Source organism: Paramormyrops kingsleyae, chromosome 22, assembly GCF_048594095.1.
Source record: "Paramormyrops kingsleyae isolate MSU_618 chromosome 22, PKINGS_0.4, whole genome shotgun sequence".
Taxonomy (NCBI): Eukaryota; Metazoa; Chordata; class Actinopteri; order Osteoglossiformes; family Mormyridae; genus Paramormyrops; species Paramormyrops kingsleyae.
The window spans coordinates 2,411,765-2,483,853 of record NC_132818.1 but is presented as its reverse complement, the minus strand read 5'-3'; the positions used below and the strand labels follow the sequence as shown (position 1 = coordinate 2,483,853).

The 72,089-nt window shown below is 45.7% G+C and overlaps 1 protein-coding gene and 2 long non-coding RNA genes across 3 annotated transcripts; 1 reads left to right on the top strand and 2 right to left on the bottom strand.

Moving 5' to 3' along the window:
- Window positions 1–17,662: 17,662 nt before the first annotated feature.
- Window positions 17,663–26,712, top strand: LOC111854073 (fascin-like). Its single transcript, XM_023831667.2, has 5 exons — window positions 17,663–18,626; window positions 22,501–22,657; window positions 23,488–23,609; window positions 23,813–23,980; window positions 24,384–26,712. Exons 1-5 carry the CDS (start codon window positions 17,804–17,806, stop codon window positions 24,587–24,589), a joined length of 1,476 nt encoding a protein of 491 aa, XP_023687435.1. The 5' UTR covers window positions 17,663–17,803; the 3' UTR covers window positions 24,590–26,712.
- A 6,724-nt stretch (window positions 26,713–33,436) lies between these two features.
- On the bottom strand, window positions 33,437–41,072 carry LOC111854097 (uncharacterized). The gene is made up of 3 exons (XR_002840606.2): window positions 40,706–41,072; window positions 37,699–38,019; window positions 33,437–33,540 (listed from the first exon to the last, which is right to left on the bottom strand). It is a non-coding gene; the product is annotated as an uncharacterized lncRNA (long non-coding RNA).
- Window positions 41,073–46,878: 5,806 nt separating this feature from the next.
- LOC140581671 (uncharacterized) lies at window positions 46,879–48,638 on the bottom strand. Its single transcript, XR_011984807.1, has 2 exons — window positions 48,049–48,638; window positions 46,879–47,767 (listed from the first exon to the last, which is right to left on the bottom strand). It is a non-coding gene; the product is annotated as an uncharacterized lncRNA (long non-coding RNA).
- Window positions 48,639–72,089: the final 23,451 nt, after the last annotated feature.

Below are 72,089 nucleotides of genomic sequence, written 5' to 3'. Positions count from 1 at the left end.
CCAGCATTCAAATGGTGAGTGGGTGGGGTGGGGGGGCTCATTGGGGGCTAAGTTGGGGGAGAAGCGGTTGCAGGCCTTTCTAAAGCTGTTTAAAACAGCATGTTGTGTATTATGGGCCGTATGCATGCTGGGAATTCTTGCTTATTCAGCCTAAATACTAACAATATAGAACAAAAATCCTTCATTCAAGACCTTGCAGCACAAACACATTAGCTAGTATGTTTTACACAGCATGCTTATAATACTGAGCCGCTGTTTAGGGCTCTTTTATGTGGCACCCTTAGTGGGTTCAGTACGTGTTAAAACCTGAGTAATCAGAGGTTAATATCAAGACACTGCAGCAACAAGATGCAGGTTCAGGCGAGCAAGTGTCTGGATATCTTTGCTCATGGAAATCAACAGCAGCAATGATGAGAAGCTCTCAGCTTCATGTGTGTTTTTAGCAAGTCGACTTTGCATAAATATAAAGGAAGGGGGCTTGTTTACATGGCAGAGTAACATCCGCAGAACGGTCCCGTGTTTCTGTGTCCAGGAGGGCAGCGGGTGGGCAGGTCCGGAGCCTCTCCTCACTCTGTTTTTCTTTCTTTCTTTCTGTTTTTTTTTTTGTTTCAGAGGCCTCGCCCTCCAGGAGATGTAACACCATAAAAGGAAATCTTTAAACGTGTCACATGGTGCTGCTGTTGATGCAGGGCCCAATCACGTGGGACTTTTTCACGGAAACCAGACTGAAACTAGCGGCTGAATGAATGGGGTTGCTCTGGGCTGGGGCGGACTGGCGAGCACGGGCCAGTTTTCACTTCTGCGTTGCACGAGGAACTTGAAATCTCCACGTTTCCCCTCCAGGTCTGACTTAGGCAAGCTTCTCTGTGGCTTAAAGAGACGGCTGTAATTTCGGACATGTGCAGGAAGAACACGGATAATTACTGGTGTGTCACTTACAGGGTGTGTGTATTTCATCACTGGCATGTTCCTGATGCGGAAGGTGCGGCCCATTCTGCAGGGCCAGACAGCCTTGTTCACAGTAGGGCTGATGCCGGAATGCATGTATATCAGAGGACAGTGCAGCTAGCAATTGTGGAAGTGAAAAAGGACTAAAGAGAAAGAAAAACAGGATAGTAAATGTCAGTGGGGCCCCCGTCTTTGTAGTAGGAAAGGCCCCCACCCCCCTGGGCCTTGCCAGCCCTCCCCCCCCACATTCTCTTTCCAATACAAGCAGCCCCTCTCCCAGATTCCGACATTTTTCCCCCTAACACCCTCACAGCCCCCCAGCGATAAGCTCAAATGCCCCCCCCCCCCACTCAGACAATTCGTCGTTTGCTGCTGGAACGGCAAACAGCCATCAGAACAATGTCTCTGGGCGGAGTCTGCCTTCCCCTGCCTCTCACTGAAGCTCCTTATAAGGGAAGAACCAGCAGGTAGCGACAGCCAGACTTAGTCACGGCTGCGCGTGGCCCATGTGCAGCACAGGCTCCCCCGGCTTCCTGCCGATCTAGGGGTACCTCTCTCTTGCATGCCCCCCGCTTACCCCCCCAGTCCTGGGGCTTTTAACCTCTTAGGCACCATCCCCCACTCTCCTGTTGCCGGGAGACGAGGCTCGCTACACACCAGGAAATGCCAGTGACAGCACTGCAGTTCGGGCCTCCGCCATTGCTGAAGGGGCCCGACCCGGCAGCCCCTCCAGGCCCCAGTGTCCCCCAGTGTGTGTTGGACACGGCCCCCGCTGTCTCCGCTGGCCGCGGTCAGCTTGCGATGGCTGGGGGCAGAATACCAGCCTCTACATGCTCTCGCTTCTCAAGAATGGCCAGTATTTTTACCGGGGAGCCCATTGTGTGTTTACATCAACACCATTACCACTGTCATCATCTGGCACAGAGTTGCCACCCAAAGAGGATTTATTCAGGTTTAAAACCCGACTGCAGGGCCATGAACACACACGTGAGAAAGGAAGGATTGCAAAGGCTGGACATGATCGTGCATTAATCATGGGTTACTAATGATCAGGGTCTCACAAATGCTGTGCTGTGGCATGTTTTAGTGAAACTTCCTCTCTGAGTCCATATTGTTTTCCTGTGAAATACTGCTGTCGCTTTAAGACAGCCACGCCCCTCCATACTTCCTCTTCCCTTCTACCTGTCAAAAAGGCTATTTATGGGAAAGACAATAAAGTCCATTCTGCATGTGCATAATGATGCCTCTTGCACGAAACATGCAAATCAAATTATCCACGGTGTTTCTGCATGCTTTTCTAACCGGCTTAGTAACGTCACATGGCACTCCGGTGCCTCCAAAACGGCAGCGCTGTGGAATGAGTGTGCGTGTGTCAGCCTGCATGCTTCTCCAGCTTCCGTGACATCAAGCATCAAACTGTGCAGTGTCTGCAATATGAAGACTGTGCGGATACACTTGGACAATCAGAGGGCAGGGGAAATTATGCACCGCTCCTTTAAGAAGCATGCAGAGAATTTCAGACAAACCCTCTGTCTCTCTCTCTCTCTCTCTCGCTTTCTCTCTCTCTCTCACTTGCTCGTTCCCACCCTGAATGTGGGCCGTGACCATGCAGTTCTCATTTGAAAAACATGCCCCATTTTCCCCTTGCTTCGAGCTTCAGGGAAATCAGAACGGGGCTGGATGCTGCGCTGAAAGCCTGACTGCCTCGCATGTGTAACTCAGACCATGAGGACATACACATTCCCTGGAAGAGAGAGAGCTGCAGCGGTCCCCTCCCACCCCCACCCCCCCCACACACACACACAAACACGCAGACACACAGACACACAAACACGCAGACACACACACGCACACAGACACACCCTTTCTTATTTCCAGAATCTTTACTGCTTCTGGGTGCTTTCCGGAGGGGAGCAAAGTCCAGTCACTTAGTGTTCTGCTCCCTCCTAAATCTTCCCCTCGCCCCCGCAGCTCCTGCATTGCTCCCCTCGCCCCCGCAGCTCCTGCATTGCTCCCCTCGCCCCCGCAGCTCCTGCATTGCTCCCCTCGCCCCCGCAGCCCCTGCATTGCTCCTGCTCTTTCACTGCTCCTGGCTGACTTTTGACTCTTCAAGGTCAGCCAGAGGACTTCGAGGAAGACCAACTTCGATGTGGCGGGAGCTCTACAGATCTGAGCCCCTCGGTCCTGCCCGGTCGTCCTACCGGCGGCTGGGGGAGGACACACCGACGGTGCGCCGTCAGATTAGGGGAGGGTTGTTTGGGTCAGGCGGCAGAAGCGTCCCGCCAGGGAGATCGCATTTCACAGATCAGTGCCGTGTCCGGTGTACGACATAATATTGGCACCCAGCTTCGGGGCGTCAGCGCTGCAGAAATTCACCCCCATGTCTAACAGTCACATACAGAATGATACAGGTGTAGCTAAGGCCTCCCACACCTTCAGGTGCGCGTTTTTCCGGCGACGGCTGTCTGTCACACCGTAGGCCGCAATTCCCTGGCAGCAGGGAGAGAGGCGGCGTCTACAGAAGCCTACAGGTCTGTGACAGTCATGGCCTTAAAAGGCAATACGGCACCACTGCAGCCCAGTGAGATCTGAGGGGCGGTGCAGCGGAGACCGGGGGCCAGGTGACACGGGAGCGGCCACAGGAAGGGGGGCCGGGGATTGCTGAGGGCCCCCTCCCCCTGCTCAGTGGTCTGTGTTAGCCGCAGGTGAGCCACGCTCTCGCCATGCCTAAATAAGGTAAGTCTCAGGTGCAGCTCACACGCCTGCAGTCCCAGGAAGGCTTCCCCAGGTCGGCCCCCACTCCCAGCTGCCAATAAGGGAGGCAGGAACACGGCAGCTACAGCTTGGGACCTGTGGTGGGGGGGGAGGTTCTTCAAATTTATTGGGCTTAATTAGTGACTTGGAAAAAGAACACAACTGAAGGTGGGGGGAGGGGGGTAGTTACATGGAAATGGTGGGAGGTGTGTCTGGAATGTGTTTGGATCATTTTCATGCTGCATGGGGGGGGTTGGGGATTTCCAGGTATAAACAAGATCGTTACCTTTTGAGACCGTACCATACAGCATAACATTTCGTGGCATTTTTTTCTATTTAAGGCGTTACCATGCAGATGCAGATATTCTATTAGACTGCGGTGGAAGGGTGCTGTTTTCAAGCCCTGCACTTAAGCACACCTTAAACCAATGATCCTCAAACCAGGCTTCAGGGACACCCAGATAAAAATGTGTACCGTCTGGTAGGGAGCTGGGAGGGAGCAAAAACGTGGGCCGGGCCGTCTGGGGTCCCCGAGGACCGAGCTGGGACACACTGAGAGTCACTCAGACTCTGCTGAGACCTTCCTGTCCAGGAGGACGGCAGGCAGCTGTCTTCTGTTGCCCCCCCCCCCCCTTGCAGGTCCCCAAGGCCCCCAATTCCTGACCAGGCCTCCCAACAATCCCAGAAGACATTGGCTAAGCAGTCTGAATAACAGCCTGATTTACTACAATAACCAATTACACTAAATGCCCCCCCCCCAGGACTCCAGGAGAAGGTCTTACCTGGATGGCTTTACCAAGGTTATTTTAGGCATTTTTTAAGGCAGTGAAAAATGACCAATTCTGCATCAGGACGGTCAACCCTGGGGAGTTCCCTCCTGGTACGGGGGTGCTTAGGGTTCAGCAGCAAGGGCCGGTTGGCTGGGGGGAGGCGCTGGGCTTAGCTGACAGCAGGCTCGGGGGGCCATGTCCTCGGGGAAGAAGGAGAGGTAGGTCGCCACCTGGGCCAGATGTTAATGAAAACTATTCCCTGACAGCAGATGGGGTCTGTCCCAAGACATCAGCGTCAAGGACTCAAGAGCAGAGCACCATTGTCTCTGGGCTGATCGAATATCACTTAGTCATTCCTTTCATTTGGTGCTTCTTCCATGAAACTTCAAGCTCCGGAGATGCGGAGTTTCACTGACGGCATTTCCATTCGGGATGTTCCTGGGTGCTGCACAGCCGGACATGGCCCCGAGGAGGTTCACAGCAGCCCCTCTGAAACACAGACACAAAGAGAGAGTGAGAAAGAGAGCGAGACAGAGAGAGACAGACAGAGAGACTGAGAGAGAGAAAGACAAAGAGTGAGACAGAGAGACCAAGAGAGAGACAAAGAGAGAGAAAGACAGAGAATGAGACAGGGAGAGAGAGAGTGACACAAAGAGACATAGAGAGAGAGTCAAAGAGAGAGACAGAGAGTGAGACAGAGGGAGAGAGTGAGACAGATAGTGAGACAGAGAGAGACAGACAGAGAGAGTGACAGAGAGAAAGACAGAGAGAGACCAAGAGACAGAGAGAGAGATTTTCTGTCACAGGGAGTGCCATCGAACATCTGTCTGTGGCTCCGTTAGGCTTTGACGCCTCTGAGTCGTGTCACCAGACCTTAAAGGGGGGTGGGGTGTGGGTGGTGAAAAAGGCTGGGGGGGAATTGTTGGATGAATGTGTGCCATTAGCATCTGAAATGGCTTATTGACCAGAGCACATGTGTAGCTGGGGGCAGTGGGGATGGGGGGGGGGGGGGATACTGGCTAGGCAGCCTAGTGATCAGATGATCTACGAGGGGGGGTGCTGGAGGAGGGACACTTGGCCTGGGGCACAGAGTCAAGCATGACTGTGTATCACTGCACCCCCAGCACAGAGCCGACGGGGCTCTGTACGAAACATAGGGGGCCAGATATGCCTGCTCTCATCACCACGGCCCCGTGCAGATCCCGGAGCCGGAATGCCACAATGAGGAGCTGGAAAGAGAGGGAGGAGCCCGGCACAGGAGCGGGGATATGCTGCAATGCCCCGTCCAGCAGCCAGAAAGCTGCACGAATCGGCCTGTTCCTCAGAGCTCACACGTGTGGGCGAGGCGTGTGCGGTACAGGCCGGTAAAAAAATGCGGACTCAGCATCTGGCACGGATTCGGCGGTCACGTGACACGCAAGCCTCCCTTAAGCTGTGCCGTTAGAGCAGCATTTGTAGCTCCCTTCATTTATGCCTGTGTTCCTCATCACAGTGCCTGCTATTGCTGGTCAGGACCCAGAACAATCAGACAAAGCTGGCAATAAAAAGCATCCTTCTTTTGTTACGTACTATGCCTCAGCCTTCCATTTCGGTTTGCCCCCAGGATGCTTTTTTCATTACAAAAGCACATGAAGAGGGAGGAGATAATGGATGTCAGACACCATAGAACAGTTTTACCTTTCTGCCACCAGGTGGTGATATGGAGCTCTCTAAGAGCTCTTGCAGAGAAAAATGTCTCCGGTAGGAGACGGTGTGAAGGACCAGACAACCTTTGTCACACTGGCAATTCAGGCCCAAGGACCTTGTTTTGTTATACATGTAAAATATTTGAGCATGTTTCATCAGACTCATCAGTAATGTGTAAAACGGATAGACTACAGGTATGTTTGAGCAGAACATACAGGGTTAGTTACTAACCAGCAGTTTAATATTCTCCCACTTAGCAGCGATTGCTTTGACCCTGGATAAACCTGGCAGGGGCTCCACACACCCATTGTGGAGGCTACCCCGCACCGCACGCCATAGTGTTACTGCAGAACCTGTCGGCTCATTCAGTCTGGGATCATTTTGTATGGCAAGTTGCCAAGCATCACTCAGGCCTAACAGCTGCTGCATCACACAAAAAAAACACACAAGAGGTTCAGCAGAAATCCAAGTTCACTAGAAAACCATTTAAGCCATGCTGGTCTGTGGGTTGTATTTTGTGCTACACCTCTGTTTATTATGGTCACATTACCAGTCCCAGGACAGAACAGACCCTCCCCTCCTACCTGTCAAAGAGACTCAGGGGAGTCCCGCAGAATGTACCACTCTCTATTTCCATGGCTTAAATATCCTACAATGCTAAATGGAGGCTGGTACCTGTACTGTTAATGAGGATACTGTTCTCCAGACTACTGTGTGCACACTCCAGAGGCTGATTCTAAGCTAGTCTTGGTCATTAATATTGAAAAACAATGCTGGGATATGGCTCCAAACAAAGATAGGCAGGGCACATTCTGGTCAGATCCATGTTTAGTTTCACAAAGTTTATCAGAATACCAAAATGTCCCTTTGTCAATCTTCCAGCATTCCTTGGTGATGTATTACACTTCTCTCACGAAAAGAGATGAGGATTACAGGGGGTTGCAGTGGGAGAAATGCAAGAAGGGAGGAGTGGACGGACATTGTTATGGAGGCAGGGAGAGGTAGGTGTGGTTACGGAGGCAGGTAGAGGTAAATTTGGTTACGGAGGCAGGGAGAGGTAGGTGTGGTTACGGAGGCAGAGAGAGGTAGGTGTGGTTAGGGAGGCAGGGAGAGGTAGGTGTGGTTACGGAGGCAGGTAGAGGAAGATTTGGTTACAGAGGCAGGGAGAGGTAGGTGTGGTTAGGGAGGCAGGGAGAGGTAGGTGTGGTTACGGAGGCAGGGAGAGGTAGGTGTGGTTACGGAGGCAGGGAGAGGTAGGTGTGGTTAGGGAGGCAGGGAGAGGTAGGTGTGGTTACGGAGGCAGGGAGAGGTAGGTGTGGTTAGGGAGGCAGGGAGAGGTAGGTGTGGTTACGGAGGCAGGTAGAGGAAGATTTGGTTACAGAGGCAGGGAGAGGTAGGTGTGGTTAGGGAGGCAGGGAGAGGTAGGTGTAGTTACGGAGGCAGGGAGAGGTAGATGTGGTTACGGAGGCAGGGAGAGGTAGGTGTGGTTACGGAGGCAGGGAGAGGTAGGTTCTGACACGTAACTTCTGCTTTCAGTGAGGAAGTCAGGCAAAGTTTGCAAAAATGTTTGGCCAGCAGGAAATACCAAAAATCTACTGATCATCAATATCATGCCTCATAAATCTGGTTTTATGGTTTGTTTAATGTGAACTTTATAATGCCACAAAAGACCCTGTAAGTGTGTGAGCTTTTACCAGGGTGGGAATGAATAGTGTTGCCGTACATTACAGATGCGAGATAAAAAATGACAAGAGTCAAGCGACTGGCTTTTGAAATCTATCGATAACTTTACAGGTGAAGTAAACATGCTGATCTTCTGGAAGAGATTTTGTCTGAAACACAAAGAAAGGGTTAATACTGTGGCCTGCAAGCTACGTTTCTCTGCCAGAAACTCAAAGTCTGAATGGACTGTTCCAAAGAAACTGTTCTGTTTTCTGCTATATTAGCCATAAGGCCAATGATTCCATGTAGTTACATTTTTCAAATATCCTTGACGTTTCTTTGACTTGTCCAAAAACACAGCAGTCAGAATGATGAGGAATCCTTAGATAACTGTTTCCAACTGCTTAGATACAAGACAAACAAAAACACTGTATTAAACATAGCTCAGCTGACCAGGACGAAGCTGTCCGTCTCTCAAGGCTATAAGGCAAACAAATGGAGAATGACTGAACACACATTTCGTTTGTGCAGCTTTTTTTCTCTTGGATTTTTCTGTCTTAATCTGGTTTCCTCCTGCTACTCTGGTATCTTCCATAGTCCAAAGACATGCAGTTAATTCCAAAATTCCCAGAGTGCCCATTTATGCATGTGTGTATATGCCCTATGATAGACTGGCATCCCGTCCAGGGTGTCCCCCAGCCCTGTGCTGGACTGGTTTCCTGTCCAGGGTGTCCCCCAGCCCTGTGCTGGACTGGTTTCCTGTCCAGAATGTCCCCCAGCCCTGTGCTGGACTGGTTTCCTGTCCAGGGTGTCCCCCAGCCCTTAGCTGGACTGGTTTCCTGTCCTGGGTGTCCCCCAGCCCTGTGCTGGACTGGATTTCTGTCCAGGGTGTCCCCCAGCCCTGTGATGGACTGGTTTCCTGTCCTGGATGTCCCCCAGCCCTGTGCTGGACTGGTTTTCTGTCCAGGGTGTCCCCCAGCCCTGTGCTGGACTGGTTTCCTGTCCAGGGTGTCCCCCAGCACTGTTATGGACTGGTTTCCCATCTGGGGAGTCCCACAGCCCTGTGATAGACTGACTCCAGGCCCATTGTAGCCCTGATCAGGATGAGTAATTGGAAGATGAATGGATATATGGATAGATGGATGGATGGAAGATGAATGGATGGATAAATGGATGGATGAATAGAACTAACCCTACCACCCCTTGATTTTAAAGCAGGGCTAACCGCTGACATCAAGCATAACTGTGATTTTAACTGTGAACATGGACTGCAGAATGCATCTAACCAAGGGAGTCCGCAGAGGCCGGCGTAAAGTCATTTTCACTCATCTGTTTCATTTGAAAAACTCAGATATAACTTTTTGCTTTAAAAAATAACTTTAATTGTTAATAAAAGCCTGAATTATATCCATGTTTATCAGTTATTGTAGGTTATTATTTGTAGGTCATTTCCTCAAGATTTCTCATCGTTAAATTCTTAATGATGCTCCCAAAGTTACCCCAGGCATGGGCTCAGGTGCCCCCCCCCCCCTCCCTTCACGGTCCCTGGTTGTGAAGAAAATGAAAATACAGGAAAACAGATAAAGGAGAGAGCACTTTTAATCACCCTGCTCTCTTATTTAATTTTACTGTAATTTACTTTTTCACTGAATGGTATAATAGAGAAAAGTGATGCAAGCAAACTGACGACATCCTGAACCTTTTGATTAAAATAAAAAAAGAGCGATGCGGCTGTTATTTGAGCCAAATGGTCAGCTGAATGTTTTGGGATGGCCAGTAAGAGACAGAGAGAAAATATAATTACTCAGATTGCCTCCTTTGTAATTAAGCTCATTGTGTCTCCTGGCGCAGTCCTAATTATCATCCTCAAAGGGGGATTTCCCTTAGACTAATGTCATTTGGGAGATCAAGCACCCTAATCTCATTGGCTGCGGAAAGGGGGGTGTGTCCCCCAGACCTCAAAGAGGGTGGAGTGGGGTGGACAAGGAGGTGTCCTTGAAAAGAGACAAAGAGCCCCCCCCCATGTGGCTACACACTTCAGAAACCGTGACGGTAACCCCTCCCAGCTCGGCCTGCTCGCCCCCACAGCAGAACCCGCCATAAAACCACCCCCCATCCTTGAGGACGGCCCAGGTTCACCACTTCAGACAAATCCCACGCAAACGCTCTCCCCCGGGGGGGTGGGAAGGAAAAGCCCCACCCCTTGCCCAGCCCCCGCCTCCCAGCCCAAATCCAGCTGCACGGAGGTGACACCGTGACACCCCCCCACCGTCCACGCCTGAGGAGCAGGCTGAGCATGAGCATGTGCAGGAAACCTCAGGCCTGTACCTGCAGCCCTCGGGGCCCCATCTTTAATGACACACTTCCCTAATTAGCCATTTAACCTTCTAGGAGAGCAGGCGTCGTTACCTATGGGTGATGGCAGATGGCTCGGGGGGGGGGGGGGGGCTCCACAGCCAGAAATAACACAGGCAAAGGGGTGGGGGTGTGCAGGGGGGCTCCCCTGTTAATTACCTTCGGCTCAGCCATCACGAGGTACGCAGGCTGCCTCTGAGGATTAATGGCCCAGTCTGGACACTTGTAACATCAGGATGTCAGCCATATTCTTTCATGCCTCCTTCTGACCTCCCTTGCTTAGGTTCAGCTCACACACCACCAGACATTTTATACCTTTTATACCTTTATTAAAGTGTTTTGAGTTGGACTTCCAAGCTACCTAAGATCACTCCGCTGCTGTTCCTGTAGCTCCTATAGGCATCTTCATCGACTCAACCTCAGAGCCCGTTCGACTTCAAACACTCCGCTGTGATCCATCTGCAGCATCTTATCAAGCGGTGTGAAACTGATAAGAGGTGAGACATACCAAACAGCTGCTGGCCAGACTAAGATAACTGATCCAGATCTCCAGGAAGTGACCAGAATCCTCCTCCCAGACCCAAACTGATTTACCCAACAGGAAAGGAATGCGAGGGAAAGGTAAAAACCCATCCACTGATCTCTTTCTGGGAAACTTAACGCGGCAATAGAGTTTTCCGGAAAGCTATCCTAAAGGAACACGCAGTTGTACAGAAAGTTCATGCGTGCGTACAGTGTTGAAAACGGAAGCCGATGTACAGTATCTGCGTTAATGAGTCAAAGACGCCAGTCGATGGGGGAAAAAGCATAAAGCAGTAAGACAAAGCCTGCGATCCTCATTTAGGCCATGAAGACAAAGAGGCTCCGCGGGGCCCTCAGAGAGCGCGTCCTGCCATCGCCTGATACATTCACCCGGGGCCCGGCTTTGGCTGGAAGCCAACTCGCTGTGGCGTGGAATTATTCTAACTGAAATGCCAGCGCTTCTCAGCGGAGCGCAGCCTGATTGTCCGAACACGTTATTCTGCTTGGCTCACCTCTGTCGCTCACGCCAGCACTATGTGCGGAAGGAAACTGCCAGTCCAGGGAGAAAACGGATACAGCTGTCAGACACGGAGCTTGGAGGGATAAAGGAAATATTTGTATTATTATTTAATGTGAATAAATCAGTTAAAAAATGAAGCGTAAGGCCCCCTGTTAACATGGCTGTTCACTGGTAAAGCCACACAGGGCTTCCCCAACCCCCCAGCCCTCTGACTCTTGTCGTCTCTCATCGTCACCGATGTTTTCTCACAAGCTCATCCTGCCCCTCAGTGTCTGCACCCATCCTCAGTTTATTTTTAATGTTTAAAAAGCAACCGGGACCAACAACAGAGATCACTAACAGGGGATCGCCAACAGCAACCGGGACAGACCTGCGGGGGGGCTGCCTGCCGCGTCCTGCCGCATTAAACCGGACGCCGCTCTCCCACCTGGTCCCATCCTGGACGGATCCTGTTTTTGGCTCCGGCGTCTGCTAGTCTTGGCCAGGAAGGAAGGGCCGCTTTCCTGTCAGGATGATGGTTGTTGGGAGGGGTGAGGTGGCAGCTGTCCCGCGCAGCAAAACAGACCCATAAACTTTGACCCCGTCTGGCAGAGAGAGCCCATATCTGTGGCTTGGGGGATCCCCTGTGATTTCACCAGGACTATTGCTGAGCGAGGCTCTGGAACAGGCGGCGCGCCTGTACCTTCAGTGATCCATATACATAATTTCCTCCCCACTATCTTTGTCAGAAAATGAAACATTCCCCCTCACAGTGGCTGTGGGCTGAAGCAGTAAAGAAAGCAGAATGCAAGAAAGAAACTCAGGGGTCAGATCCTGCCTAAGTTCACAAAGGATTCTGCTCTCCTGAAAAACCACAGCCCCCTGACTCTGACGTGCTTCATTTGGCACAGAGAGCAGTCATTAGCGACAGCCGGAGGGGATCAGGAAGTCACCTGCTCCTCAGGACATCAGTCTGATGCTCATTTAAACACACTGACTGATTTTTCTTTGGGCTGCCTCTATATAGCTAGAAAGAACTATTGAAGTTAGATCAAGTGTGGATTATACCAGCAGATCCATAAAACATGATACAGTGTCATATACCCCTAAAAGCCTCCTTCACACCTAGTTCCACTGTGTTCACTGTGACCTCACTCACAGGAAGATCTATAGTGCAGCACTGGAAGGTCACTGAGGTGCCTCACAGTACGGACACGGCGAGCTGTCGCCTCTGGGCCCAGGAAGGCTTCCCGGGCTCTTTGTAATTGGAGTTGCAAAGCAGCTATTTTTAAAACTGGACTTCAAAAGACTGGCGAGATTGTAAAATCTTAGGACACAGAGAAGAGCTGGGTTTGAGATTTCTAGCAGGAAATTCATTCACAAAGGGGGGAAAAAATCTGTAAAAATTGGCACAATTTTTGTGATTTGGGTGCGAGAACCGAGGTGTGACCCTCAAGGATGCTGGAGGGTTGCTCCTCAGCATCTGACATGGCTGCTCTGTGGGGGGGGGGGGGGGGTCATCTGCTGTAAATAATCACTGAAAGGGGTGTTGGGTGTGTATGGGGGGCTGCACCTGAACATATGATCTAAGACAGACTTTATAAATACCTGTAAACCAGCAAGAGTGACTGAAAGTGTTTGTTCTGTTATCCAAGTGACACAGTAACACCCCCCCCCCCCCCCCCCCCACCATCTGGCATCGTAACTCGCATTACTATAATACTGTATTGACACTGCTATGCTAATTACACATGACCTGAACATACCACTCAGTATACAGATGACTGTCATGTTAATTTCCTGTGTTGCAGCCAGAGAGCAACATTAGGTGATATAAATGTGTTTATACTGCAGTAGAAGGTCCACTGTTCCCTTGATTAACAGAAGTTTGGTATCTAAACACCTAGACCTGAATAATTGGCACCTAAAGTTTTCATTTCTAAATGCCTCTTTCAGTCTCCCAAATATTTTGGTGTGAAATTTTGGTACGTTTATGTTTAACCTGCAATGCAGACTCAGCCAGTCCTGGGGGCCTCGTTTAAGGGCCCGACGGTGACCTTTGCCTACTCATCACCCCACCAAAACAATGGACAGTGACTGGTTAATACTGCCTGTCAGCCACACCCAGAAAGGTGTCTGTAGAGGGTATGATTATCCTTTAATTACTATTTGTATAATATTTTTGATAATGCGTTCATATATAGAGTCTCAGCATTATGAATCACATTAAGCAAATGGATCGATTCATTGGCTGCCTGTTTGCATCAGGGATTCAAAATGGCCACCTGCAAGGCACAGTATGAGTACCACCGAGCCCCCCAGCGGGGAGTAATATGGGACATCTGACCTTGAGCGGGAACACAGGAAACCAAATCTGGGGGTGGGTCGCTTTTGAGTCTTTCACTGCATTCCTGGGCCCAGTTATTAAGCAAATGTGTCATAGTTTAAATCTCAACAGATCCAGAGTGCAGGTCTGAGCTGACGTAATGGGAAATGGCAGAGTCGAGCTGGGCAATATCCCATCGATACTGTATGCCGCATGTGCAATAGTCACCCAGGCTTCAGATGATGGACGAAACATTTGGCCAGATGCCAGCATTTTCAGTATTATACTGTTAAGCAGAGTAGTACATATTAATGAAATGCGTTTTGTGACACCCAAAAGTCTGTATAAACCTGACGTATCTTTACTTTAGTGGGGCACACCACATAATACTGTTTTGGTATACTATAGTTTGGTATAGTTTGGTATACTTCAGTGCGATTTGCATTGAAGTGGGGTGAATAAAGGAAGAGCTCAGCAGCCATCTTTTAAAAGAGAAGATCTTGTGGAAAAACAAGATAAAGAGGTCAGTGGTGGTAGTTTTTCATTTTAAAGTCTGATATGTTTATTAAACACAGGACATGCGAAATTTTTACTGATTACTAACTTTTGGGCATCATAAAATGCCTCATTAATATTTTAGGCGCACTGCTAACCTGCGTAACAAATTGTGGTTGTAAATAAACGTCCGTATAGTACTGGAAAGCTGCCGTCATCTGCAGTCCTGGTGATTATTGCGCATGCAGGGCATAATATCGATGTGATACCGCACTGCACTACGGCAGGTCCTTCAGGTGCCGAACACACACACACACACACACACACACCAGGCTCACGTGCATTGAATACTAGCAGGACTACTGAAGAAACGTGAGCAGGATCAGGAATGCCCTCTAGGACCACTAATAGGGATAGGCTTCCTATCTCATCGATCACCGAGACACGGTCCAGTAAAAACCGGTTTGTGAGCGTAGGATGCCGAGGTCCATGTGCCACGCATCAAGAGTGAGCCCCTCGCCACAAGTCAAGTGGGTGGGGCCTTGGCATCTAGCTCTGCCTCTCAGACATACTTAGCTCTGTCCCTCAGCCCCAGCCAAATTCAATGGTTTGTGGGGAGGCTGGAACAATCGTCGCCACCCCGTTGTGGTGCGACGTCATTACTGGCAGCGCAAGACATCCCCCCTCAGCTTGGAAAGATGCCAGGAATTTCCACGCTGCCCAGTTAATCCGAGGGCAATGGGGAAGGAAGTAGAAACTATGGGAGAATTTGCTGATTGATATCGACAAATGCTTGCCTGTCCCCACTGACATGTGGGGGTGTTGGATTTGGGTGAGGGGCTAGTGGGAATGCCCCCCGGATCAGCAGCACAGCTGCGGGCATTGATGTGACCTGACACCCGTATATAAGGAGCAGCCAGAGCATCGGCCCCCCGAGACGGACAGAGCTTACTGGGGAACCCCAGCTGGATGTGGACAGCTGCACTGCAAAGCCACAGAGCACTGCAAAGCCACAGGGCACTGCACAGCAGACAGGCGTCAGGCGGATCCCTGGGAAAGGCCTGATAGTTCCACCTTCAAACAAGAACACTAATCAGGAATCAGTGATATTACTGTAGCAGCTAAGCAGTAACTCGACGCCGATCATTTCAAACATTTCTTAGAGCAGTTCCCCAAATAATTACAGCTATCTCAAACAAGTCATGCCTGGGAGTGATTTAGGACGCGAGATTAAAATGTAAATATACAACATATGAACATATAGTCCTCCTGCCACTCCTATTTCATCAACATTCTCACACTGCTGCAGCAGACCATGACTTTTTTTATCAGGAGGCTGATTGGAGCACAGTTACCATGGCAACTACAACAGCTCACAGACAAAGATGAGCCCCAGTGTGAATCTCACTCTCGACAAATATAGAGGCTGTGAGTATGCTGTCATCCCTGCACTTTCTCTCTAAATCTATCTATCTATCTATCTATCTATCTATCTATCTATCTATCTATCTATCTATCTATCTATCTATCTATCTATCTATCTATCTATCCATGTACAGCTTTAACACAAATTATGAAAACAAAACATTCTGCCACAGTCTTCTTTTATGGCTCCTTATCTCTCGTTCCGCTATTGGCATCTCCTCATCTTAAGCAAACAGTGGCCCTGCTAGCGGCCTCCGCTAATGATGGAGGGGGGAGATGGCTGTGGTATGCGAGCCCCTGCTCCCCTGCAAACAAACGGACGTCTTTCATCATGGACAAAGGAGCTGACCGGCTGGAATGGGAGATAGCACCCATGCAGAAAGGGTGAAGGGGCAAGATGGGGAGGTGGGAGAGCATGTGAGAAACTATTGGGGTCTGCACTCTTTCACACACACACACACACACACACACACACACACACACACACAGCTCCACTCAGCCCCTCCCCCACCAACATAGCTCCTATAGGATTCTTTTCGCTGACGGTGCTAAAGAATTAAGCCAAGCAGGTTTTGACGCCAGCGCAGAGACAGCGCCGAACCTTGAACGATGCAACCCGAAAACTCCCAGCCCACTCGAGTGCGGCTCCAGAGCTGGAATCCACAGAGGAAGTTCAGCGAACTCTTCAGAAATGCGAAATATGTCACGCAGCTGTCTGCTGTTGGCCTCTCAGCTCCATATCTGCCAGGGGGTCCAGGCAGAGGTGTAGAGATGTATCGCAGTATGAGCAGTACAGATAATGCATTGGCGAAATAGCTTGGAGCACAGCAAGAGGCAGGACATAGCGGAAGGGAAGTCAGGTCGGGAGAGAGAGACTGGGGACCACACAGAAACAGCCCCCAGTGATATCACCATCCCAGAGGGTGGGGGAGGAGGGCTCAGGCCTGACACGCTCCCAGCCAAGGTCTCGTAGCTGCTGGATACCTCAGCACAAACAGAAATACTGTTGCAAAGTCAGACATATGCCAGACACACTGGCCTTTGATGGATGCTTGGGTCTGCATGATTATCTCACGGAATATGTCACGATGCTGGGCCACTGTGACCTCACCCGCATCGACCCCCCCACACCCCCCGGTGATGAGATCTCCAGATGGGCCACTCTCAACTCCTCACCTCACATTATCCTGGTGTGGACATGTGAGACATAGTCAGTCACCCGTTACAGCAGGTCCATTCCACAACACAAGCGGGCTCCCGATTTGTGGACCTGTACGATAGCAGTAACTGACACCCAGCGACCAGTCCTAGCAAACATTAGCCTCTCAGTCACTTCATTCACACTCTGTGACATATTTATGGTCCTATTCTTCAGCAGAGGCTGCATTGGGGCCCAGCTTTCAATGCTAATTCTCTCCACTTTTTGTTGCATGAACATTTCAGTTCTGCTCACACTTGCACAATGAAAAGTAACACAAAGGGACCAAAATAACAGCACAAAATGATCTACTTCAGTAAACTAGAAAAGCATATATTATTTAAGAAATTGAAAGCATCTAATGAGACATAGTAGCATACACTTGATACTTGAAATTGAAATCCCGATCCTTTCATGGGACATACTGAAAATTGCGGTTATCTCATAAAAACTGTATTTTATACTGTCAAAGTTACACCAATATTATGTGGACGGAGCGGTTGTATGCCGTTCACAATCTTCTCGCCCTTTCTGAGCAGCTTTTCACGCTTATGAATAGATCATTGTGTGATCAGACACACAGAGTTTTGTCCTCCTTGTTTTCTGTCGCCGGTGATGGGATAATATATCAGAAGCGACACGTTCTCGTCACACGTCTGCTTACCGACTGACATTCATGCGTGTTATAAACCAACAATAAAACAATAAACAACGACCATTAAGAATAGATGCAAAACAATACTCTCGATTAAAATTCATTTCACGCAGATCATCCATCTGTTTTAACATTTCCCGATGACGCAGAAATGCCGTGTTTTCCGTGCATCAGGATCTCTGATTTTAGGGCAGACACATTGCACCGGTTTCTAAGGGACACACCTATTGGCGCTGGAAAAGGCTCCTGCTGACAGCGCTTCTCTGCAGATCATCGGCGTTTTGCGGCAGATTTTTCCTCCAGGCTCATATTTAAAGGCGGAGGCGGAGCCGGCAGCCTGACATCACCCGTCCGTATAAAAGCCGCATCTGTCTGGCTGGACGTCGGGCTGTCTGAGGCTGCTGTTCAGTACGTGCTCCCGGCTTGGACAAAGCATCCGCACAAGCATCGCATCCACCACATAACCCGATCAGACCCAGCGCTTTCGCTCTCTGCCCTAGCTACAACCATGACGGCAAACGGAACCAGCGACATGCTCAAAATCCAGTTTGGGCTCATCAACTGCGGGAACAAATACCTCACCGCCGAAACGTTTGGCTTTAAGATCAACGCCTCAGCCACCAGCATGAAGAAGAAGCAAATCTGGACCCTGGAGCAGGATGGCGACGACTCCAACGTGGTTTTCCTCAAGAGCCACCTCGGCAGGTACATCGCGGCTGATAAGGATGGCAACATCACATGTGACAGCGAGACCCCCGGCGAGGACTGCAAGTTCACCATCACAGCTCACGACGATGGGCGCTGGTCCCTGCAGTCCGAGCCGCACAAGCGCTACCTGGGCGGCACCGAGGACCGCATCGTCTGCTTTGCCCAGACTATCTCCGTGGCGGAAAAATGGAGCGTCCACATCGCCATGCACCCACAGGTCAACATCTACAGCATCACCAGGAAGAGGTACGCCCACCTGAGCTCAAAGGTGGACGAGATCGCGATTGACAGGGATGTCCCCTGGGGCGTCGACTCCCTGATCACTCTCGTGTTCCAGGACCAGAAATACCACCTCCAGACATCGGACAATCGGTTCCTGAAGAGCGATGGCTCCCTGGCTCAGAAGCCCGACAAAATGACCGGCTACACGCTGGAGTTCAGGTCGGGAAAGGTCGCCTTCAGGGACTGCGAAGGGAAGTACCTGGCTCCCTCGGGCCCCAGTGGGACCATGAAATCTGGCAAGAGCAGCAAGGTTGGGAAAGATGAGCTCTTCGTGCTGGAACAGAGTCACCCACAAGTGGTGCTAACCTCTGGAAACGACAGGAATGTGTCTACCAGGCAGGGTAAGACCTCCAGTGTCCATTCACCCGCAATGTGCATGCTGTATATTGTTATTAAAACATATATATATATATATATATATATATATTTAATAATAAACATATTATTAAATCTAACAGACAAATTGGTTAATGTTTTCAAATTGATTTACATAAAAGGTGACATTCGGTAAACTAAAGGAACATTAAGCTGATACTTTGTATATACACCTTTCAAAAAGACATAATGGGCACACGCAGGACTGCAAATCTTATTCCAGAGAGCACAGCTGTAAATCCAACCATGACCTTCTCTCTCGGCCTCTTACAAGGCTTCGGAGATACGGTGGTTTTATTATATTCCCCCTAACAGGAGACATTAAATTAGAAGTAAACTAAAAAAAAAAAAAAACGCTCGAACGCGCTACAATCACTCCAAGCTTTGACCGATCAGGGAAAAGTCAGCAGTAGCGATGCGTTTACCTTAAGAAAGCTTTTGTTTCCTGCTGCAGGAAACAGCCTTATAATTTTTTCGCTTTGTATGAAACGTGCACTGATTTCACGGTAGTAGTCGAAGTGATTTCCAGGCAAGGTCATTTGGCGTCAGCACTACCCCTTTGGCTAAAGTATGCGGTCTTATTTAAAATACAACAGAATAAAACGGTCGGCAAAAGGAAGGTAAGAAAATGCGATCTTTCCAGCACTTCACCAATTTTTAGTTTCATATTTGGTTTTTAGTGATTTTTTCTTTGGTTTACATTTTGATTGCTGTATTGAAAATGTCAACGGAGTATCACTTAAGTTGTTTGCTTTAATGGCAGTTTACCAAGAATTGGGTTCAGGGAGGATTGCTACAGTATTTGTGACACTAAGTCCGATGCTTGCCACTTACACTGTGATTATGCTGCTAAAACTGTCGCTATAGCTCAAAAGAGTGTGAAATGGGTAGCCATCATGTTTGTCTGGAGAAAAGGCCAAACGACAGAATTATTTAAGAACAGACATGCAATATTTTACTAAGAGAAACTATATTCTTCTTTATTGACTTTATATTATATTTAATTTTATAAAAATAGTTAGAATTATCCTAATACTTTAAACAAAATGTCTGACAAAAGCATGAAATTGTAACCAAGACTAGCACATGTTGTCATAATTACAAAATGCATTCTCTGACCAGTTTCCCAGAATGCCCTTTGATTTCTTAAGAAAAGAGCTGCTCTGCATTCGGGGTGATAGTGTGTGAATGCTTTGGCGCGGGATGTGGCCCGACCCACCAGGCGGCTGATTGGATGCCAGGGGCCCAGCGGCTGCACGTGGTCGCTGTAGAATAGAGAGCGACGAGGCCCCTCTCTTGTGCACGCTCCCTTTTGTCAGTCAAAGGCCTTTCATTTGCCCAGCCGTGGCTTGAAAGACTCTAATGAGACATTTCTGTGGAGCGTTCTGGGCCCTCCTCTGAGAGGGGCAAGCTAGGCCAGCTGCTGGATAAACAGCCTCTGTCGCTGGCTGTTCTGTCCAGACGAGTGTCGTGTACCACCGCCTTCGATTTCCTGGCCGGACCATAAATAGATTTGCAAAAAAGCAAACAAGCGGACCTAGCTGTCATCTGCATAAGCAAATAATCAGACAATGGCCGGGCATCTATGGAGTTTGTAGAGGCACTAGCCGGACGCTAACCTGGCGGTCACAGACCCGTCCTGTTTACCTAGCGGCGCAGCCCTTAGACCACAGCTCATTACATTAGTGGCTGCATTCGGCATTTTCTGCCCGTGTGTTAGGAACCGGTTGTGGCCAAAGAACAAAGGCAGAGCGCACCCCCCAGGGCTCTCCCGGCACCCCCCAGCTGAAAGGCCCCAGCCCCCCTGAACAATGGTGGCCTCTTTAGGACATTAGTCTCAGTCCAGCAATAAGGGAGTAAAATAACATGCTTTAGAAAAGCCTTTAATCCTGCGGCAGGTTAAAAGCTCCCGTAGCTCTACTCTTGGTTCCCTAATGATTTAGAGGAGCTTTTTTCATGTGGACATCTAACTATAATGGGTTTGGTTTTAGGGTTGCCTGCAGCACATGTCAGCGTTTAAGCCGTCCGTGATTCTGGCGTTTAATCTCCAGGCTCTGGTGCCAGGGCCCAGTGTGGCTTTAAAATGACAGGCTGCACTGTGCGGACTCTCCTCTCCCATTTTTCCCAGTCCTCTAAGCGTTTCTTCTCTGCAGCTCCTCTCTGCTTTTTATATGCATCAAAGAGTGAGCGTGGACAAACTCGACGTCATAGCCATTCCTCTGCGATGGGCTCTTATTTCACCAGAAAGTTCGGGTCGGCATGGGCTTCTAGAAGTGCGACTCGTGCTCTGTTAGCCGGGGCTCCCAGACCCTTGGCAAGCTGCCTTAATGGACAGAGACCCCATATCTGTTGGGAGATCAGTGGGGACAGGTCATCTGTGAGGACAACGGCTGCCGGAGAGAGCTTAAGTGCGTTTAAGGAGCTCTGGAGATGTGCTTGCTGGTTAGTGGTGCTGACGCTGCCTTCTGGAGGCTGTGAGGAGTGAGCGCTGCTTTATCTACAGACGTTTAACAGCTGCGACTATTTTCACCGATAGGCTCCCATGTTGAATTTAACCAGAAGCTGACATATCAGGAAAGATCACAGAAAAGCAAATAAGCAAAGAAGCAGGTTCACTAAGAAGCTCGTTTTTACAGTTGGTGGAGAGTGAAGAGGAGTTTCTCTTGCCCAGATGGATTTACGGCTCGTTTTAGGCCCTCGTGTCCACCGCGGCAGCTCTGCTAAGCAGCCATTTTGACCCATGTGTTTCTCATCACCCCTGTTCCCCACCTCCCTCCCTCTTTCCCTCCTCTCTCCCTCTCTCACTCGCTCACTCAGTCATACTCGCATATTTCTGTGGAAATTTAATCTTCCCGAAGAGACCATCTTTTGCCAAAGTAATTAAAGGCAGAGATGGGGATAGTTTGAAATGATTGGATAGAAGAGTGAATGATGACAAAACTGAAGGCAGCATACGATGCCAATTAAAGATGGATTCACGACGTGAAAAGATACATTTTCTGATAATAACCCTCGCCACGTATGTGCTTTTTCCCTTTTGGAACTTGGGAAGCTGCCCTCTGTTACCCCATCCAGGCCTTTATGCTCTACATGTGTTCCATACAGAAATATGTATCCTTATGTTAACTCCTAATATATCCTGAGCAGATGGAGAAAGTGGAGCCACATGATTAGTACCTCAATAGCTCAAATAAAATGCACTCTATTCAGTGGTTCAGTCAGGGCAGAATTTTAATGTGGCTGCAGGGTCTCCTGTAAATACTTCCAGTGTGGCATAGTGATGTGGTCCTGTCGATTAAGATGTAACTAAACCACATTTTCCATTAGGTATCAGTGTCCACACACTCTGAAGTGGGTTTCTGTAGCTGTTTCACGTCTTGCTTTCTAACAGTATCGGGAGTCAGGTTTAGCTTGCAGAGGATGTGGTCTGTGGATCCGGCTGCTGTTGCCTGACTAAGATTTCTGGCATGTGTGAGGACTGTGAGTCCCAGAGGACGGCTGTTCCCTCCAGGGGATCCTGGAGGCTGATCCTGATAGGTCTGCAAAGGTCACTGAGCAGAGTGGAAGGGCCTGGATTTCCTACTGAGCTTCTAATAAGTTCAAAAGATGTGGGAACACCTGGACACCATGGTCATTACTCACAGAGTTCATTATTCACAGAAGAAAAGAGAAAAAAAAACCATCACAATGTCTATGGAGATCAGGCAGAATCGCAAACCTCTACAAAAGTATATCTACAAATAATTTTTGTGTCTGATTTCAGTCAGCCTTCCATTTGATGTTTCATTGTTTACGTTAGACCAGCATTCTTAGCCGATTCTGGACTTGCTTGTTTTTCAGGAATGGACCTTTCAGCCAACCAAGATGAGGAAAGCGACCAGGAGACCTTCCAGATGGAGATCAGTAAGGACACAAAGAAGTGTGCCTTCCGCACCTGCACTGGGAAGTACTGGACCCTGACTGCCAACGGTGGACTGCAGTGTACAGCTTCTACAAAGTGAGCCCAAGCCTAGTGTGTGTCCATTTCCTCCTGCTAGGTCCCCTTAGCGTTCAGAAGAATCATCAGTCCTCACAGCCACATTCCTGCTGTAGATATATAGTGATGAGCTGATCAATGTGTCTGGTGTCATGGATCTACTAATACTCTACTCTAGCTGTACGAGGTTATGAGTTCACATAACCTGTCATTTCAACTAAACTCCTATCCCATGTCATGTCATTCTTTGAGTTCAAGGTGCTGTAGTGGCAAGTTTAAGTCTAACTCTTTCAGTGGAGTTTTTTAGCTGAGGCCTTGTAGAAAGTTCAATGTTTTTTTATAAACCTCAAATTAAAAAAACTCAAAGCTATGCATCTGCCAGTTGGTATCCCAGTCAAATTTCTTATAATCTTGGTACCTATGAAGGTGGACTCAAGCTCAGGGTGAGAGATCAAAGTCCATTACGTAGGACAACCCAGAATCATCTAAACAATTGCACATGTTCCTGTTTTGTCAAATGATCCAATAGGCACCACAATCAGGAAATCACTGCCGAAAACATGTGACAAGCAGGGGATCAATTATGATCCGGGAGGTCATCACTTTACTTAAACCTTTGCTCTTGCAGTAGACTAGTGGTATAGGTTCTATAGTCTTAACTGTAACTAAAACTCATGCATGACTTTTCCACTCCAACAGGAACAAAGAGATATAGGAATATGCAGAACATGCAGTACTTTTCTAAACAGAAAAATATGTATTTGGTGTCGAAATTGGGATCTATCCACCAGCAATGGGATCACTATCGCTTGGTCGCTTGAATCATCTTGCGGTTTGGTTTGTGCCTCCAGGTCTGCAAACTGCTACTTTGACATCGAGTGGCGTGACAGGAAAATCACCCTGAGGGCCGCCAATGGGAAATACGTGGCGGCCAAGAAGAACGGCCAGCTAGCAGCGACCATCGAATCGGCGGGTGAGTTGGGGAGGGTTGGTCTCCACAGCTGCCCATGGTGTTGTGTTTCCATTAGTTGGCATTGCCAAGGTCAGAATTTCGAGGTCTAGAGATCAGATACAACTGAGCACAGCTGCATTTGCAAGAGGCTCTCGAGTCACACCCTTCCTTCAGCCTAATGTATATATTAAAATTCCGATACGTTCTGCTCCATTCATGCCTAGGAGAGACAGAGGAGTTCCTGATGAAGCTCATCAACAGGCCCCTGATTGTCCTGAGAGGGGAACATGGTTTCATCGGGTGCCGGAGAGTGACCGGGACCCTGGACTGCAACCGCTCCTCTTATGATGTCTTTCAGCTGGACTTTGACAATGGGGCTTATAGCCTTAGAGGTCAGTCCCAGCAGGACTAATCAGCTACCAGAGGTGTATAGTTCAGGCCCAGTAATTAAACATCCTCGCCAAGGTTTTGTTTCAACCAACCAGTTGAGTAATCTGTATCTGTGACTCTTTATGCTGAATGGTTGGTTGAAACAAGATTTTGGTCTGAATTTTGATTATCTGGACCTGAACTATCCAAACTATTAGCTACCTATGTGCATCTACACGCTGGTCTTGTGCTTGGTGTAAGATTACACTTTAAGAGTAAGATTGAGGCAAACGCAGTTTCATCCATGCATAGATGTATCTAATCAAGATTCCAAAGGCCCACCTCAAAAGCTGAAGCATCAGTGACTCCCCACAATTGCTGATGCTGCCCTGTTACCTCAGGCCTGTAATCTCCACCCCCCCCCAGATTGCACTGGAAAGTACTGGATGGTGGGGAGCGAGTCCACGGTGACCAGCAGCAGCGACACTCCGGTCCACTTCCTGCTGGAGTTCTGCGACTATAATAAAGTGGCCATCAAGACCACAAAGGGCAAGTACCTGAAGGGGGACCACGCCGGGGTCCTGAAGGCCAATGCCGACGCCGTGGAGAGCTCCACCATGTGGGAGTACTAGCAGCACTTTAGTCACCACTGTGGCTTCTCACTGTTCATCATCTTCATTCATTTTCCGTTTTTCATTTTGATTATGAGTTTTCTGTAACGTGCATGCATGTGACATTTAAGTGGCCGAAACTCATCGTCGGTAGCTGAATCAGTCTGAAACAGACTTGACACGCCGGCAATTGTGTGGTTCGAGACAGACACCCCCCACCCAGCACAAAGCGACCTCCGACACGGCAGAGCTCAGAAATAAACCCCCCAAATCTGGTTTGTTTGGCAGTAACTTTGGTCGATGCAACTCTGCACTTGACAAAAACCAAAGTTTGATATACACAAATATCAAAATGCAGTTTAGGGAAAAAAACCATAACAAAAAAGGAAAATAGTATGAGTGGATATGGTCACATGATCTTAGCACCAACCCAAGCAGAAATGAAAGTACTTACCCTGGCCAGCACCTCAGCCACAAGAACGATGGTCCCGTACAGATAGTTCGCGTTGCGGTTCCAGGAAGGCCAGTGTCCTCTTGCATTAGAAGGCTTCCTGTTAAACCGCCTTCTCTGCCGCATTTGATGGGTCGCGCTTCCGGCAAGCCAGCTCCACATGCACGTTCACAGAGCTGTGAGATCTAGTTTCCTCATCAAATTCGCTGATGTTTGAGTTTCCTGCAAACTGTCCCCTTCCATCATAAACTAACTCTCAGCCCTGCCTCTGCTTTAAGAAAGTCTAAGCCTCTCTGTATATTGCCAGCGCTCAGTATTTTAAAGCCAGAAGACTGATCATAGTATTTTGCAGTAACCGCCTGAAGTTTGAATGTGTAGCCTGTCTCTTCTGTTTCTTGGTATGTAGGTGATCCAGTACTGCTTCAGATATACAGCCCCAGACAACTGGAAACTGTATGCACAACGTTCCTTGCAATATTCTGTTTATTTTAGTGGAAATTTATGAAGTAGCACCTCTTGAAAATACCACTTAAACCCTCAGTGTCATTTGGCCAGATGGAGTGGCAACTGAAATGGAAATGGATTTCCTGATAAGTCTCATCTCATTTATGCCCAAGACCTGGAGCAAAACAATCTAACCAAGAAATGTCTTATTTTTATTTAAAAAAGAAAAAAAACATTATACAATGTGAATTGTCGCCCTCTGTGGTGGAGTTGCCTCATTGCCGCTGTGTTAATTGTGTAACTGTAAACCTAAAGTATGTATTACAAGAAGCTCTAAGGTAATGTTGCAGGTTCAACACTTTGTGGATGTTTCAGAACATCAGATGATGAGCCCTCCTCTACTAGTCAGACGCTTGTGGAGAGTTTAGTCCTGCTCCTTTTCCCTGGAGCCGTCATACAGCACATCACTTTGTTTACTGGAGTTTACTGGAAATGCACAAATTGTTTTTTTTTTTGTCTGGAAAAATCCCATTCCAAGGCACAGGCATTATCATAGTCTGGGGGAGGGGGGGGGGGAGTCAAAACCCTTTTCCTAACTGACCAATAAAAAAATTCAAATAAATTTGCGCAACCCCATGATCACCTCACTCACAGGCCAATGGCGGCTTGGGAAGTCTGAACCTCTTCGGAGCCGAATGCATTCCGTAATCATGGGCACTCCTTCATTATCACCAAGAGGGGGCGGGGCATCATGAACACAAAGATGATCAACCAATGAGAACACAGCCTCTTGAGAGCATCCACTTCAAGGGGCTCGATTCCTCCCAGAGCAGCACTGCCCCCCAAATCAAACTGCACGTCACACTCCTCAAGCCCCAAGGTGCTCTGAAAACTGGTGCTCCGCTTCTCTGAAAGCCCACCTCACACTTCCGCATTGCCTATTTTGGCCTCAAGGGCAGCGGGTTCGATCAGAAAAGGCCCCCTGATGCGGGGAAGCGGCCAGGGTGTCCTAGGAAACACGAGGAAAACTCTGGGGCAAAGACGGCTTATAAAGGCAAGGAAGAAGGATGATAATGTTTGTGTCTTTCTTAGAATATCAATGAGTTAAAAAAAATCCCCTTTATTTCATAAAGGTAAGACTTCCTTTTTTATTTTTTTATCATTTTGATAATGTGGTTATTTTTTTCGCTTATGTGCCATTTGTATAACTTAAATCCAATGTCAAATAAAGTTTGCATATGAAACTACAGCAGTTGTTGGTGTAAAATTTACAAGCATTTATGAAAAATGGAAGAACGAGGCAGCAGTTCATTAGCTGCTGGTGATCCATCAGAAATCTGAGCACAGCCCAATCTCAGGGATCAGAGCTTTTTCCTCCCTCTCCATTCTGGCTTGACCCAGGGCTCTCCGCCGGTAAATAAGCATTAAATGGTGCATTTCCCGCCCTCGCCATCTGACAGACATAGCCGGGCGAAGCGGGGAGGCTTTGGGGCGTGGGGGCCTCTCTGAGTTTACTTTGGAACCAGAGCTGCTCACATCTCATTGCAGGAATGCAATCATCTCCCCCCCGAAATGCACCCGAGCCCTTGGATGTCAAGCAGGCTGACCTTTCTCATCAAGGACGCTTTTGTGAAGCGAGATTTATTACCGGTGACGGGTTACATCCCATATTTCTGGCTGCCCAGTTACCTCAGAGATATTGCAGCAATGCCACCAACTGAAGAAAGAAAACCCATCAAACCATTTTAATGTGCTTCTGTTCACTAAATATCTAGCATCGCAGGTATGATGATTAAATATATCAGTTATATGCAGCCAATCACGCAAAGCTGGTTTGTTTGATTGTTTGAAGCTGGTTTTTGTGGTATCAACAAATTTTATTTTAGGCAAATTGCCAAACGGTGTCTTGGACCGGCGTTGACGTGTACTTCGAAAGACAAGAAGAAATCAAAGACATCAGTGAGAACAATGTGTCACATTACCACCTTGTTTGTTCTATGTCACGCCACAGCCCTGGAAGGCACAGTGTGTTTTCAATGCAGCAGACCCACAATCAGAGCCCAAATAAATGTATTGTGGAGAGCAAGTGAGTCGTTTTAATAAGGGAGATGACAGCTTCTTTGGAATGGAAGTTACTCTCTCTATTAACAGCCACTATTGGTTGTAATACTAGCAGCGGCGCAGACAGGGAAGCCAACAGTTTACACTCATGGTCACATGATAACAAAACACATGCACTCGACGGCAAACATTACACAGTTACTACAATTACACTTAAGAGAAATACACAAATATACATATATATGTATAATTTACACTATTTAAAGTGCTGTGTCATGTTTTTGCCGAGTTCACTGTGGCTTGCGTTTCACTTTAACCAATAACAGTCTTACTTGTATGATATCAACACATTAATGAAAGCCAGTGTTTTCTGTTAAGCGGCAAGGTGCACAGATTTATAATGGACCCATTTTATTGTGCAAGCCTTTTGTTAAGTGACAAGTCACAGACACAGAACATAGGAACATGCTTACCTGCAAAGGCTGTATGGAGCAATGTTTCATATTTCATGATGATAATAACAATAATAATGATGATGTCATACGATGAAGACTGTGATTGGTTAAAGAAGTGCTCTGTCCATTCCCAGATGGGACATAATCTCACTCCACACCCCATCCCCGGTAATGAGATGGGAGCCCAGCAGAACAGCCCCCATGATTCACTTTGCTTTATTTACTGAAAGCAAGGTCAAAGGGAATGTCACCAAACGCGTCCATGACTGCCAGGTGTTTAAGGTCAGACTGGGCCTGTGTCTGCAAAAGCCAGTTAGCACTGTAGGTAAATATATGTCATACTATATATCATAAATGCATATGCAATATTTATTTGTCAAGTACTTACCAATATTGTGGCAGTACTGTGTGTGTTAATTTAAAGCACCATTGTATTAAAACCATAAAAACACATTTATGAATGAATTAGTAAGTAGATATTATATTCATGGCCAAAGATTACATTGATGTTTCTTTACTTTCCTCTTAAAGAAGGATAAAATGAGGCAGTTATTTGGGTTGTTTGTGTTGAGTCAGGGATCTCAGACGCCTTGAAAGCCGAACGCCACAGTCATTTGAGAGCGGGGTTGCCATGGAAACCGGAGCTGGATGATGAGCGGGCTGGGGGTTGGGGATCAAGCCGGCAAAGGTGGGCGCTGTGAAAGCGCACCCCCCCCCCCCACCCACACACACACACACACACACACGTTTGGTTATAAGCTGATGTCCAAGGTGACAACCGCAGACGTGATTACATCGCAATTCCTCTTGGTCTCTCGGTTCAGCTGGTAATCAGCCAGTAATTACCATAGTAATTATCATTACCAGCATGTGCCTACATGAAAGGGTATACTGGGATATATAAATCACACTTAAAATCAACCACTGGTATACATACACAAATATATATATATATATATATATATATGTATTTGTATTTTGTGTGTGTGTGTATATGAAACGTGCCTGTTTATTCTATGCCACCCTGATGTGACGTGAAGCTGCAGGACACCACAAACCCTGAAGCAGCAGCTGTCTCAGTGCGGCCCCCATAAGGAGACGGCCTCTTACGGGACTCTTCCTCCCTCTGTTAATAGGCGGGGTCACGTGCTGTGAGAACAGAGAGTCCCTTACATACAGCAGCCCGAGAGGAGAGACACTAAATGGGGGTGGATTTATCACTGGCATTAACCTAGAAAAATGATTCAGTGCCCGTGATGAACCAACACTAACCCCGATTTTTAACCAATAATCCCCCCTTGCTGAGACTCGAGTGCAGGGAAGATTTCAGCCGGGGGCCGCGAGCACATGGTTGTATCCTCGCCAACCGTGTCAAATCAGAAACAGATCATGTGGCCGCACCCGGTGATTCCCCAGCACTCGCAGAGAGAGAGCCCGCCTTCTGCTGGGAGCGGCCGCTTGCTGTCTGGCCAGGCGGGAGAAACACACTGAGGCTCCGATAAAATGAAAAGGTAAAGTGTGAGTGTCCATGTTTGTGCCCTGGGAGACACAGCCTCCTGACACGGCCACAGGAACGGCACAGAAAAACGGTTGAAGCAGAGGCGAAGTCCTAAAATGTGCCTTGTGAACATCAAAGTTATCCAACAAAACCTGGATCAAATAAGACATGGACCAGTGAAGTAACACATGCTTGCAAAAAGAGAGGAAAGCAAATGCAATTGTGCTAATCATTTCCTTAAAAAAAAAACGAGTGTAAACGTGTTAACATTTGCTAATCTCGACCGTTGAACCAGACTGACTACAGTCTATTTCGGCACAGAAGCCACATGCCGCATCAGGCAGTGATGACAGCAGGACCGTGATGTAACACGACTGATACCAGGAAGCATCACCACTTACAGCTGAATTTCTTGAGGCAACCACAGGGAAGTGGGGGTGGGGGTTTGAAAAAAGAAGCAACAAAAGAATTACAGGGAAATACTACTAGTGGGGGTTTTGGAGTCAACCTCCCTCCAGACTTCCCGGAGACTGCCCTGGGAAGAGTCACATTCACTCCTATGCAGAGTGACACTTACTCCTGCACAGAGTAACATTTACTCCTGCACAGACTCACATTCGCTCCCGTGCAGAGTGACACTTACTCCTGCACAGAGTAACATTTACTCCTTCACAGACTCACATTCGCTCCCGTGCAGAGTCACATTCAGTGTGTCTGGAATGTGCCTTTTCTGGACCAGACTTTAAGGTGACCCCTCACTGAGTTCCACTGCAACCTGAAGTTTCATTTCAACAGAACAAATGCCGACTTTTCTCTCCAATTCAGTTACCCACTGTCATCGGCCCAGTTGGCAAAAACATATCACAACAACAAGCTGTTCTTTGTTGGGAATAATATAAAAACACACACACACACACACACACACACACTAGGAACGCAGGACTGTCAGTGACCATCAGATTCCGGTTTAAAGCCCTCTGCTGCTCGGTGGTAGGACAGACAGCGGCAATGTCATTTATTATTCACGTTTTAATATCCTGGAAGAGCGTGACAGAGTGGCCCCCGTTCTGTACACCGCCCACCGGAGCAGCGGCCCCACTGCGACCTGTCTGAAAAAGCACAGCACACTTTCTTTTCTTCCCTGAGCCTTGGCTGGAGTTCCCCACCCCCCTGTCCACACAGAGGGTTTTTGTTTCTAGTGGGGGCACCCTACGGCACAATGTGATCGAGAGGCGTTCTGCCGTTTCCCAGCTCTCCAGCGGCGACGCCTGACCTCTGACCCTAAGTCACATGTCTGCGAAGCACTTTGCCCCATCTGGCTGCCCTGGTCCCCAGGGGTTGTCGACCGCACGGCCCAGAGTGCCATACAGAGTGAGGACGCTGATGTACCTCTGTGTTTGTTTGAAGGGCCGAGAAAAGAAAAGATGCATGTGAATGAAAAACAGATGGCAGAGAGACTACAGGACACTTTGGAAACTACTATAAGCGGCAGCGTCTAAGAGGGAAAGCAAATCCTTTCCAGGTTCTCTAAATAAAAGCGGCTGAACAGAGCTGGCTTGTCAATGATCACTTAAAGAATAAATATGGTGGCTGTGCATCTTTTTTTCACAGCATTTTCTTCATTCTATTATACTCATGCAATTCTATAAAGCTCATTATAACACAGTAACTAAGTTATTACTATTATATAGTAAATTACTTGGATCTGTTTTATGCTGCATCCATTCTATGTTGGCTTCTGTGTATTGGACACAGTACATACCGCTAATTTATATTCCATAATTTATACTCCAGTACCTTTATATTTATTTTTTTAATTGTGTGTGACTAGCTCCTTGGCTTATCTGTGACCTGAGTACTAAATTTCGCTCCACGGCATGTGCGAACATGTCTGGAATGACAATAAAGTTTCTTGAATCTTGAATATTCATTCCGTAATTCATAATGCAGAATTATACCTTGGAAGTCCAAGTAAATATTTCTCATTTTTCTTCGACACTTTTTGTCAATAGTAAAGACAAAGGCAAATTTTGTAAGACAAAAACATGCAATACTAGAGCTCCTACTGTAGCCTCGTTATGAGTTAAACTCGGAGGATAAGTTCAGAATAGTCACAGGGCTGAGGAGGTGCTGAGGAGGTGTATAGGAGTTGCTGCATTACTTTCTTCTCCCCCAGCTGTCTGCTTTCCTGCCAACATACAGACCAACACGGCAGACCATCATCACCCACCAGCACCGCCAAATCCACCCAATCCCTCTAGGGGGTGCCACAGAGCTCATACCAGCGCTGAGTGCTACAATGCCTCCCCCCAACAAGGACAGCGTTTAAATGCCTCAGATGTGAGTATGTCTAACATTGCATGTACACCCCTGTTCATTTGTACGGCAGTAATTTGTTCATTTTTTTCACAGCATCATTAGCATTGTATGTATAGCATACCTTCACAATTTATTTATATATCTATGTCCCTTTGTTGCTGTATGCAGCTGAATTTTTCCATGGGATCAATAAAGGATATCATCCATCCACCCACCCTTTTCAAGACATCCACATTTACCCACATTTAGGTTTTCTAGAGTAGTCCCAGTTATGAGACCCTCCCATCCCAGCTAGGTAACCAATTCCACCCCTACTTTGCTTTTCTCATTTTCAGTTCGTTTATCCCTGATCATGTGACAGGCTCTCTTCACCCACGTCTTTCCCACATGACACATGCAGACATTCCCAGCGAACGGGAGCTCCCAGACTGCCCTCACCTTTAACGCCTGTCACTTTGAGGACACGCCCCTGCCTCACATATCCGTGATGCGCCGTTTCAGTGCTCCCATGCTTGGGTGCCACCTAGTGGATTCAGGCTCAATAGAGACTCACAGTCATATCAGTGACTTATGACAGAGGTGGGGGAGGGCTTTGGTCATGTAACATTTATGACTTACACCTTCTCTCTTTCTCTCCCTCTCTCTCTCACACACATGCACGCATACACACACACACACACATACGTGTTTGTATTCATATCTTTGTGGGGACTCTCCATTCATTTCTATGGGGAAAAAACTAATCCCAACATCAACAACCATAACCCCAATCAAGCCCTAACCAATATGAGACTTTTAGCACTTTTACTTTTTTGATAGCATTCACAGATCTTTGTGGGGACCCAAAAAAATAATATAAACGTAATCCACACACACACACACACACACACACACACACACATTGGGTAAACATATCTTTATGGAGACCGCTCATTCATTTCTATGGGAAAAATGCTAACGCTAACTATGACAACCTTAACCCCTACCCAGCCCTAACCGTAAGTAACCAAGCAAAATACAAGAGTTTTTGCATTATTAGTTTTTTCATTGCAGTCACAGATGTTTATTAAATTGAGTTTTCTGTGGGGTGTCAGGATGACCACTGGGCCTCGACTGGGCGTCCAGGAAGGGGGAGCCGCAAACTCCCCCCCCCCCCCGACCCCACCCTCTGCAGCAGCCCCCCCCCCCCCCCCCCCGCAAACCTGACATCGGTGCAGGGAATCAGCCTAATACAACTGACACTCTGCAGCACGTCACACTTGCAAACATGCGCCACACGCAGCAAAACCACAGGCTACGCCAAGCTAAGACCACTGTGCATTTACTATTGACCTTATTTAAGGTTATTTATGGTACTTCCTTAATTTCAATTGTTTTCGGTATAATCCCTTATTTTCCCAAATGAAACTAAAGTCACCTTCAAAGATTTGTCCTTCTATAATAGAGCTGAAAATGAGAGCTCCCTAGTTTAGGAGATTAATGTAGGAGAAAAAAGAACAAGTACCACATGTGTTTGGTTTAACTGTTTTTTTTCCCCTCCAGTTCCAACAAGGACTATTAAGCAGACCCCCGCCTCCCCCCCCCAGACAAAGAGCTGCAGATTTCCAAGGTCTCCAGATGGCATGATGAGCCCGGCACCCCCTCCGTCCTGCTTCTGTGGCTGTTCCTGCCTTTGTCTGCATTTCTATGCTCTTCCCCTTCCTCTGCTGGCCACGTGCAGCCCTCTCTCGCACCAACACCGCAACTGCAGTGAGGAAAAAAAAGCCATCGCACAGAGGCCACTGCTGCATCACGGACACAGTGGTGGTAAAAGATGGTGATCCGCTCCAGGTTCCATTGCCGACTCATTCAAAATGGCAGGAAGAGCTAAAATACTCGGCACACTGCACTGAACAGCCCACTGGTGTATCACAGCCCGTGAGAAACATTTCCCCATTTAGTCACTAAAGGAGACTGAAATTACCCTTTCAGGGTTACTTCTACATGAGTCTGATCCACAGTACCTCACATGCTGAGGAATTTTTGGTAGTCATGGCAACGCTCCTATTTACTCGGTCCCCTAGGAAACCCAGTAAAATACTCAAACACCATTAACGATGTGAAAGTGCAAAGATTTGTCATGACATGTTGAAAGAGCAGCATGCATCTTATTGATTATTTGCTGGACATTTTTTAGATCTCCCCAGAAATGGGTAAGAATCATGATGAGAAAAACTGTGTGAGTGGAGCCGCTTTTCCCAGGGTCCCGTGGGAAAGCTGCAGGAAGAGACCCAGCCAGCCAAAGGTAGCATCCCCTCATGTAACTGGAAACCTGTTCAAATGGACGCAAATCACATTGCATGGCAATAACACAGCAATTTACCATACTCCACAGGTGAGCTTATTCTATTTTCCAGCAACAAATCCACACATCGCAGAAGAATCACGTCTGACGAATATTTTAATCTAAGATGTCCATCTTGGTAAACTCTGCCAAGGGAAAAGGCGGCCCCCTCCACCTCTGTCCAGGGAAAAGCATAGCCGCCCCTCTGCCTCTGATCAGGGAAAAGCGTGGCCACACCTCTGCCTCTGACCTGGGAAAAGCACGGCTGCCACACTGCCTTTGACCAGGGAAAACCGTGACTGCCTCTCTGCCTCTGGTCAGGGAAAACCGTGACTGAATCTCTGCCTCTGGTCAGGGAAAAGCGTGGTCGCACCTCTGCCTCTGACCAGGGAAAAGCGTGGCTGCCACACTGTCTTTGACCAGGGAAAAGTGTGGCTGCCCCACTGCCTCTGACCAGAGAAAAGCGTGGCCCCCCTCTGCCTCTGACCCAGGAAAAGCGTGGCTGCCCCACTGCCTATGACCAGGGAAACGTGTGGCCACCCTCTGCTTCTGCCAAGGGATAAACGTGGTGGTCCCTCTGCCTCTAATCACAGAAAACCATGACTGCCCCTCTACCTCTGACCAGGGAAAAGTCTGGCTGCCCCACTGCCTCTGACCAGAGAAAAGCATAGCCTGCCTCTGCCTAGGGAAAACCGTGACCACCCCTCTGCCTCTGCCCAGGGAAATGCACGGCTACCCCTCTGCCTCTGCCCAGGGAAAACCGCAGCCGCCCCTCTGTTTCTGTCCAGGGAAATGTGTGGCTGCCCTCTGCCTCTGCCAAGGGAAAACCGTGGCTGACCCTCTGCCTCTGCCCAGGGAAAAGCGCAGCCGCCTCTCTGCCTCTGCCCAGGAAAAACCAGGAGGTGCTCTCCCTCTGATCAGGGAAAAGTTGGCCTCCTTCAGGCCAAGGAAAACAATGGCTGTTCTCTGTCTTTGCCCAGGAAAAGCGTGGCCGCCCTCTGCCTCTGATCAGGGAAAAGCGTGGCCGCCCTCTGCCTCTGTCTAGGGTTTGCTAGCAATGTGAAAGGCCCTTTTCAAGACTCCTCCCAGCAGCGCACTTCTGCCAATGAACAGTGATATTTACAGGGCACATGGCTTTGGCAGCTGCATGCATAATGTGACTTTGTTCAGCTGTGTGATTGCAGGCCTGCGTTCTACCTTCTGTGTGAACTGGAAACCAGTTGAACCGGAGGCTCCGGCTGCCAGCCGAATACCAGTGTATGTTTGGTACACTTTACATCCTGAATAGGTGTATCTGTGTCTAATCGGACAAAGAGGATAAATTGAATTTTTCATTCCCATTTTGCACAGGATAGATATTTGCATTGGTGGGCTCAGTCCTGATTTAGCATTCGTTGTCAGCTCTCTCCAGCAAGGGTGCTGGGGCTCAGAGTTACATGCTATCTATTTGAGTGCCGATCCATGGTTTGAGTGCTCGCGGATAGAGCTGGCAGGATTCCAAACCAAGGTGGGCCTCCAGGCCTGCCCTGTCAATGTGTGCCAGCTTCGTTTTCCCTGCCCTTTACAGAGCACTTGTCCTGTATGTGTGGCTTTCATGGAAATACATAAAGCCCCTAAGATATGAACCAGCTCTGTTCTGAGAGCAGGTTCGCAAGTGCAAAAGTTTGCAAGTCCAACAAATTTAGCCTTGGGCATCCAGCTGGTGACGCTCCAACCCTCAACTCCTATCGAAACATTTTAACAACCAACAACAGTTCTTCTTTCCATTGTGTTCCGTCAGCTGATCTAGCTTACCGCTAGCAAGAGAGCCTAAGTTACTGTATGAAGAATATCCGAATTAAGCATGAGAGATCCAAACTAAGTTATGTGCTACTGTGAACTTTCAAACTCCACCACAGGTCTTAATTTGCAATTATTAAAACAATTTTGAATTGACAGGACATGCAGGGGACAGCATGGTGATGTAGTGGTTAGGGCTGTTGCCTCACACCTCTGAGACCTGGGTTTGAGTCTCTGCCTTGTGCCCATAGGCTCCAGAACCTCTGTGACCCTGAATAGCAGAAGTGGTTTCAGAAAATGGATGAACATGCATGTTTGCATCTTGAAGGTTCAGAGGACTTTCTGTATAGATGCTCAGAAAAACACACTAGTGGCTGACTTCGCATGCCAGAAGGGGGAGATGCTTCTCGGGATGACAAAGGAGCCATGAGAACACTGGAGACAGTGTGCTTGCAGACTAATGGCCCCCAGGCCCAAGGCAGCAGCAATGGAATATGGGACATTACAGCACAGCCCTCAGCAAAGGGGTAGCATCAGTAAAGGATGTGGGCTCAGGACTTAAAGGATGCTGGCAGGAGATGGTTTGTTGTTTCTAGGGCCCTTACTCAAAAATTCACCCCCCCCCCCCCCATTTATGGCCAACAGGGGGCCTCCAAACCTTGGGGGTCCCACATAAATACATGGTTTGAGTGGCAGTAAACATCATCGCTGGTTGCTGGTTTAAGTCCCAGCCATGACCCTGAAAAAGGCACCTACCCAGAACTGCCAAATATCCATAAGTATGGAGAGCGAGCCTCGCCAGATGTTGAGGGTTAACGGCCATTCAGGCCTCATACAGAATGGCAGGCCGCTCCTTTAGGTTCGACTTTGATTCTCACAGGTTTCACTTCACTCACGGCAGCCCAAAGGTTCACATCCCCCACCTGGCAGCTGGGTACTTATCTGAGAAACATTAGCAGGTAGAACTTATCAGGGAACCATTTTAAACATGGAAATTACGTGCAGCCGTTTGCTGAAAACTTAAGGTGACCAAATTGGGTGGGAGGACCAGGCAGGCAGGAGGACACCTACGCCGGTCACTGCCAATGCAGGCAGGCCATTTTAAGCCAACGCTCCATGACTGACCAGCGCCACCATCCTGCCACCCTAATAATGGCACTACTGGGAGCTGCATGGAAACAGCCTGCAGCTAAACGCAGCTGGCATAAATATTTGAAGGCACTTAGAATATTAATGAAGGCGGCATCTGTTAGGTAGCAGGTGGCAGCAGCTGTGAGGCTCTGCTGGGAGCGACGATAGGCTGCGGACGTGTTTGCACGCTGATCTGGGAGAGCCGGCTCTGCAGCACGCGTGGACAGAAGCCACCCTAATAATTAAAAAGGAGGATGTAACAGAAATAATGAATGATTAATTACATATTTAGGGAGGAGCACGGTGTATTATCTTTATTGGTCGTAGAGTAAGAGCCAGAAGGTTCCTCAGGCAAATGGATAATAGGTGTCTGCGTTGGATGTGAATCGAAGAAGGAGGGATTGCCGCCGGCTGTGACAATGGTGAGAGGGCTCACCCTGGTGGTGACACAAGGAACTGCATGTGGTGAAGCAGCAGGTCACACGTCTGCTTTGCAATTAATCGCCCGTCACGGCCTGGGTCGCTGGAGACAGGAGGCGTGGCGGTGTGGTCCATAAACTCATCGCCATGGAGACGTATGTGCAGGAAAAAGGGTGTGGGGTGGATTGGGAATGGTCTGTCGCATCGGACACGTGACATCAACCCCCCCCCCCCCGCCCCCCCACTTACTTCTGCGGTCTTGGATGTCTGAACACAGACAGTGGAGGCTGGATGATCATTCGCTTCTGGTCAGGCTGCTCTGGGTTCCAGAGAATTCCGATAAGGATGCTCTTTGGGTGGCGGGGTGGGCCGAAGCGGCTTGTGGTACCGGGCCATAATTCCGGCAAAAGTGAGCCAGAGGTGCTTGTGACTGGCACCATGCAAGGTCCTGTGACAGGTCACCCAGTTTTGAGGCCCCAGGGGCGGGATGTGGTATGTAGGGGTGGCAGGTGGGCCTGTACCTTCAGCCTTAATGGACCCTCAGCAAAGCCACGGAGCAAAGCCTCTAGCCTGAAAAATGGATGTAAAAATACAAACACGAACAAAAGTCACAAAAGTACATGCGTTTGTTATTCATATATGGGATCGCGGCCGTGAAACAGGTTTGGAGACCTTCACAGCCAAAAGTTGTCAACCAGCCGAAGCGAGAAGGGGGGGGTCGCGGCGTGAGGGAGCGCCCCCACTGAGGCAGCGCCCCCACTGAGGCAGCGCCCCCACTGAGGCAGCGCACCGTGGCGGGAAGTGAACACCCCACACGAGGTGCTGTGGCAGTTTTTATAAGCCCTCCGCTAATAGCAAGGCGACGTCACAGGGTCAGGCAGTCACTGGTGGCAGTGGGGCACGGCTTCCTGGAGGAGTGCCAGAGCATGGAGAAAGGGAAGAGAAGAGAAGACAAGACAAGACAAGAGAAGAGAAGAGAGGAAACGGCAGGAGGAGGGGCTGACGAGAGCAAGAGCTAAACTGACAACCCGTTTCCCCGAAAACGGCAGCTAGTGACAGGAAGCATTTCTCTCTGCCTGTGAGCCACGTAACTGATTCAGCAGGGCGGACGAGCAGCACCAACAGAGAGCCATGGCCCCTGACATGACACACACACTTCCTGTCCGACATGACTCAAGGCGGCCGTGCTGCACAGGAAGCACAGCGTCCCTTGGACTTATACCTCCTTCCATTCTGAGCCTCTGCATCGAAACCGAATTCATTAACGACACTTTGACAGAACTCTAGCTTTTGCTAAGTGTAGGAGAGCCAGATGACGGGTCTTGAAGATTCCGGTCCATCCTGCCAGTCAGATGCTCTCAAGAGGCTGTTTTTGGTTTATCCTCCCCTGTTTTATCAGTGAGACAAGCTTCCAGAAAACATCCCCACATAAAAAACCGTATTCCCAGGACGTCGTCAAGGTCATGCTGGAGCATTTTGCATGTGGAGGGAGCTGTTTAAGGGGGAGGTTTATCTGCACATTACTTTCCTCATGAATAGAGGAAAATATAGCTAGAGGGACAGAAACAATCACACTAAGCCTCAAACTACCAGTCAGGACTAGTTAGTAATGCTAATCCGCTGGAGCCATTATCATCATGCATCCTGTTACAGATGCGGGACACGCCTAAACCAGGCCGCAGAAAACACACGCTGAGGCTGCACAGAAACCCTATATGAAGCCCCCCCCAAAGCTCCCACCTCCTTTGGTGGATGTCTTTGAAATACCCCCCCGCCCTTCCCTCCTTGGTAAAATGCGGCTGCGCTCCACACACAGCCTCCAGGCTGAATGCGGGAGCTGCGTCTGGCCATATATGGTAGAAGAAGACATCAGTGCTGTGGTGCCTGCCTCCCCACTGCTCCCCCTGCTGGCTGCTTCTGGTAACGTGAGGCACAGCCATGTCATCGATGTGTGTGAGTGAGTGAGTGAGTAAGCTTGCATGTGTGGGTTTAAAGAGGGGAAACCTAGTGCTGTCCGCCGCAGGGTGGCAAGGATTCTTCACACACATAAATATTCTTAACATACCACTAAAATGCTACCTGAGAACTTGTAGGATTGCACAAAATTCCAGAAAAAGGAAATGAAGTAAACATTATGGATGAACAAAAACAAACTTAAACAAACAGCAAAGCATCAAACAGAGCAAAAGCATCTACTGATCAGCTTGCATGTTAAAATCAGTTTTATAAAGTATCTCAAACGGCAAATGTAAACTGCCTCCCCAAGGCTCCTATCTGGCCCCAAAGGAAACCCACAGAGCAGCCTGAAGCAAGAGATTTGATGTGGTCACCCAGGGCACAAACACGGCACGGCAGACAGGGCCTCTGACATGGGGAGTGCCCCTCCCCAAACACACACACACAACACACATGCAGAGACACGCAACAGACACACACAGACACAGTGTGTGCAAAACAGCATAATTAAATCACAACATGGCAGTGTGTGTGTGTGTGTGTGTGTGTGTGGGGGGGGGGGGGGGGGGGCACCTATCAGCATGATGGACGACCCATAGCCCAGTTTGCATGCCCCCTATGGGTATTCTGAGGCCGGGGACTGTGTACCACTACAATCGACACCAGTCCAACCGCTTAAAAGGGATCTTAGATGCCTCTGAATGTTATGAGACATGTACGGACTGGATTTAACAAGGCAGTGCAAGTATAGGGTTTGTGCCATCTATCTTTGCAGAAATATACTGATATCTACAGTTTTCCATGTAATCATAAAACTAATTCACCAGATTCACCACCAAACGCAACATACATCTACCAATAACTGGGACAAGAATAAAATGACAAAATGGCAGACATGTAAAATTTAAACAGCACAGAGGCTTTGAAGGAGTTTATTGGGAGGTTTCCGGGGGACATACACCGATCCAGGACAGGCATGTGTGCTGTATAACCTGCTATACAGAGAAACTAGGTGGAATGAAACAAAGTGGGAGGGGGCCAAGCCGCTCCCCTCTGTAAACCCCCCGCCACACAATGCGGAGCCCGGGGCAGCTGGAGGCGGGAGCCGTGAAGACTTAGGATAACCTCTGCGATCCGGGGCACATCTGCAAGTACTCTCACTCACCCGTGTGCAGAATGGGGTGGGGTGCATTTCTGGGGCAAAGGGCTTTTCTTTAACATATACGCCCTTCGCTGTGCCAAACAATCATCTTCAAGGGCGAATGTCCTACAGAATACCTCTCGCGGCCGCTAACCTCACCTTTCATATCCATGCGAAAAGAATGCTCCAGGATACAGGTTTAAGTCTAAACGAAATAATTGTCCTTTCTATTGGCTCACCAGCCCAACGGTCTAATAAAAAAAATGGAAAGAATGAGGATGTGAAAGTAGGTCACGTTATAAAATTTTGCCAGACTGCTCCAGATTACGCTCCATTTTGCCCGACCACACACAATAAAAACGAAAAATCAACAGAAAAGGTATACTACCCGGACGTGTCGAAATAATAAGGTGAAGAAAGCATTCTGGGATAATGTTTCCCAGAGTTTTCTTTTCATTTCCTCCCCGGCTCGTGTGCAGCAGGAGAAGAGGGGCGTGTAGATCAGCAGCAGCTGTGCAAAGGAGCTGCATGAAGAGCGCCGGCGCCATAATGGGCCTCTGCTGCCACCGTGTGGACAAATCTACGAATGGCAAGATAAGTTGGCTGGGTATAATGGATAACTTAGTTAGCAAATCTGAATTTTCTGTTTGAAATTAAAGCATCCCGCTTTTCTGGGGAGTCGCTCCATGCCACTCGGTGGCCCCCACTACCACTCTCTGGCACTAGGACGCCTGGTGTGTATTTCAGACGCTTGCCATCCAGTGCTCGTTAGGGCGGGGCCAAGGTGAAGCTGGAGCTGCTGTGTGCTGGGATGGGGGAGGGACCCGGGTGGGGGGAGTAGAATAGTCCTGGGGAGATATGAGACGTGAAATGGTGGGGGCGTTGAGCCTGACAGCTGCTGGAACAACAACACACAAAAGCCCATCTGAGGCATCCTCACCCCCCCCCCCCCCCCCCCGCCTCCACCCCAACACACACACACACACACACACACACACACACACACACACAAATACATACATACATATATACATAGATATGTGTATTTTAACGGTATTATAACAATATTTTTGAATCAGCGGAGTTCAGGGGAGGCAGCAGCTCTTAAAGTGACCTAATTATAAACTCATCTGTTTTTTTCTTTAAAACACGCTCAGTGTTAAGTGAGATTTTAAAATCGAATTTCTCAAAGCATTAAGTCTATTGTTGTACTGTGGTGACCTTGTACTGTGAGGCTTTTATCCCACAATGAAAATGGGGGGCGGGGGGGGATTATAGCTCATTCAGTATTCAGCAAGCTAATCTGACAAAGAAAAAGTATTCCATTCCGCATGGGACCGACTGCCCACGTTTAAGACCTCAATGTCAAAGAAGAGCATTAAACACGATTGGCTGAGATGCACACAATACCTTCACCTTCATTTACTTAGCAGGCATGTTTCTCCAAATCGTAAATATATAAATATACATACATTCATATGTTCATGGTTTCCTAGAACCGATATCTCAACACAAGGTCAGTAAGTAATAAAAAATGAACAGACGTAAGAGGAGAATCACAGGGCTGCAGCAATCGAGGGTGCTCTTCAGACGTTTTTCTATTGTCTTAGATGAGTTGATATTTGCACTCGGACTTGTTTTAGTCTTAGCCATTGGTCCCGCCAAATATTTGGTTTTGACCAAGTCCAGCTGCCTTTAAATGTATTTTTTTTCTGAAATAACTCCTTCAAAACAAAATCATTGATTAGTAAGCTTGTTCAGAAAATTGCCATTGATTTGATTAATTCAAAATCCATCTAAAATGGGCATTGATATTGGCTGGCTGGTAAGCAATTGTATGCCTGCTAAACCTCATCTTTGTGATGTATCCATGCTCATCCTAAAGTGTCCTTACACAACAAATAACAAATAATAGTGGAAAATGATCATCTTAAAATAAATGATGTTTTGTCTCTCTAGCATCACACAAAAAATTATGAACAGCTAAGTAAGTGTTTTCTAAGACAATTCTTTTTTTCTTTCTCAGTCTTGACTGTGTCTTTCATTTGGACTTGGGATGACTTGGACTTAAACGTCTCTGAACTTGGTCTTGACTTGGACTCAAACCTCTTTGGATTCAGACTTGACTTGGACTCAAACCTCTTTGGATTCAGACTTGACTTGGACTCAAACCTCTTTGGATTCAGAATTGACTTGGACTCAAACCTCTTTGGACTCGGTCTTGATTTGGTCTTGACTAGTCCTGGTCTTGTCTTGGACTTGACTGCTGTCCTGCGTAGTCATTGTGTGATTATGTATGTTGGCAGAATGAAGTTTCAGCTGTGTGCAGGGTGGGGGCATCAATGCGCAGATCACCCCATTGTTTACGGTGTCACTGTGCTTTCGTCAAAGCCGCTTCATTGCAGCGTGCCTTGGTGATGAGTTATTATTTACAGATGACAAGGGAATTCAGACGTCAGTTTGTAAGGAAAAACAGAAAGAAACTACCAGCAATAAACATTAACTGCCTGCTACTCAATCCAGCCTCTTAGAACTTGACAAGCACATACTTCCTGAGATTATTCATGGAATTAAACAGTAGTATTGACCAAATTTTCCACTTTCCTTTACTACACAAGTCTGTTACCATTTTACTCAGTAATTACCACGCCTTTATAGCAAAATCCTTTGCTACAGAGGAAAACAAATTCCAATAAAATAATCATATAAACAGGATTATCCCTACTAGTACTGTAAATACATAACATAATAACACCAGTGTTTCTTTACTAATCCATATGAGACTGTTAATCCAGATACAGTTATCTGTGTGCGGTCTGCTACCAGCAGATATCTGACAGCAGTTACACATCACTGCACTTTTTCAGGGCCTCAGACCCCCCTGGCTGTCTCCACATCCCCACACACTAAGAAAGCAGAATTATTGTGTAGTCCGACTAAAACCGGACTTTTAAAGTACATGTAAACATATTAGTCTGACTGAAATTGTACTAAATTGAACTTCATTAAGTCGGACTAAGACACCCAGATAATGCAATTGGTCGACTTCCTCCTGCGTGTATATGTTCAATCGGACCCAAACTGGCCTAGGCACTCTGCGCATGCTCCACAGTCCCCCCCCCCGGCTTTGACTCGGAAGTAACAGAAGAAGCCAGTACACAGAAGAACCTTGGAGCATAGCAGACAGCGCCATACAGTGGATTCATCTGCCTTTGGATAATATCATAGCCCACAAGGAATACCATGCGTCTCGTTTGTAAAAAAAAAGAAAAGAAAAGTACAACATACGGTGTCTGATCCTCGTGTGTGCCACGCCCACCTCATTACCTCGTGTTAATCCCAGATTGTCATCACCTGTTTCCTGTTCCTTTTGACTTGTCCTGTGTATATTAGTCCGCGTCTCCCACTATCTCCCAGATCGGTCATTGATGTTGTAGTGTCTCGTGCTTGTTGTGCCTAGTGTGCCTTCTATCCAGCCAATTACCTGTCTGCTTGGCTCGACTCACCTGTTTTCCTGCTCGCCTGCCTGCACAAACGTAACAATACGGCACCTACATCGCTGTAAGGCTGTACAAATCACTGCTTGACTAAAGGGCATTTTTCCACAGCATGAAATACCGTACTTTTGGTACTTCGAGAAGGTACCAAAACTACGGTACTTCAAGTTGTTGGTTTTCCACTAACATAAAAATTGGTACCGGCGCTGAATGACATCATTACATGAGGCAGGTATTTTGTATTGAATTAAAAAAATGTCTGTAGCAGGACTGGACAATGTGCCATATTATTACCAACATTGCATGTTATGTACATTCAATTCTTACATCATTAGTCAGCTAGATTAAGATCAGGCTTTTTCTTACCCTCATTTTGGTATGGATATTATAGTGAAGGGAGTTTAAGTCTGTCTAAAACTCTTTTAAAAAAAAAAAAAAAAACCTAGCAAGTTTTGCAATTTCAATGATTATTCCTTTTCAAGATTATCTAGTATATGTTTAAAAATCAGTTTAAAGTTTACCTCCACTACTTTTGCATGAGCGCTGCATTTGTACTCCAAGACAATCATAATCATTTTCATCCTTGGTGTTTAAATCACCCCTAGACGGGTTACTGAGAAATTTATGTTGAAATCCACCTTTTTTGTTTCATAAAAACCTAAATATTTATTACAATAAAATCACATTGCAATATTTGAAAAGTTTCCAATACCATGCTGTCATAGTATAATATACAAAATACTTCATTTTTTCTTATCCGGATCTTGTTCTATATGTTCTTCTGACCAGATCGCAATTAGAGCTTGTGTCACTTAATTTGTCCACACATCCATTATTATCAGTTTTATTATGTTTTTTTTTACGTTTGTGACATAATGGGTCAACCGGAAAAAGCCCAATACTAACAGCCTGAAAGGAGCCCTATCGCCACCTATTGTAGTGGAGTCGGACATACTTGAGTCAATAAATCGATTCCCCTCCCATACATGTATACTGGGACAAGGACAGTAGTCTGATTAAATGGAGTGGCCCGAACCAGGGACCGGCCCAAACCAGAGACCGGCCCAAACCAGAGACCAGCCCGAACTTAGGCCAGGCTGAACAACGATGGGCTCTTGGCAGACGGTGGACTCCCAGCTGTGGGACGCCCGCAAAAAGGCTCGCCCACGACCCCTCATTAGTATCTGCTGTCAAGCTGAACTCTGTGTTTGTTTCTCTACAAAGACCTTCTTGTCCTCCCCCAGAAATAAATGAGGACTTTACAGTGAGCCGTGGGGTACTCTTGGGTATTATTAAAAGGCCTTGGAAAAAAATAAAAGAGAAGGAGTCTGTTTTTTGTGATGCTTGGCTTCCCAGAGATGGCAGGGGGCTAATAGGGGGGGCCACATTCAGACTGATTAAAAACAACAATGCTGATGTTCACCAGCAGTCTCTAATTATAGCTGCAGATTTATGCGCGAGATCATAAATAATCAACCGCTTCACGAAAACAAAATGACAAAAATAATCACAATAATGGTGATGATAATGAATGCCGTTCACCCAAGTCAAACTGATGCTTCAAGATCCTTTCATCCTTGCACTAATTATCAAGCACAGCACAACACAGCTTTGTACTGTGCCAAAGCACAAAGCAAAACTAATACATAAAGCACAGGAGTCCATAGACAAGCATTGATGGTAAAAGCAACAGCAGAGTACAGAAGAATAAATGACAGTGACGGATGCTGCTGATAGGGATCGGCTCTCGGCCCCCATTCCTATGGAGCAGACACACTAATTCTGAGGGACTGAGCATCACAGCACTGACAGAATTAAAACACAGCTGAGAAGTTACATAACGAGAAGGCAAGAGCAAATAACAAAATTATAAGCGACTAAGAAGCTGACCCATCATCTAGTGCAGGGTTCCCCAATTCCGGTCCTGGAGGGTCAGAATACAGTACAGTTTGCAGATTTCAAACATGCCTTCTAAATTTGGTAATTAGCTGATTAAAATGTGAGGAGGGAAACCTACAATCGGTACTGGATTCTGGCCACCCAGGCCTGGAATCGGGGAACCCTGATTTAGTACCATACATATACTGCATATATTCTGCATGTATGTATGTATATGTACTAGTGCTGTCAAATGATTAAAATTTTTAATCAGATTAATCACAGGGTTGCTGTGGATTAATTTAGATTAATCACGATTAAATATCATTCATTTTTAATCTATATTAATCACATTTAATTTTGCAAACAGACTCAAGAAAAAAGGGAATATATATGCACTTAACATGTTTATTGAACATCTTGAACATGAGTCGGATGCATTCCATCTGCCACAGAAGTGCAATACCATGGACCCATATCAAAAAGCAAGATTTTTTGCTTAGCCGGACAACTTGTCGGATTTAAGGTACCTCAGTTTAAATGGTCTTTATCTTCGTTCGCTTACAATTAGCACGAACTACCGTAAATCCGACAAATAATCCAACTAATCATGAAGTCCAATTCTAGCCGGTTAATTGCCATTGTTAGCAATATCAGTTGATAACACATTACGTGCGGTGCTTTACATATAAAACTCTGTAGCAACACATCCACAGATAAGTTGGACGGTATAGCGTGTGCGACCGATTTAATGAGCCACAAATGAGAAGTAGTGCTTAAAGTAGGGCTGTGTATTGGCAAGGGCCTCACGATACGATACGTATCACGATACATGGGTCACGATACGATATATCGCGATATATTGCGATACAATACATATTGTGATATATTGCAATAGTTTGTATTAGTATATGTGTGTCACATTATATTGACAACTTGATAAAGTAGGCAGACGAATTAAAATTCCAATTCCAATTTATTTTCCATCCATTCCAATTCCAAGTTAGAACGGCACAGTGTGATTGAAGTCCATATTGTTATTAAACACTTAACTTAACACTTAAACATTCAACTAAAATGTATATGCCACTAAAGTTACATATAAATTAAATAAACAATTTATAAAACTAAAATAGTAAGTGGCAAAAAAATTAAAGTGCATCAAGTAAACATAAAACTGGAACAAAATGCTCTAATATGAGGTATTCATTGTCACCAAACTGTTAGACCAAAAACGATCTTTTGCCTCCAAACTATTAGAAACTTAAGTGTCTAAAATATTTTGATAACTAATAAATGATTACATATTAACATTGAATGTAAGTAAATGTACCATTCCTGAGTGACTGTAGAACCATCTGAAGTTAACAACAACAAGCAGGATACAATAGCAGGCCTACTTTAGATTTTTGCTCAGGAACAGAATTTGATCAACATGTTTTGGGCTAAGTGCACTCCTCTGTGCTGTGATTATGTCCCCTGCGGTAGAGAAAACTCTCTCTGAGGAGACACTCGTGCCCGGGATACATAGGTATCTTTTTGCAAGGTGTGACAAGAGTGGATACTCGTTTTGGTGCTGCTTCCACCAGTCCAGTGGATTGGCTCCAGTAAGTGACAGGGGTGCTGCTTCCTTGTATTTTTTCATCTCCTCCTCTGCCAGTTCATGTGTGGTTTTTCTCAGTGAGGGTCTCACTGCACCATATGTTTGTCCAAGTAGATCAGCTAAAGTAAAAGAATCTCTGGGTCTCTTGGATGGGATGTCCTCTTGCACAGGACCTTGAACATCCACCACCTCTGGCACCACATCTGCATTAGTCTCTCTTGCCTCCACTCCAGTCTCTCTCTGCTGGAAAAAAACAACAAAAAACCCCACCAAAATTAGCTTTGATTTTATGGAAATTAAGGAAACAAAAAATAGTCCCAAATAAGAACAGTGACAATTCTAGGTCATTAAGTTTCCATGTAATATATATATATTTATGTTGTTGTTAACTAATTTATCTTACATTTAAAAATAAATATCTTACATTTTAATATATCATGTTTTTTAATGTGAAAATGTGAACAGATATATATTTTTGCTTGTCTAACTGACAATGAATTCTAATGTTTATTGGCAAAGCTTACCTGGCACCTTGCAGCTTCTGCAATGACTCTCACATAGATGTCCTGGCGTTTGTCATCAGACAGGAAGGGCAAAGCCTTAAATCTGGGATCCATAGCTGAGGCCACATAAAGAATATCTTTCTGCTCATCATCCAAGTATCTCTTGTTTAGATCCAGGCATATAGCAGATTTAATTTCTTTTATCATGGTGGACTCACTGGGGCTCTCTTGTAGATCATGGATCATCTGGGCATGGAGTGGTGCCACAAGTGATAGGGTTGCGGTGCTCTCCTCTGACAAGACAAGCGTAGCTACCTTCATAGGTTTCAGAGCGCTGACAATTTCTTCTGCAGATGTTATGTCCGAATCATTGAGTGTGCAGAGGTCCTTCTCAGTCTTCCTCACTTCACCTGAGAGGAGGGCTGCACAAATGGCTGGCTGCTGCTCCAGAAACCGCTGCAGCATGTCAAAAGCACTATTCCACCTCGTAACTACGTCAGTCATAAGTTTGTGTTCAGGCAGCTGTAGTAGCTTTTGTTTTTGCTGCAGTACGTGGCTGGCTGTAGTGCTGCGTCTAAAAAAACTGGTTATGCGTCTCACTCTTCCAAGTAGACGCGTGACTGATGGGAGCTTCAGTGCACGCTGTGAAGCTAAATTGATGGCATGCGCGAAACATTTTACATGCAACATGCCGGCCAGCTGTGCTGCTACAGTCATGTTTGACGCGTTGTCTGTTACGACGACAGGGTCCTTCCATTTTATGTCCCATTCCTCCAATGCAGTTTTCAGTAACTCTGCAATGTTACTGCCAGTATGGCTCTCATGCATTGCTCGTGTCTGCAAAACATGTGAAACGAGTTCCCACTCATCTGAAATGTAATGTGACGTAATCGTAACGTACGACTCAGTTGCTCTGGAGGTCCATGCATCGCACGTCAGAGCCACTCTTTCTGCCGAGGCAAGCGATGTTTTGACATGTAGCTTTACCTCTTCGTAAATTGTGGGCACTGCTACGTCCGTTATGTGTCTGCGAGTGGGGATCATGTAGCGCGGCTCCATAGTATTCACCATATGCCTGAAGCCGGCATTTTCAACCACACTATACGGCCGCAAATCCTTACAAATGAAATGCACAACTGATTCCGTTATCTTCTTTGCGCGAGCTGAGGTAGACGGAAGTTTGTTAGTGATGTTATCCAGTGTAGTTTGCCTTAAATCAAGAGGTTTCGGCTGAGGTCGCAGTGCCGCTAATTCATCTGCGTGGTGTCTTGTTAAGTGATAACGCAAGTTCGTAGTGTTTCCTGAATATTTTAAGATAGATTTGCAAAGCTTACAAATGACATTTGTTTTGTCTAATTCGGTACTCCCTGGTATCGTATTGAAACCGAAATGCAGCCACACGTCAGCTCTAAAAGCTGGAGGCGTTTTTAAATTGTCCGCCATGCTCACTCATGTCTTGCTTACTTCTGATATCGTACTGCTTAGTGTTTTGTTGATAGCGAGTTAGCGACATCTATTGGAGCGGAGGAGGAGTTTTTTTGGCACAACTTGGATCGATACTTGAGGTTTGACTATCGATACACTATCGTAAAAGAAATTATCACGATAGTTAGATGTATCGATATTTTTGCACAGCCCTAGCTTAAAGAGTATAAAACTACAATTTTCCCTTCTGTTGATAAAGGGTGCAGCCATCTAGGATTCTGAACTCGGGATCCTCTGTGCTGCGCCAAGATATTTCTCGGATCTCCGAGAAACTGGAGCGCATGTCGGATGTGGATTTCAAAACTTGGAATATGAGTTCCGAGGGCAAATGGAACGCACTAAAACTGCCCGAAATGGGTTGACAGAGACATTTCAGGGATTTTGAATCATTCTGCGCTGCAGATGGGTTAATTGCGTTAAAATTTTTTAATCAGATTAATCATGATGATGGATTAATCCGCGTTAACCCGTTAATTTTGACAGGTCTAATATATACATATATGTATGCCTACATGCAGGGGTGGTGCTACAAATTCTAGCGCCCCTGACTCATGTCACCTTGCCCCCCCCCCCTACCCCACTAGGGTTATCACTTTAAATGTGAAGAAACCCATGTCCCCCATGGTAGAATTTACCAAGTGGGGGGTGGGGCAAGGATGAATGAGCATGTAAATTATATTGTTTTATATTAAGGGGCCCCTATAAAGTACTGGATCCCCTGAATCTGCCAGAATATCCATGCCACTCCCCCCTCCAACACCCGCTGCATACACTGATCAGCCATAACATTAAAACCACTGGCCTAATATGGTGTAGGTCCCCCTGTGCTGCCAAAACAGTCGAGGAATGGACTCCACAAGACCTCTGAAGGTGTCCTGTGGTATCTGGCACCAAGATCTTAACAGCAAATCTTTTACGATCTGTAATTGGCATTGTGGGGCCTCCATGGATCGGATGTGTTTGGCACATCTGACAGATGCTGAATCGGATTGAGATCTGTGGAATTCAGCACCTTGAACTCTTTTTCATGTTCCTCAAACCATTCTTTTTATCTTGCTGAAAAAGGCCACTGCCATCGGGGAACACCGCTGCCATGAAGGAGAGTATGTGGTCTGCAACAATGTTTCAAACGTATCAAAGTAACATCTACATGAACGCCAGGACCCAAGGTTTCCCACCAGAACCTTAACCAAAACATCACACTGCCTCTGCCGACTTGCCGCCTTCCCATAGTGCATCCTGGTGCCATCTCTTCCCAGGTAAATGACATACACGGATCCAGCCTTCCACATGATGTAAGAGAAAACAGGACTCATAAAACCAGGCCACCTTCTCCCATTGCTCCACGGTCCAGTTCTGATGCTCACGTGCCCATTGTAGGCGCCTTCAGCAGTGGACAGGGGTCAGCATGGGCGCTCTGACCGGTCTGTGGCTACACAGCTCCATATGCAGCAAGCTGTGATGCAATGTGTGTTCTGACAGCTTTCCATCATAGCCAGCATTAACTTTTTAAGCAGTTTGTGCTACAGAAGCTCTCCTGTGAGATCGAACCAGACAGGCTACCCTTCATTCCCCACAAGCATCAATGAGCTTTGGATACCCATGACCCCGTCGCTGCTTCACCAACTGGCCTTCCTTGGGCCACTATTTGTAGGTACTGACCGCTGCACACTGGGAACACCCCACAAGACCTGCTGGTTTGGAAATGCTCTGACCCAGTCGTCTAGTCATCACGATTAGGCCCTTGTCACATGTTGCTCAGATTCTTACGCTTGTGCAATTTTCCTGCTTTCAACACACTAACTTCCTCAGCTGAGTGTTCATGAAGCTGATGTGTTGGCAGGTGCCACTGTAATGAGATAATCAATGTTATTCACTTCACCTATCAGTGGTTTTAATGTTATGGCTGATGGGTGTGTGTGCTCCCTGTATTTCCACTTGCAGTCGTTAGTTTTATTCTCCATGTTAAAATGACCAATGTGGCCACAAATCAGGAGTCTGCCTACAGGTGGCGCTCCGACTTCATGGCAATGTCCATTCCTGCTCTTCTCATTTTGTAAAAGCATTCTGTTGCTGCTCATTCACTGCACTTTGCCAGTTCTTGGGAGTCAAAGTAACATCCACATGTTGAAAATAATTAAGCGTGCAAAGGGAAAAAGATCCAGTTTGCGGCAGTCCTGTGGGTGAAAATGCCTTGTTGATGCTAGAGGTCAGAGGAGAATGGTCCGACTGATTCAAGCTGATAGAAGAGCAACTTTGACTGAAATAACCACTTGTTACAACCGAGGTATGCAGCAAAGCATTTGTGAAGCCACAACATGCACAACCTTGAGGCGGATGGGCTACAACAGCAGAAGACCCCGCCGGGTACCACTCATCTCCACTACAAATAGGAAAAAGAGGCTACAATTTGCACGAGCTCACCAAAATTGGACAGTTGAAGACTGGAAAAATGTTGCCTGGTCTGATGAGTCTCGATTTCTGTTGAGACATTCAAATGGTAGAGTCAGAATTTGGCGTAAACAGAATGAGAACATGGATCCATCATGCCTTGTTACCACTGTGCAGGCTGGTGGTGGTGGTGTAATGGTGTGGGGGATGTTTTCTTGGCACACTTTAGGCCCCTTAGTGCCAATTGGGCATCGTTTAAATGCCACGGCCTACCTGAGCATTGTTTCTGACCATGTCCATCCCTTTATGACCACCATGTACCCATCCTCTGATGGCTACTTCCAGCAGGATAATGCACCATGTCACAAAGCTCGAATCATTTCAAATTGGTTTCTTGAACATGACAATGAGTTCACTGTACTAAAATGGCCCCCACAGTCACCAGATCTCAACCCAATAGAGCATCTTTGGGATGTGGTGGAACGGGAGCTTTGTGCCCTGGATGTGCATCCCACAAATCTCCATCAACTGCAAGATGCTATCCTATCAATATGGGCTAGCATTTCTAAAGAATGCTTTCAGCACCTTGTTGAATCAATGCCACATAGAATTAAGGCAGATCTGAAGGCGAAAAGGGGTCAAACACCGTATTAGTATGGTGTTCCTAATAATCCTTTAGGTGAGTGTATATGTGTATTTTAACGGCTGCCGCGGGACTTGGTTGGCCCTGTCTCTAGGTTCTTCACCGACAGGCTCATAATCCAGAATTGCAAGTTGTGATTGTGTGCTGCATAGATGCAAAATCCTTTGAGGATTACACCCAGTTGTCGGTTGCTTTGGATAACATTATCTAGGAGCGCTGCCACTCTTGTCCCCAAAACAAACCAGTACAGACCCATCTGTCCTTGGCCACCACTGAACCCATGCCCATGTAGCTAGGAAGAGCACCCCTATCTCCAGCAGAAAGACAGAACCTACGACAACATCTACTCTGCCTCTACTGCGGTAATCTGGGTCACCCAATTTGTGCCTGCCTATCTAAACCTCCCTAAGACCTCAATCCAGCATCTGGGTAGGCGTGTCCTCTTTTCTTGACATCACGCAGAAGCAGTTTGTAGTACCTTTCATGCTGGCTTGGGCTGGTAAGGGAATGAGAGAAGTTGCTCTCCTTGATTCAGGAGCTCCAGCTAACTTTGTCAATATGAAGTTTGTTCAGCAACAAGCCATTTCTGTGGAGCAGGTGTCACCCCTGCTTGTTTTATGAGGAGTGGATGGGTCTCCACTCATGTTGGGGACAATCTTGCAACGGACTGTTCTCCTGATGCTGCGAGTAGAAGTTCACCACAAGGAGATTCAACTGCTGGTGTTCCTTTCATCCCACAATTGCATTATCCTGGGACACCCCTGGCTCTAGAGTCGTAACCTGTAAGTTGAATGGGCTTCAGGAGAACTCAAAACATTTTCCCTCCACTGTTTCTCACGCTGTCTAACACTGCCTTGCAGGGTATCCTGTAAAGAGCCCCCAGATGAAACAGAGGCGGCCATCCTGCTCAAGAATCAGGACATCAGTGCCATGCTTAGCAGAGCCTGGGCATTCAGCCTGCCCCAGCACCATCCATCAGATTGTGCCATTGAACTGGTAGGGGGCGCTCAACTTCCTGTCCAGACCTAAAGAAGAGGCGATGACCATCTACATACAGGAGGTCTTAGAACAAGGTATCCTCAGTCCGTCCACTTCCCCTGTAACCTCCAGTGTCTTCTTTTTCAAGAACATGGGTGGTGGTCTGCACCCCTGCATCGACTACAGTGCCTTGAATGCTATGATCATTAAGCGAAGGGAAGCCTTTCCACTCATCCTCTCTGCCCTGGAAAACCATCAAACTAGAAGCTTCTTCACTAATCCTGTCCTATAAACCTCATCTGGGTCTGTGAAGGGGATGAGTGGGAGACCTCATTCATCAGCATAGGGGGTTAGTTCGAATATCTTGTGTCTTGTGATGCCTTACGGCTTAGGTAATATTCCCACAGTTTTTTAAATTTTTACGAATGGAGTGTTTTCAGACATTTTAAACCATTTTGTGATAGTTTACATAGGGGATATTCTAATATACTCTATGCCTTTTGATCAACGTATCTGACAAGTGCTGCAGAGGCTCTGAGACCATCAACTCTACGTCAAGAGTGAGAAGTGCGAATTCCATAAAGTCCATGATTAAATTCTTTTAAACTTTTGCCTTTCATCCCATTGCATGACAGTGAGGTCTTTACCACCCAGACTGTGTTCGATTCTCATCAACAGTGAGGACACTTACTGTACCTGGTGGACTGGAAGGGTTACGGCACTCATGTGATGTACTGAGCAGTTCTTTCTTGATGGGGAGAGGTTCATCACTCTGTGAAAGACTGTGTGGGCAAACAATTTAAGAATAATGTTGCTCAACCTAATAGATAATTAAGGAATTTCATCATCTACGGAAATAAAATTTCTGTTTCAACATTTGATATGTTGTCTTTGTTCTACTTTCAATGAAATATGGGTTTATATGATTCGCAAATCACTGCATGCTGTTTTTACTTACATTTCACAGAGTGTACCAACATATTTGCAAATGGGGTTGTACTTACCCTTTGCAGCCTGTGTCTTGGTAGGACTGATTCCCCGGCTCCTGGGTCCTCCTGCTTTATGACCCCGCTGGCCGGTTCCACGCCTGTCTGCACTGATTCCTAATTAAATGCCTGTGTTCTACATTTAGGTTCCCAAGTTGGCAGCAACGTTTACAGCAACGTTTGAAAAAACAGATAATTATTGATAATCTGGCCTCCTAATCACCCCCTATATCTAACTGGTGAATCCACTTCGGCCAATTCGCCACTTTAGCTGCTGTGTGGTGAGCGTACTGGTGTGGAACTGCTGCCATCGCATTATACAGCTGGGGGCTACACAGTGGTGGTGATTGAAGTGGCTCCCCATTGGTTCAGTAAAGCTCTTTGGGTGTCTTGAAAGCTTTATATATATATTTTATTATATAAATGTAACATACATTCATTCTATATAATTTTGTTTCACATCACCGTATGCAGTGTACTGAATATGATTAGTATCTCAAATAAGCCATACATAATTAGTGCTAAGGTACTCCATTAAGATGGCTGTGTTCAAAATACCAACTTATTCACTCACTCATTCACTGTATCAGTGTTTCTCAGACCAGTCCAGACAGTCCACAGTTTTGCTGCCCCCCCCCCCCCAACTCCCTGGGAATTGGACATAAAACGCTCATTATTGTGATGATACATTTCAGACACTTTTTTTATATTTTTACTGGATGCAGCTATCATAGCTATTATCTTTAAAAAGAAGCAGCACAAAAGGGCACAAACGCAGCACTAACGAATGAGCCCAGGTTCACGTCCAAATGCCTTTGTAGGGGGGCTGGTTGAACTTTTGACCTTTACAAAAAACCTTTAGTATCTCAAAAAGTAAAAGAGATAGAACACTGATTTTTGCAACCAGAAGGACCGTTAGGAGAGAGAAAACACAAGCTCATTATAACAGTTTCATCAGTCATTGCGGTCCTCCCACGTTTTCCTATCAACTTCACTGTGAACAAGTGTCATTATTTCAAAACAGATGGGGCTGTGGGGGTGGGGGTGGATGAGCAGAGTATAATACAGATGATACATGAAAGATCAGTTGAGCAAACAATCAGTGTCCGCTATCTTAGCCGCAATGTTTGCTTCGCCAATGGTAATTAAAATACCTTTCTGGTCACTGCAGCTGACAACAGCAACGGGAGCTGCAAGTGCAGCCACACAGCTTGCGGGATCTTCAAGCAGGCCTACTACTACCTGTATCCCTTCAACATTGAGTACAGCCTCTTTGCTGCCACCATGATGTACGTCATGTGGAAGAACGTGGGCAGGCTGATGGACGCCCATGCACATCATCAACACACGCATCGCCTCCACCTCAAGGGCATCCTGGCTGGGCCAGTGGGGGGGATAATCATGCTGGTGACTGGCATTGCTACCTTTGTTTATTATGATGTGAAGGTCTCAGAGAACAGTGACGAAGCTCTGATGCTGCACTACATGGTAAACACGGTGGTCGTTTCTCTCATGTCTCTAACCACCCTGGCTGGTTGTGTCATCTACTGGCTGGATGAGAGGAACCACGTGTTGGAGAAGAATCCTTTTGCTCCTCATTTGGCCATCGTGGTTGTTCCTGTGTTTGGTACTGTTTAGATGTAGGTGTTGCTTTGTGTTCTGCTACCTTTCACCCTCAGCTGCCCTGTGATCTTGCTGCGTTCTTTCGGTGCAGTTACAATTTTGGATGTGATCAAGTGCACATATTTAGGTGTAAATTTCCATCCAAATAATGTTTTGTGAAGTAGTCATAAGAGGCATCATAGATCAAATACAATAAATATGGTCATGACAAATATATTGATCCTCTTCAAGGATAAGCTTCTAATTATCTCATCTGTCTCTTTGACGTTACTAAATGCTGTTGCTTAAAATTTTTGTGTGATTTTCTGAAAATTTGCCATACAGTTTGCCTGCTAAGTTTGGAAAAAAATCAGCCTAATAATTGACTTATCATGCTGGGGTTGCTCCACAAAGCAAAATTTCTCAGCTGGGTTAACTAAATCTAGAAGTCATGATTGTCTGACAGGAATGTTCTTTACTTAAACTCTTATTAGACAATCGTGAACATCGCCCTGAGAAGATCGAGTGTCTGAGCTGCCCTTCTCTTCGCTATTACTATGTGGCGCTGTTTCAGTTTCAAGGTGATTTGTCTCAAAATTTGAAGTCAAGATTTTCAACCTTACAACATGTCTGCAATGGTTGAAAAAGATCTGTCCAAAACCTTTTGAGTTATTGCCTAAATGGGATTGTGTCAAAACTGCCCCTTTTTGCTGTCAGTCGGCGGCACTGCTTCAATTTTGGGGCCATTAGTCTCAAAATTTAACCAGTTTTAGTTACTCACCCATACAATATTAGCTGAATACAAATACATTTTGAGTTATCACCTTACATACCAAAGCATCTGTGGTGGTAGACTGGTGCTAATATGTACTAATATGCACTCCCCAAAGTTCGGGGATCACAATAAGTGGAAATCAAATAAGATGGACAGGTGAGAAGCACGAGAAAGTAGCAGACGAGAGCCATGTGAGCCTATAGCCCTTTGGTGTAAAATTCCCTGATCTAACTTGTGCCGGCCTTGATATAGCTGTCTGTCTGAGGTAGAACTTCAGTTGAAGTTGATGAGGGTTTCCAGGTCATCATGATAACCTACACAACATCACTCTATGTCAGGGTTATTCAAATCACGGTCCTCGAGGTCTGAGCACTGTTGGTTTTCCAGCCTTCCTTTACCTGTCAGTCAGGTGTGAAGCCTCTGACCAATCAGAATCAGTAATTATTAAACTAACTACCTGGGAGAACTGAAAACAAGGCCTGGACTTGGAATCGAGGTCCAGATTTGAAGAACCTTGCTCTATGTAAATACCTGAATCAACATCCCATAAAGAAGCCAACTTCATCCAAATTACCAAGTGTAGAGTGACATCTTCATGCCCTTCTGTACAGGCTTACCAGAGCAGTTTGGTCGTGGAGGCGGGGCTTACAGCTGAGTAATGATAGACTGATGTTCCTGCTGCGACAGCCATGAGTTACGACCCATCGCTTTTACTCCAGACATAAACACTGCATATATAAACAAAGCTGATGATGTAAGCTCATGATTTACAAAGGTGTTTTCTTACAAGGCTTTTGTTGCTGACAGAAAACACTTTAACTGGACCTCATGGCCACTGTGAGCCAACAAAGAATCAGCACATCTCAATCTTCCAGAAAGCTGATATTACTGCCAAAAAATAACATCACAGTTCTGCAGACAACATAAAACAGGTACGATGCTGCTTTATTCCCTCCAAATAGCTAGGATTCCAGACATTTGGCTTTGTGTCACTTCACCTTATTTCTAAGAAAGTGTTGTTGTTGTTATTTAAGCCAAGAAAGGAATGTCTGAATACACAACTGAGCCCAGAAAGGTAGCGGTAATTCCTGCTCCAAATAGCTACTTAAAAAAAATGTTGAACTAGTGAGCTCTAATAAATTTTTCACAGGGAAAACAAAACTCAATAGGCCAAGAATTCACCAGGCAGTTGTAGTAATTCCCAGGAAAGCAGATATTGTACATTTTTTTGATGGGCTATGTGGTACTCAAAAGCCGAAAGTCAGTACAAGAAGACTGTGATTAGCTTGGTCCTTTCATTTGTTTTGTCAGCACTAAATACAACTTTGAGATTATTTCAAGTTTTCATGCTATTCAAATAACCTACATGTGCATATGCACTCACTGAGCACTTGCTTATTCTCGCAATAGTCAGCCAGTCGTGTGGCAGCAGTGAGATGCATAAAAATCATCTAGATACAGGTCAGGTGATTCAGTTCATGTTCACGTCAAACACCAGAATGGGGAAGAATGTGATCTCAGTTATTTTTAATCAGAATGGTGCAAAAAACATCCAGTTCTTACACAAGGGACTTAATTGAGCTGCAGCCAGAAATCTTAATGAAAGAGGTCAGACAAAACTGTCCAGATTAGTTCAACTTGATAAAAAGGCTACAGAAACTCAGATAACCACTCTGTACAACTGTGGTGAGCAAAAGAGCATCCTAGAATGCACAGCAGCACCACAACACATTGAACCTTGAGGCATATGGGCTACATCAGCAGAAGACCATGTCTGGATTCACTCCTGTCAGCCAAAAACAGAAAGCTGAGGCTACAGTGGGCACAGACTCACCGAGACTGGACAGATGAAGACTAGAAAAACAGCCTGGTCTGATTTCTGCTGAGGCATACAGATGGTAGGGTCAGAATTTGGTGTCAATAGCATGAATCCATGGACCCAAACTGCATGTGTCCACATTCCAGGCTGGATTGGTGCTCTAATGGTGAAGGGAATGTTTTACTTTTGGACATTAATACCAATCACTCTTTGCATGAATGACACAGCATATTCACATATTGTTACTGACCATGGCCACAATTTACCCATCTTCTAATGGCTATTTCTAGCATGATAATGCACCAAGTCACAAAGAAACAGGCATCTCGAGCTGGTTTCATGAACATGGTAATGAGTTTATCATTCTTCAGTGGCCACCAAGTCACCGGATGTGAATCCAGTAGATCACCTTCGGGATGTGGCAGAACAGGAGATTCGCATGGATGTGCGGCTGAGAAATCTGCAGAATGTTTACAACCTCTTGTGGAATCAGTGCCACAAAGAATTATGGCTGTTTTGAGAGTGAAGGAAGGCCCATCCCAGTACAGTGCATAGTATCCCCAATAAAGTGCTCAGTACATGTTTTTGTCACATCTCCACCAGGAGGGGTCACAAAACAACATCAGATTAAGGCCTTCCAGCACATCTATCTATTAGCTGATTACAAATTTATCACCAGGCTTAGTACATTGTCCCTGCAGCTGGGAGATCAGACACCTGGGGCTCTTCTAACATTTTCTCCAGTTTTATGTCTGTATGTATTTCTAGGGGAAGGTGTGTGGCTCAGTGGGCTAAGCCTCTGGGCCTGCAGTCTGAAGGTTGTTGGTTCAAGCCTGGCCTCAGCATATCTGCAGGTTCTTGATCAAAACCCTTAGTCCCCAGCTCCCTGGGTGCTGCTATGGGTGGCTGTCCTTCACAGCCAGCTTACTCTTGCCTTCCAAGAGCCAGTTGGGGGGGGGCATAAAGAGAATTTTCCCATGGCAATCAATAAAGTATTTCTAAAAGAGCATACCTAGATCAGACTTAGTTATATAAGCATCTTAAAAGAACAGGGCAGAAAAACACCTGCCTTACCATAAAGCATTTTGGTCTTGAAATCCCCAATAAGCTACATGCAAGAGGAAAACAAGTAAAACATGGCTTTTGTGATTGCTGTGTTATAAAACACAAATGAACAGATAAAAACAACAAAAACTTCGGCAGTAATTTATTACATAACACTACCTTTTAAACTGTAACTTTAATTTAACTGATTGTGTTTAATTTCACAGGCTTCCTTCACATGACGTATATTTGGTTACAGTTTAATGTATTAGTAACAGACAATATCTTTATCCGAAACCTTTCACACGAGTCACGGCAAGACCACGAGATGGCGCTCATATACAATTTGTATTTTTAAGAACCAGCCGAGACTTGGGTCTAAGGTGCCCGTAGAAATGAACACGAATTATGAAAATAGGGTTACATCTCTAAGTTTCAGTAGCTCGCACATCCACTGACGCATAGATTTACATTTATTTATACAGATGAATTATAATAGATTGTAATGAATAAGTAATCTGTTCATAACAATACCATTTGCTCCAGTATGATAGAAGTATTCTGATACTGATAATGTTCTTCCCAACACAAGACATGAATCACCAATTATGGGGAAAAAATGATACTATAGTCATTTTATAATGATGACGATGATAATAATTGTTATTATTACTAATATATGAAAATATGTTATTATTATTAGTAGTAGTAGTATGTTTTAAGTTTATTATTTATTTGGTTGGATCTACAGTATAATTAGACATATGAAAAATGTGGAAAGATATAGGCTTATTGCTTATTTAAAAGGTTGATTTTGTAATATAAACAAACTGTTTCAAATTGACTTAAATAAACTTCAGGGTAGTTGAAAAGTAGATAATTTCATCCAACACAATTCATCCGTATATTATCTAGTGAAACTTTTAAAAGTTTCTGATTTATACTCCTTGGCAGAGATCGTCAGCCTGTCTGTACAAGCAGAAACGTGTCGAGGGCTAGACGTGTCCGAAAAAACAAACAAGACCACGCTAAGCAGGCTACATTGTTAAATATCATGTCCGTGTTAATACTGTATATGCATTTTGATCACAGTGTTTGTCAGAATTTGTCATGTCATTGACTCCTTCTCCTTGGCGAACAATTTTAAATAATATGATATTATTATTATTATTATTATTATGTCCTTCTAATGCTGCGCTCGAAGACCAAATGCGTCACAGCGGCGCGACGAGGCTGTTTCATTTCGAAGGCTTCTTTAGATGTGGCCTAGAAATGCACCCTCATTTTCCCTAGATTCAATGCATGGATTTTTAGAAAAAAAATGTTACGCCGACTGCGTCCTTCGAAGGATGAAGCCTCTGAATTGGGACACGGCTTAAGAGCAGTATGCATTTCTGCAATACCCACTATGTGATGCAGAGGGCGCAGGGGAGTCAGAGATGAAACGTCGGGTATTTCCAGGGGGTTTTCAGCTGCGGTCAGCACACGACGGAGTGCTGCACAGGTCCACTTTTGGAGACCTGCACCCGCCTGCACCCGCACAGTACAGCACCACACCCGCCCGTGCACCCGTGATTATTTCAAAGTTAAATCCGCACCCGCACGGGCCCGTTAACCTTCCGCCCGTTACCCGCCCCCTGATAAATTACACAGAATTATTTTTTCTATGCACCTCTCAACGTGACAAGCGCTAGGCCTACATGAATTTTGAATTGAAACGAAAAAGTCCGTTTAACACAAAATCAAATCAGATAGATCTAAGCTATCCGTACTGTGACGAGCGTGAAAGAGAGAACACGACGACACGCTCCAGCAAGGGCTCAGAACCACGGGTATGTGGATGTTTGTCTAGGCGGTTATCTAAGGTACCCCCGACATACTGAACACACTGTAATGACAATTTGTACATGATAGTCTAATACATAGATATTTTCGCTTATATGTTATTTTTGCAGGCTACAATACTGTTTTGAATTACCCGCCCGTAAAATTCCAGAACATTAAAATCCGCCCATTTCAGCAACTATCTGCGGGTATTCGACCCGGTGCAGGACTCTGATACACGCCATCAATAGGATCCATGCTGTAGAGCCCTTGTAGTATAGCAGTACTATGCCATTATTAAGAAATCACGTAATTTTACATTCTGGTGTTAAATAGCTGTAACGATATCCTTATGTCTGCTTCATAATCTTAAAACCACCTATTGTTTTAAACTGAAAAAAATAAAAAGAATCTCTATGTGAGCTGCGTTCCTACGCTGCATCTACCGTGACTGACACCTTTTTCTCTCGTTTGAACCATGTTCCTGATTTACCTTAACCAAAGAAGCCACAGGACCTGTTCCACAGTAGCCACTCCCCCGGATATTATTTCAGCAAAATAGCTTTTAAAAGTTTTTTTTTTATATATTAAAAAAAAAAGTTATTACTTTGAGGCCACATTGGGATCATAACAAAAAGGTGATTCACAAATAATTTCCAAAAGGCCAAAACTAATACCTGGCTTCAATTAAATCTTTCTGCAAACCACACTGAATGGTGTAAAAGAGAGTTTGATATTTAGGTGGACAGTTTAATAATATAAAGGCACTGCAACCCCCCCATTCCTACGCCCCTGACCATAGTTCTTATGAATTGAAAGAAAAAGTGAATAACTGCTGATAATCACTACATTGACGGCTAATGCCTTTTTTTCACGGAAGACTGAAAAGCAAACCAAGTTCAGACTTGATGTGTAAAATTATTTAACAGAATTACAAAACATTTCTCAGAGCCATCTAGCACATAAGCTGTGGAGTTGCTAATTTTATAATTAGTTTTATCGCAGCCATAGTTTAATTAAATGATAAATGTGTGAAATGATAATCAATGATGATAAGTATGTGAAAATATGGGAAGGGAAAAGTACAAAAAAAACTGTTAAAAAATGCAACAGCATGATACCAAGGGCACAGTTTTGCTGAGCTGAAGTGAAATGTGCTAATTCCGGAAATATCTGTGTAATGTCTCGCATTACGGAAAATACCAGGGTGTAAAATTGCCTCAGTAAAAAGAAGGCATTTTTTTGGGATGGGCTTCAAATAGAAATGGTAAGAAATGCAACTAGGCAAAGATTTTACGATTGATGCACACATACCAAAAGAAATGATTATTCTCCAAAAAGTGAAAAGTTACTGTAGAAGGGAAATCATCCTCTGACACGATTCTTATGCAAGGTGACCATGCTGGGCAAATGAAAATAATGGGCACAGACCAGTGTTTCCCGCCCTGGTCCTCAGGGACCCACAGAGTGTCTGGCAGGGAGCTGGGAGGAAATAAAATGTGGACCGTCTGGGTCCCCGAGGACCGGATTGAGAAACACTGTCAAAGAGGGAGAAAAGCTATATCTAGTCAAATGGGCTGTGCAGTGGAGTTTACATGCTCCACCAAGCTGGCCTGTCCATTTGGGCATTTTATGTAGTTATTTGATGCCAAAACACTAAAGCATACATTCTATAAAGTGACAGCTAAACTGAAGAAATACCCTGAGGGAAAAAAAATCTGATTCAAGAATCATAGGTAGGAGTGTTGCATCTGTGGCAGATGCAATAAAAATTTGTGGAGGATATAAGTAACTATGATTCTTTAATCCAGAGAACTGTATGATTATTTGTTTCGTGAGTTAAAAATAAAAATATAAAATTTAGAACCATGTTGGGTGTTGGGGTTCCATGAATAAACTGAAAGGTCAGCACCTTTAAGGGAATTTATGCGATCCTTTCAAAGTTGCCCTGCAGTACAGTTTAGCTGATGCTTACACACTCATGTTTTGAACCCGAAGTGGCTTAGACTGATCTTTGTTGAAAACCAGCTCAAAATCTCACATCTGACATTCAAATTGAGATATCAGGTTACACCTTGACACAAGACCTGCACACGTCTTTTATATTACTGTTCTTTACTACTTAAACATTTTTCTTGGGAAGCATTAAGATCGATTTACTGTCTTTTTCTTTGCAAAAAGTTGCAGCAATTAAATCAATGCATTTGAATGTTGTTTTAGGTAGGACCGTCCGTTAGATTTATTAATACTGCAAAACTCAAGGCATGGCTTTTGTGAGAAAATATGTAACTGCTGTGTGATAATGACCAAACCCCAATGCCCTGCATCATTTGCATTGTAAAATACCCCCACAAGCACAGAATTCTCCATTTTCTTGTGATTGCCTTTTCCTTTGATGCTGGGATCAATTGATCAATATCAATTTTTATCTTTATCATTCCAAAGATTCAAAAGAAATATTTCCCAGATACAATATATTCCCTCTAAAAGAGATTTGGACTTTAAAAATATCTTCAATTGTTTTGTGAATTTCTTTCCAATGTGGATCAAGATTGGGGCAGTCCCAGAACGTATGATGATTGGCTTCACCAAACCCACACAATCTCCACTCTGTCGTCCTTGGAGAAGTGTAATGAAAAACGTTATATCTTTCCAGCAAAATTCTCTGCAAGTAGTGGAACAGGTTATTTCCATTGTAGTTGGCGTAATCTTCACCCAATCTTCTTTTATGTATAAAATAGTGTCTGATCTAATCTTAAGAATCCCTTTATATAATGTAGAAATAATCTTATTACATAGCGTTAAACCACTTGGTAAAATAAATATTTTCAGTATCCACTTTTGTTTCAATTGTTTTATGAGTGTTATTATTAAAGAAGTGTTCCATGGAGATATCTGGAAAAAAATTCATTCTAGACCACAATTTGCCTGTAGAAGTTCAAAGCTGTGAAAAAATCGATTATGTGTGAATATGAGAACTTGTCTACTTAACAGCAAAGTTCTATATGTAATTCTAGGCTTTCTTCTTTACCATATATGTCTTGATATTATTTTATCCTATTCAATAGACCGCTGGGCGAGAATTTCTCCAGGAAGGGTCTGAAATAAATATAGGTATATAGATAAAAACATTTATCCTAACTGGTTCTATTCTGGAACTTAAACTTCAAAAGGCAATGAGGTTCCATCATGAAATGTCAGGTTGTAACTTTGCATTTCAGTGGAGATAATTAAGCTGCAACTGCTTTGATGTGTCTCGGGACAGACTGACTCCAAGATATTTCATTGATACTACCTCCCATTTTAATTCATATTTTTCTGAAACATAGGAAGGTAGATCATCATTTGGTCATCAGGCAGAAGAGATTTGGTGTTCCACGCTCCTACCAGGACGGGCCGCCTCAGATTAGGACTCAAGTGCTCCTGTGCTGCAGGCGATGCCTCAGCACCACACCAGCCCCGATCCCCAACAGGCCTGACCCCATTGGATCTCAGGTGGTTTCCTGAGGGCTTTCCCCCATCCCATTCATGGTGCGTGCAGCCTTCCTGTGGGCGGCTGCAGCTGAGCACTACAGCCATGTGGTGCGTTTCCCTGAGGGTGATCTGGCTCACTGGATCCTCTCTGCTCAGGACCTGAGCAGCTGATCCAGGCCATGGGGATGCCCATGTAACACCTGGCTGCACCACAGAGACCGAGGGTGGGACTGGAACGTGTGTGAGCCTGGGGGCTTGCCAACTGGGATCCTGAGATGTTTCGAAGGGGGGGGGGGGGGGGAACGAGGCAATGCGGTGTACCAGTACATGCTCCCCAACCTGACCTGAGGATAATTAAAGGTAAAAACTTTTTTTTTTTTCCAAAATATTAATTCAGAACCCAACAAAGCCTCATATTCCTCTAATAAATACAACAACTTTGGAAGCGATTATGTAGGATGAGCTACAGGTAGGTATACAACAACACCATCAGCTAATAAGGCTAGTTTACATTCTCCCAATACCACATCTATTCCCTTAATATCACTATTTTGCCTGATCCATTGACTTAGCGGCTCAATAAATAAAGCAAAAATGTGAGGGGAGATTGGGCATCCCAGGCTTATTCCAAAAAAAGGTCTGATAAATTATCATTAATTATCCATCCATCATCGTGACCGCTGAATCCCAACTGGGGGCATAGGCAGGATTATCATTATTATATATCATTATAATCCTAGAATATGGTCTATTTTACAAAGCCTGGAATTTCTGTATAATAGACTTGAAAGCCAAATCTTGATAATACCTTGTACAGATAGCAACACCTCACAGAATCGAAAGCTGTTTTGCATCAGGAGCTAGAAACACTGGTTAATAATATGCAAGGTCCTTCTAATATCATCTCGTGTTTGTCTTTGCTGAATGAAAGTGGTTGATCTAAGTGAATAAACTGAGGAGAATCTTTTCACTTCTCAAAGCCAGAATTGAAGTAAACAGTTTGTAATCTACATTTAGCATGATAATGGGTCTGTGGTTTCAACACTGCATTTTAACCTTCCCTTCCTTGTAACTGAAATTATAGCTTCGCTCCTTCGCTCCTTGAGGGTCTTTTCTGTAACACCCAGATAAAGGTGTTATATTTAACTGGAGCCAGCACACTTACGTGTAACACTGCAGTAAAGCCATCTGTGCCTGGAGATGTTTGTTTTCAATTTTCAAATTGCTAGCTGGAGTTCCTCCATTCGTATGTTACCTACCAGTTTTTAATTTATTTAACATTTAGGATACATTTGTTAAATCCAGTGAGGTAAGGAATGAATCGATTTGAAGATCAGTGTTAATTTGTGGTTGATAATAATTTTAGAACTTTTCAAAATTCGGTTGAATTTTGAGTCTAGATTCAACCTATATTCAACGTGAAACCTCACCATTATCATTGAAGTCTGAAAATAATTTCAGTCTTTAATCATTCCTTCATCTGTGTACTATTCAAGATGTTTGAATTTAACCTCAAAATGGTCAACTTTGATTTCCTATTAAGATATAAAGACATGTATATAGGATTATGGTCTACATCACATTGCTCTATATTATACTATACTACACTATACTATTGCACTGAAAGAGTGGGAAGTACACTGTGTATGATCCCTACTTGATGGGTATAGTTCACTCCATACATCCACAATACCATTTTCCCTCATGACTGCCATCTTCCTGATAAAAGTATTGGGTTCTGCACTTTTTCTAGAGGAATCTAATCTTGGATTTAACCATATATTAAAATCTTCTCCACAAATTAAAATGCCCTGTACACAGACACTCTTTTTCTTTTTATAAGATGAATAATGTAGAAGCTTAAAGCCTGTTTGTTTAATTTAGCATATTCTGAATCAGTATGATGGGTTTCATGTAGAAATGCTATTTTTACTTGATCCTGTTTTTAATTTATAGTGAATTTTCCCTCATATTTAATTGGACCAAATACCCCATTCTTGTTTTATGAAACTGTTACATCACCTAGCTGTTACATTACCTATTTAAATGCCGTCTTATAGTAAATTCACAGTATGCATAAAAAGTGTCCCCCTAAACATTGGATACGGAAAATAGAACTTCCAGAACTTCCATATTAGAGGGCAACCATACAGGAACCGTTTCTGAATGACCGTATGTCCCTCACCTGACAACAACAGAGATCCCCTAAGGACAGCAACCTGTAAATGGTTTTTCTCTAACACCCTGTCTATTAATATCCTGATTCACTTCAATTTGCTACAACTATGTTAATTAATTCTTACACAAGGTATACACGTGAAAATAGATATTAACACAATTTTAAACTCAAAATGCAGAACAATTATTTATTTACCCTGCTAGGTGAGACCTTGATTTTGCCAAGTCAAGTGAAGTATTATCTCTTTTTGATCCAAAACTCAGAAACTAGGGGTGGCACAGTGCTTAGCATTGGTACCTCAGACATCTAGGACCCGGGTTCAAATCTCAGCTAAGGTTCTGTGTGTGCAGTTTGCATGTTAGCTCTGTGTCGGCCTGGGGTTTCCCCAAGGTACTATGGGTTCCATCCACTGTCCGGAAGCTAAGTGGAGTTCTCCGGTTCCTCACAGGTGTGAGTGTATACCCCATAATGGGTTGGCACCCTGTTCTGGGTTGTTTTTTGCCTATAGGCTCCAGACCACCTTAATAGGGTAAGTGGTTTCAAAAAAAAGGAACTCAGATGTGTGGAGGACTGGTGTGCTTTTTGGGATGACCTCTCAATCAACCAATAATAAAGCAGTGATTCTCAGCTCCAGTCCTGGGGACCTACTGATTGATTGAGAGGTCACCCATAGCAGCTCTCCATGGTCAGGTTTGCTGACCTTGCGCTTATATTAAAACTTTAAACTGGAGAAATTTCACCAGGATGGCTCTACGCTGCGCATTCACCAGCAGTTGCTGCCCATTCGTGTGATGTGCTCTCAAAACCAAAATCCACGTCGTCTGGAAAATCCAGGCTTTCCTGAAGTAAATTTTCCACAAGAGATAATACAGAAGCAGTATCCTTTTCTGCTTGGGATTATCCCCATATTATCCCGCCTGCATCCGCTCTCCTGGTCTACCAGTGTGGCCTCCAGCTCAACTTGTAGTTTTAATACCTCTGACAAAATGTCCTCTGTGTTTTGGATTCGGTTCTCTGCTTTAACAATCCGCTCCTCTGCCTCATGTAGTCTAACGTTCGTTTTCTTTATTTCTCCTTCAGTCCAATACTGTATCCTCCTTGTTATGGCTGCCAGTCGGCACATCTCTCTCTGCCTGCTATCTGCTCCCATTTCTCTACCTGTGTCTCCAGTTGATCAATTTTTTTGTTTACCTCTTAACCTAATGACCATTTTTTGTCCCTTTTTAAATAAGTGTCAGGGTCAGCCCCTGTTGTGGTCCTTCTGTGTCTCTTCCCGTTTGGCCAGCAGGTGTTGCTGGTCATCCTGTTCTTTATAGAGAAGTGTGTGATGTGTGTATTTTGCTTACCTGCCCAGTTTTTGTTATTTAGTCTTTATTTATCCCCTTTAGTTTTTGACCCTCTTGGTCCTTTTGGTTTTGTTGTGTTTGTAGTGTTTTCTGTTTTATTTAATAAACCCCATTTTTTGTTCTTGGAGCTGCCAGTGGGTCGTCCACCCTTTTTGTGCCCTGGTCGTGCCTCGTTCCCACACCCGAGCTGTCCTGATCTGTGACAATAAGAAATGAAATACAGAAATAGGCAAAAGTCCGGACACACCTATTCATAGAAAAGTTTATTCTCTACATTTCAGAATTATAGAACCTCAAAAGCAGAAAATAACCTTATGCATTGACCAAGACTGTATTAAGCAAAAAAATAAAAAAATTCTTGGGGGGCAGCTCTGTGGGTTGGGACTCAAATAGTTGTCGGTTCAAATCCCTGGGTCGGTAGAGTGATCCCACCATTGGGCCCCTTGAGCAAGGCCCATAACCCCAATGGCTCCAGGGACTGGCTGACCCCGCTGTCTCCTCTACATTAGTTCCATGAGGCGGCCCCCCGGGATGCTTTTCCATCTGGCCTGAAGGAGCTCCCACATATGCAAGGCACTTATTGGCCACTTTTCCTTCATTTTCTGGTGAAACTCTTCCCAAATAATCTCTATTGTGTTTAGGTCAGGTGACCAGATCATGTGATGTGACACTATCATTCTCCTTTGTAGGCAGTTTCGCGTGCCTAACCTTTTGACTAGTATTGTAAATTAAAGCAATACAGTGACTTGCAAAAGTATTTAACCCCCTTGAAAGTCATGCCAATTTTCAACATTTATAATGGGAATTCTTTTGCTTCAGTATCTTTTATGTTAATGTGTAGCATGTTATCTACTAACATTAGAAAGATAATATAAACATGATATGTGCTGTTTGCATAAGTATTCAAACCCCTGTGCTTTGGAAGCTCCAGGTTTACACAAGTGACAAATTAATCATAAATGACAGGCAGAAATACCACACAATATTGCAGGAGAGCTTGTTGCAGTCTGCTATGGCTGGGGAGAAGATTCATCTTTCAGCATGACAATGACCCTAAGCATATGGTCACAGAGACACTGGAATGGCTCAGAAACAGAAAGGAGAATGTTCTGGAATGGCTGAGTCAAAGCCCTGATCCTAACCCTATTGAGAATCTGTTGCAACTGCTGTCCAGAGGTGCCGTCCCGCCAGCTTAGAGGATCTCTGTAAATTCTGCAAGGAAGAATGGAGAGGAACCACTCCTGAACCCAAAAGAATTAAGGCTGTTATTCCAGCAACAGGGTTCTCGAGAAAATATTCATGTGTAGGGGTTGAATACTTGTGCAAACACTAAATTCTGAGTTTTTCTTCTTCAGTTAAATATCAGAAATAGTTTATTTTAACTTTGGAAATGTATTGTTACAGCATATGAGTTCACAGTAAAAATACTGAATGGACAAGTATGTGCACAATCTTTTGATGTAGAGAATTATGACTTTCCAGTGGGTTGAATACTTTTGCAAGCCACCATATCTCATTATTTTGAAGGGCTTTCAACATTTATTTGATTGGGAGTGTCTTCTCTATGCTGAAATCATGGTGGTGTAACTGTAAGTCCCAATATACTGAATCTTGAAACGTTAGGAATCTCAAGATAGAAACTCAATCAAATTATGATTAATGATTTTGGTGTCAGCACCATAAATCATCATAAACCTAAATGTTTATTTAGGAATTAAAATCCTCTCTGAATAATAACATGGAGTAATTTCCCTCTCTTAATGCCAGTTTGTGGTTTGTGTGCTTTTGTGATCCTAGGAACTGTTCTTGGGGGCAATTACCCCTGGTAGGATCTCCTATGGCAAATTGGTCCTCTGTGAGCAGCTAGACAACATGTGACCTAGATTGTGGAGACTGGAGTCCTGCCCTGGAGACAGAACTGGTGGGGGGGGAGCTTGTGGGTGAGTGCCAGGTGGTCAGGCATCTACCCATGGGTTCCGGCCAGGCAGAGCCCAAAAGAGTTACATAGGTTTGCCCTCCCGAGGGCAGGTGCAGTGTTCATTTCGTGGCAGTTGAAGGCAGGGGCCTCTGCAGCCCCATTGTCAGCGACCAAATCTGGTCTTAGGCCCATGAAATGTAACCTCTCTGGTGGGAAAGGAAGGAAGCCGCTGTGGGAAGTAGAGACAGGGGTGTTGCTAGAGATTTTGGGTCCCATGAAGGCATATCATATTGGGCCCCCCAGTCCAGACCAATCCAGTTATTTTCATAATTTTCTAGGCCCCCTGTCACCTAGGGGTCATTGGAATCATCCTTCCCCCTGCCTTACAGCACCCCTGGGTAGAGAGATACCAATATAGTCAGGCTCACCTCAGCGCACAGCTTGGGCTCTGGAACCAAACTGTTGGAGAGGGGCTGGACTCTGTTCCACTCTGGAGTTGCCCTGGGTAAGAGGCGCCAGGCAGGTGTGGATATACTTATAGCCCCTCAGTTCAGCAGTAGTATGCTGTACTTCACCTTAGTGAATGAGAGGGTCACCTCCCTTCGACTGAAGTTAGGGGATGGACTCTGACAGTGCTCTGTGCTTAGTCAAAGAACAATAGTTCAGAGCATCTGGCCTTCTTGGAGTGGGTGCTGGAAAGTTCCCCCTCTGGGGACTCCATTGTTCTACTGAGGGACTTTAAGACTCACATAGGTAATGATAGCGAAACCTAGAGGGTTGTGATTGAGAGGAACACTTGCCCAGTCTAAACCTGAGCAATAATTTGTTATCGAACTTTTGTGCTAGTCAGTTTGTCCATAACAAACACCATGTTTGAGCATAAGGGTGCATCTGGCACCAGGAAACCCCAGACCGTAGACCAATGATTGATTTTGTAATCGTATCATCTGATCTTGGACCCTATGTCTCTGACACTCAGGTGAAGACAGGAGCTGAGCTGTTAGCTGAGCACCACCTGGTGGTGATTTGGATCAGATGGAAGGGAGAAAAGCCATATAGGCCTGACAGACCCAAATGCATAATGAGGGTGTGCTGGGTGCCTCTAGCAGAGGCTGCTGTCTGGGAGATCTTTAACTTGCAACTTTGACACAATTTCTCTCATATTCTGAGGAAGTCAGGGGACACTGAGCCTGAATGGGCCATGGTCTGGGACTCCATTGTTGAGGCGGCTGAGCAGAGCTGTGGTGGTAAAGTTGCTGGTGCCTGTTGTGGCGGCAACCTCCAAACCTGGTGGTGGACACGAGTGGTAAAGGGAGCAGTCAGGCTGAAGGAGGAGGCTCTCCAGTCAGGCTGAAGGAGGAGGCTCTCCAGTCAGGCTGAAGGAGGAGGCTCTCCAGTCAGGCTGAAGGAGGAGGCTCTCCAGTCAGGCTGAAGGAGGAGGCCTTCCTGCGAGGCTGAAGGAGGAGGCCTTCCAATCTTGATTAGCTTGTGGGACTCTGGAGACAGCAGGCCAAGCGGAGTGCGGCTTTGGCAGTTGCAGAAGTAAAAACTGGAGTGTGGGAGGAGTTTGGTGAGACCATGGAAAATTACTTTCAGTC

What these genes read in the sequence shown, in the direction of transcription:
- LOC111854073 (XM_023831667.2), top strand. Translation starts at nt 17,804, where the DNA reads ATGACGGCAAACGGAACCAGCGACATGCTCAAAATCCAGTTTGGGCTC. An exon ending in AGCGACCATCGAATCGGCGG is followed by an intron (nt 23,610 to 23,812) that starts GTGAGTTGGGGA and finishes ATTCATGCCTAG; the next exon opens with GAGAGACAGAGGAGTTCCTG. An exon ending in TGGGGCTTATAGCCTTAGAG is followed by an intron (nt 23,981 to 24,383) that starts GTCAGTCCCAGC and finishes ACCCCCCCCCAG; the next exon opens with ATTGCACTGGAAAGTACTGG.